Source organism: Pinus tabuliformis, chromosome X (assembly GCF_031772625.1).
Source record: "Pinus tabuliformis cultivar Carrire ecotype Pingquan chromosome X, CPIR1, whole genome shotgun sequence".
NCBI lineage: Eukaryota > Viridiplantae > Streptophyta > Pinopsida > Pinales > Pinaceae > Pinus > Pinus tabuliformis.
Window position 1 is genome coordinate 765,812,607 of NC_142308.1, and position 72,089 is coordinate 765,884,695.

Here is a 72,089-nt window from a genome sequence, read left to right on the forward strand (position 1 = left end):
CATATGGTGACGGTCTTTAAAAAATCATTGTTCTAAGTGTATATGGTGATGGTCCTTTAAGGTTTGTCACCAAATCCATTTTCAATGACAATTTTGGTGAGGGTCGTTAAAGGCTCGTCACTAATTCTCTCTTTGGTTACACTTTTGGTGAGGGTCGTTAAAGGCCCATCACTAATTCTCTTTTTGGTGACACTTCTAGTGATGATCTTTTATTGACCCTCACCAATGTTCTTTTTGGTTACTTTTGGTGACGGTAAAAAAAAATCGTCATCATTGATCAGTCCAATGAGTTTTTGATGACACTATGTACCTATTACTATATTTTTTGTCAAAAGATAACGATTTAAGACCATTGTTCAGGAGTCCTTTTCATTATGTTTCCAAGGCCATAGTGGTTAGCGTCAGTCAATTTTTTAAGAAGTAATTAGTGTGTATCATTTCCCTCAAGTCATAAGAATATAGCTTTCCTATTAGTCAACACATAATTCATCTCTATTAGGTTTATTATCTAGCAAATTCCCTTTAGATAAAGTTCCACTAGTGTGTGTAGGAACTATATTATTTAATACATAATCAAGCTTTGTCAATTATGTTAATGAGAGAAACCTAACACTCCTCAACACTCATGGCACACCTTAACCTACTTAGGAACACACTAGCATTCCTTGGCACCTCACATGTCTTGGAACATATTTGTACTTGGAACATCTTTGTACCTAGAACATCTTGCCATGAGTAGAATGCCCAAGCACATGCCGGCATGCCCTAGCATACATAGCACTCTCCTAGCATGTGTTGGCATGCCCTGGAACACCTTGGCATAATATTGCATTGACATACATTAACACTTGGCACGCATTGACACCTGGAATGTATTGGAACATATTATTAGCGTTCCTAACATTCCCCTTTTGAAAAAGATAAAGTCCCAACTTATTAACCTTCTTATGTGTTCATTTCCTTGCATTTTAACTTGGTTATTCCTTTTGTTGCCTTGAAACTCCTTGGCTCACATTGGCATACTCCGACACCCTACACATCCTAGCATGTCTTAGCACTTGACATGTCTTGGCATGCCTTGGCACTATTTGACACATGTTAGCACACATCGGAACTAGCTAGCATACTCTAGCACTTCTTGACATGCCTTGATATTCCATGGCATGCATTACCCATGCTTAACATACCTTCCCACTCCCTCCTTGGCATGAAAACTAGCACTCATTGACACTCCCTGACACACCCTCATATTCATTCACTTCCATGCATTTTTACCTAGTGCTCCCTTGTGTTGTCCTAGTACTCTGTAACACTCCTCAACATGCATTGGCACTCTCTAACACAACTTAGAACTCTTTGACATGCTTTGTCACTTGATAGCGTGCATCACACTCCGTGACACACATTGGCACTTGGCAAGTCTTAGCATGTTTGGCATGTGTTGAGATGAGTTGGTATGCTTTGGCATGGTTTAATATTAAAGTTATTTGAGATCAATTATTGGAAAGTAGATGAGAAGCAACAAAGGAATATTTGGCACTTAGAATGCACTAAAACTTGGCATCTATTGGCACCTAGTGTTGGTGTGCCTAGCATGCCCCTCATGGAAAAGGTAAATTGATGACTTATTAACCCTATTATGTGTTCATTTCCTTGTAGTTTAACTTATTCCTCCCTTTTGTTGCCTTGACTGTCCTCGGCATGCATTGTCACGCCCTTACACATATTGGCATGCCTTAACACTTGGCACATCTTAGCTTGTTTGACATGCCTTCATACTATCTCACACATGTTAGCATGCCCTAGCATTCCCTAACTCATCTTGGCAGTCATGCCCTCATAGCTAGCATTACATTTTTCCATGACTTGGGAACCTTAAATTCGCTAGACCACCTTGGCACTCCCTAGTTGTCATGCCCCCATATAGAGCCTTACTATTTTTGCGCCTTGGGAACCCATCCAATTCATTATAAAAACAATATTGTGCCCAACCCAAAGTCTCCCTTTCTCTAAAGTTGCTTTGTCCATGCCTTATCACAACCATAAGCTTGCATCCTGCAAGTCCTATTCTGAACTTCTCCTAAAACACTTCATCTTTGGGACACCTGGAATTCACTAACACTCCTTGGCACACACTCTTATTCGTTCATTTCAACCCATTTTGACCTAATTCTCCCTTGTGTTCCCCTAACACTCCTCAACATCCATTGACATTGTGTGCCATGTGTTAGCACGCCTTTTCATTCCTTGGCATGCCATGGCACTCCTTAGCTATCATGCCCTCACAACTACCCTTGCTTTTTTTGAGACTTGGGAACCCAACCAAGTCATGCCTCGACTACAACAACTTAACTAAGTTATACTTACTACAACTAGACTATGCCTTGTTCACCTAAGAACTGCCTATAACACGTATTGCACTACTCATGTCTAATCTCAACTCACCCCACTTAATAAGTTACCAAGTCAAGGCTCATGTCCAACCATGGGCATAAAACAACTAAGCAACATAGTTTACATAATGACATGCCATAACACATGGCATGTCTAACAATTCCTTTGCCCTATGTGGCACATGTTAGCATCCCCTGCATTTCTTGGCATGCTTTGCACTCCCTAGCACACCCTAGCACTCCCTGACATGCCCTGACACTCTAGCGTGCCTTGGCACTGCCTAGCATATAACCTTGTCACTCCCTCCTTAGAACACTTGGAACTCATTGACACTCCCTATCACACAATCTTATCTCTTCATTTCGATGTGTTTTGAACTAGTTCTCCCTTGTGTTTTTGGGGCACTCCCTAACATTCTATGGCACGCATTGTCACACCTTGGAACCTAGCACATCTTCGCATGTTGCCCTCGAACTCTAGCATTCCTTGACACTACCTAACATAGCTTGTCACTCCCTCCTTGCCACACCTAGAACTCACTAACGCTCCTCACACACTCTTATTCATTCATTTCCATGTATTTGAAACTAGTGATCCCTTTTGTTTCCTTGGCACTCCATGACACTCCCTAGCATGCATTGGAACACCCTAACACCTGGCACATCTTGGCATGTTTCCCTAGCCTCTAACATGCCTTAGCACTACCTACCATACCTTGTTACTCCCTTAGCACACTTATATCTCACTGACACTTCCTGTCACAACTCTTATTTGTTCATTTGGATGCATTAATTTGACCTAGTGCTCCCTTATGTTTCCTTAGCACTCCCTAACACTTCCTAGCACATGTTGACACACCCTGGCCCCTGACACATCTTGGCTGCATGTCACCCTAGTAATCTGGCATGACTTAGCGCAACCTAGCACACCATGTCACTCTCTCCTTAGCACACTTGGAACTCACTGACACTCCCTATCACACTCTCTTATTCATTCATTTCCATGCATTTTGACCTAGTGCTCCCTTATGTTTCCCTGGCACTCCCTAACACTCCTTACCACGCATTAGCACACCTTGGTGCTTGGCACATCTTGGTATGCTTCCCTAGAACTCTAGCATGCCTTGGCACTGCATAGCATACCTTGTCACTCCCTCCTTAGCATACTTGGAACTCGCTGACACTTCATTTCCATGCATTTAAAACTAGTGTTCCCTTGTGTTTCCTTAGCACTTGGCCCTAGTATTCCCTAGCATGCATTTGCGCCACACCGTGGCACCTAGCACATCATGGCGTGCCTTAGCAGTTGGCTTGTCTTAGCATGCCTAACATGCCTTGGAATTTTCTAGCATGTGTTAGTACTTCCTGGCATTTCCTCGCACACCTTAGCACTCCCTAACTGTCATGCCCTCATAGATAGCATTACTATTTTTCTGACTTGGAAACCCAACCAAGTCATTGGCAAGACAATGTTGTTCCCAACCCAAAGTTTCCCTTTGTCTAAAATTGCTTTGACTAACCCCTTATAATTGTAACCATAGGCTTGACTCCTACAATTCCTATTCTAACCTTCTCCTAACACACTTTGTCCTTGAGACACCTGGAATTCATTGACACTCCTTGGCACACAAACTTATTTGCTCATTTCAATGTATTTTGACCTAGTTCTCCCTTGTGATGCCCTAACACTCCGTAACTTTCCTCAACATGCATTGGAAATGTTCGACATGTGTTAGCATGCCTTTTCATTCCTTGGCACGCCCTCACACTCAGTTATAATGCCCTCGCAACTATCAGCCCTTACTTTTTTTGGGACTTGGGAACCCAACCAAGTCTTGCCTCGACTACAACAACTTGACCAAGTTACAGTTACTATAGAAGACTCTGCCTTGTTCACCTAAGAACTGACTATAACTCATATTAAGCTACTCATATATAATTTCAACTTATCCAACTTATATTAACAAGTTACAAGTTACCATGTCAAGGATCATGTCCAACTATGGCCATAAAACAACTAAGAAACATAGTTTACATCTTGACATACCATAACACTTGGCACATCTAACAATCCATTGGCACTGTGTGGCACGTGTTAGCACCCCCTACATTCCTTGGCAATATTTGGCACTCCCTATCACTCCTTGACATGCCCTTGCAATCTAGCATGCCTTGGCACTATGTAGCATATAACCTTGTCACTCCCGCCTTAACAGACCTGAAACTCACTGACACGCCCTATCCCACACTCTTATTCATTCATTTCCATGCATTTTGAGCTAGTTCTCCCTTGTGTTTCCATGACACTCCCTAACACTTCCTAACACATCTTGGCATGTTGCCCTAGCACTCTAGCATTCCTTGGCACTACCTATCATACCTTGTCACTCACTCCTTAACACACCTAGAACTCACTGACACTCCCTGTCACATACACTTATTCATTCATTTCCATGCATTTGAAACTAGTGCTCCCTTTTGTTTCCGTGGCACTCCTTGGCATGCATTCGCACACCCTAACACTTGGCACATCTTGGCATATCATTGCCCTGGCCTCTAGCACGCCTTAACACTGCAAATAATATCTTATCACTCCCTCAACACACGTGGAACTCACTAACACTTCCTTTCACAAAATCTCATTCATTCATTTCCATGCATTATTTTGACCTAGTGGTCCCTTGTGTTTCCATGGCACTTTGTAACACTTCCTAGCATGCATTGGCACACCTTGGCACCTGGCACATCTTGGTCAGATGTTGCCTTCACACTCTAACATTCCTTAGCACTACCTATCATACCATGACACTCCCTCCTTAACACACTTGGAACTCGTTGCACTCCCTGTCACAAACTCTTATTCATTCATTTCCATGTATTTTGACCTAATGCTCCCTTGTGTCTCCCTAGCACTCGCTAACACTCCTAGTACACATTGGCACACCTTGGAACTTGGTACATCTTGGCATGCTTCCCCAACACTGTAGCATGCCTTGGTGTTGCCTAACATACCCTGTCACTCCCTCCTTAGCACACTTGGAACTCACTAACACTCCCTATGACACATTCTTATTCATTCATTTCCATGCAATTGAAACTAGTTCTCCCTTGTGTTACCTGACACTCCCTAGCACTCCCTAGCATGTGTTGGCGCCACACCCTAACAACTGGCACATATTGGCATGCCTTAGCACTTGGCATGAATTGGCATGTGTTGGCATGAAAATGGGAATGGGGAAGAGACCATTGGTTCATGCTCAAGGGGCCAGCAAGGCTCTGTTGTAGTCTAGAACAACGTCGACATTTTCACCTTACCAAGAGAGGGTAAGGAGTCTCACCTAAGGCGTGTCGTGATTGAAGTGTGAGGGGATAGAATAAGGCACCAACGGAACCGTAACCCGCAACCGATCTTAACTCATAATAATTAAGTACCTATTGTAATCCAACCATACTATTATACTCACATTACCTTAGGAAATCATACAACATATAGATAGATATTTAAATTTTTTAAAGAACCAATATAGAACTCAGTTGTCTCTTTCATTACACTTCATAGAAAGAAATACATAAATAAGTACAGAAGGCTCGAAGCTTGATCATCAACAACAAGAATGACCCAACCCATAGATCAGGGACCAACAGAGCAAGGGTGTACCCACCTTCCACAATTCAGGAAGGCTACATTTTTTCCTAGGCTTGGTTCATCAACAACTAGTATTCGCCAACCCTTTCCCATCCTTTCATTTGCCTTTTATCCTATGATCCGCACCTAGTCTGCCAATTTCACTTATTTCCTGCTCGGCTGACTCTGCCTTTAGCGTCCTTTGCTCTCTACTTGCTCGACTACTCTTTCTCTCCCTCGCCACCTTTCCACAATTGTCAGACCACTTGTGGTTCCAGTTCCCCCCTTCAGCTGTCAGCTTCGCAACTCAACCGATGTCCCGCCACTTGTTCATGTCTTGTCTTCTCGCAAAAACTCAAAACGAAGGCCCCAACAACATGCCTAACATGCCTTCGAACTGTCTAGCATGTGTTAGCACTTCTTGGCATTTCCTGGCACATGTTGGCACTCCCTATTTGTCATGCCCTTATAGATAGCCTTAGTTTTTTTGCAACTTGGGAAACCAACCAAGTCATTGAAAAAATAATGTTGTGCCTAGCCCTGACACTCCCCAACACTCCTTGGCATGCATTTGCACTGTCTGGCATGTGTTAGCACGCCTTTTCATTCTTTAGCATGCCCTAGCACTCCTTAGGTATGATGCCCTCACAACTACCCTTACATTTTTTGCAACATGGGAACTGAACCAAATCCTACCTCAACTATAACAACAACTTGACCAAGTTACAATTACTACAACTAGACTATGCCTTGTACACCTAAGAACTTCCTATAACTTATCTTAGGCTACTCGTGTTGAATATCAACTCATACAACTTAACAAGTTACAAAGACAAGACTCACATACAATCATGGTCGTGAAACAACTATGAAACAAAGTTTAGCTCTTGACATGCCATAACACCTGGCATTCCTAACAATCCCTTGGCACTATGTAGCACATGTTCGCATCCCATGCATTTCTTGGCATGCTTTGACACTCCCTAGCACTCCCTGACACTTAGCACACCTCATACTCGCTAACACTCTCTATCACACTCTTATTCATTCATTTCCATACATTTGAAACTAGTGATCCCTTGATTTTTCCTCGAACTTGGCCCTAACACTCCCTAGCATGTGTTGGCGCCACACCCTAGCACCTAGAACTTCTTGGCATGCCTTAGCACTTGGCATGTCTTGGCATGCCTAAAATGCATTGGAACCGTCTAGCACATGTTAGTACTTCTTAGCATTCCCTGGAACACCTTGGCACTCCCTAGCTATCATGGCCTCATAGATAGATTTGATTTTTTTGCGACTTGGGAACCCAACCAAGTCATTGACAAAACAATGTTATGCTCAACCCAAATTCTCCCTTTGTCTGAAACTACTTTGTACACGCCTTATCACAACAATAGGATTGCCTCCTGCAAGTCATATTGTGAACTTCTCCTAACACACTTCGTCCTTGGGACACTTGGAATTCGCTGACACTCCTTGGCACACACTCTTATTCATTCATTTCCGAACATTTTGACCTAGTTCTCCCTTGTGATTCCTTGGCACTAGACAACATACCTTTTCACTCCCTCCTTAGCACACCTGAAACTCATTGACACTTCATTTCCATGCATTTGAAATGAGAGCTCCCTTGTGTTTCCCTGGCACTTGCCCCTCACACTCCCTAACATGCATTCACGCCACACCTTGGCACCTAACACATCCTGGCATGCCTATCATGCCTTGGAACTATCTAGCATGTGTTAGTACTTCACTTGTAAATAAAGAAAAACATCATTTCGTTAACATAGACAACTGATTATTTAAGTTGTGCTTTCACTTGTAAATAAAGAAAAACATAATTTCATTAACATAGACAACTGATTATTTAAGTTGTGCAAGCTATGTCAATTAAGAAATCAACAAGTTTTCTTGTTTTGGTCCTTGGAAATGACAGTTTTGTTATGCTGGACAGTTACATCAGATTGAAGATATGTCGCAGACTATGCTGCATAGCATGAATTTGTATGGGTAGGAGTAAGAGAATTTTGCTCCAATTTACACTGCTCCACAAGCCCATCCAATCATAGCATAATTTCAGTAATTTGTTTCTCCAAAATATGGTTATGAATTAGCTCAAGCATCAAAGGTTTTTGATTTTTCAAGGCTTGAGTTTTCCTTTCTTAAGAGTTAATCCAAACAATTGTAGATATATTATCTCAATTGTTATCTTTATAGCATGTACTCCTACAACATGTAGCCAAATCACATCTCAAAAAAACTATCAATATTAGAGTTACTAAATTAAAAACCTTTAGTCATGATATCAAATACTACTACTTACTTCCTCTAAGATCAACATCCCTTTACTTGGTTTATTTTCACATAATACTTAGAGTTCCCTTTTCCACGTTCTCCAGCTTGCAAACATCAATCAATATGTTCCCGAAATAAATCAATCAGCAAGCTTCAACATCGTATCCATCAAGGTATTTTCACCTCCCTCTAAAGTTATCATGGCTCATTTTCGTTTTTCAAGAGACCACATTGGATGTTGATCAATATCACCAGGGTTTATGCACAACCGTCATGCTTCTATACATCAAGTACCCATATGGAAGAGTCCTTATTTCATCTAGTATTTAACCAAGACATACCAAGCACATGAGTCCTTATGCACGTCTAATATTTAACCAAGATATACCATGCCAAGGTATAGGCCCTAACTCCCATATACGATGTGGAAAACCTCATAATGCTTATCCTAGATGGAGGCCTAAAATCCCTCAAAGAAGGTTTATATTGTTCTTTATGGTCTTTTTCATGCAGTGTAAGCCAAATAAGTTTCATTTTGAGCTTGAGGCCATTTCTTTCATCCCTTTTCCATGGTACAAGCCGAAGACCCATTCTTACTATGTGAAACATATTAATGTCACTAAAGATCCCCCATAGAGGCCTAAGATCCCCTATAGAGGTCATGTGTGGTTCTTTGAGAACTAATTCACAAAGATTAATCATCAAAGATTCAAATAAGGCATAAGCACCTTATGTTCCTATTTTGACAAAGCCTACACTTGTAAGCATCATATGTGATTTGAAAGCCTCCTAATTTAATTAAGGTGCAATGATGAGGCTCCAAGACCCAACTGTGGTGTGTAAAACCTTTGAATGGTAGACACATCCCTCCTAGAGGCCAATGAATAAATTTCCCTTAGAGAATATAATTATTGTGGTGATTTGAAACCCTTTTAGCACCACTGATTATTTAGGACTTAAGTCCCTTTTCTTAATTTCCTTCCTTGACCATAATAAAGGTCATGAGACCCATTCTTATTATGCGAAACACACTGAATCCCTATATTCCCAGCTAGAGGTCTTGTTCATGGCAATTGAGCATGACAAATATTAATTTAGGGACTAAGGCCCTTGTTTTCCTCTCCTAACCATAACATAGACACTAACTCCCATATGTAGTGAGAAATACCTCATACAATGCCCATATCCCGACTTAAGACCAAATATCCATTAAAGAAGATCTATGTGGTTTTTAAGTTTAACTCATAGCCCTTGATACTAAAAAGCTTCTTATAAGACCTAATGCCCTTGTTTACCTCCCCTACTCATAGTACATTCCTTGACTCCTATACATGGTGTGAAAAAATTCCTAATAAAATTGATATCCTATATACCTGTAAGATTATTTAGAAAAAATCTATATAAGTTTTCAATGCCAAATTCATAACCATTGAACATGAAAAACATAATGCCAAATTCATAACCCTTAAAAAAAAAAAAAAAAAAAAAAAAAAAACAAACAAACAAACAAAAAAACATAATACCAAATTCATAATTTTTAAACATAAGATACTTCATTTTAGAAATAAAAACCTTTTTTCCTTTACCTCACATTAATTTTTATCGCACTAATTCTTATTATGCCCTTCACTCCTACTAATTCTTATTATATATTTCTACTATATATTAATTCTTATTATACAAAGAATATTAATGGTTACATATTCCTAGTTTGCCGCCCTTTTCCATGTCCATTGGTAAAGGCCTTGAGGACTATTAGTGTGAAAAATCCTATTGATCAGCAAAGGAGGGAAAGGAGCGCAGCAACGGTGCCAATGAGGTTCAGTGTTTCACAAAAATCCTATTGATCAACGAAGGAGGGAAAGGAGGGAAATGAGGGCAGCAACGGCGCCAATGAGGTTCAGTGTTGCACAAAAATCTGGTTGATCGGCAAAGGAGGGAAATGAGGGCAGCAATGGCACCAATGAGGTTCAGCGTTTCACAGGAGGAGTGTGGGCGCGTGCAGGAATGGGAGGCCGAGGCAGAGGCGCCGGTGCAGGAGTGTGAAGATACCACCACTACCACAGATATTGAATATGAGCGCGAGGCAGTCCATCATTAGAATGCAAAGTCTCCAAAACCTCAGACAGACGATAACTCCTCCATGGTCAGTAGCTGGTATACCAAAGACTTAGATTTGGCCATGATTATTTCAAGGACCCAGAAAGATTTGGAGTAGTGGTCCAAGAGCTGTATGAATACTTTTTGAAGCCGTCAGAGCTCCAGGATTTTAGAGACCCACTTCCAGTCCACCATTGGGAAACCCATGGGTACTTTATTTAACTCTCTCTCAATCCATCACAAGTTGTAGTTTTAGTGTAATTATGATCGTTTGTTGAATCTCATTTGGGTTTCATTCTGATGAGAAGTTGAAAAACAAAAAACCATTTTCTGGGCAATCTTGGCCCAAATTTGGTAAAGCAAAATTCTATGATTTCATCTATCTATGGAAGACAATATATCTGTGTTGTTTTGTTTTTTTATTTGTATTTCTGGGTCCACTCACAAAACAGAAAACCACTTTGACCATGTCTGGTCTCTTTGAAAGGCAAAGATAGTGACTGAGGTCAGTGGTGCACTTCCGTTAGATATCGATGTGAATTTTGCCAGAAACAATGTAGGTAGGTAGGTAGAGTTTGATGCCATCAGCCTTTACCTGTTTTATTGTTCTCAGCAGAATCCCTTTGAAACATAAATTCTTGTATCTTTGCACACAAATGGCTTTTTTCATGAGGTACGTCTCGCCATGAAGGATTCGGTATGACATATACTCATTTTCAGCTTCTGATATTAGTTCTACAAAACCAAGTAGTCCTTGTATCCTTTCAATTCTCTCATCCCATTGTGGTTAGGAATGAGAGACAATCAACATCTTCAAGTCAATTCTTATCACCACCAAGGTTGTGGGTTTTCCATGGCATTTGAATTCCAGACACCAGCATTGAGCAATATTTGGAGATAATTTTTAAGTATATGCATTCTAGTCCCTTTGTTTTTGTAGTTGTATATGCGTATATCGACCGCTTGTCTCAACTCAATTCAGGGTTTTGGATTACTTCTCAGAATGTACATAGACTTCCAATAACTAGTGTGATGGTTGTTGCCAAGTTTCTTGATGATATTTGACTATCTTAGACTTGGATATCCATTAATATTCTATTGGTGGTAATACTTCCAATTTTTTATCCCTGTTTCCTTATTTTCAGGAAAACAAAGAAATCAGAAGTATACAAATCTGTTCCATATTTTTAGGAAATCAAAAGTATAAAAATCGTGAATATTTTTTAGGATCTTTTTAAAAATATAAAAAATGATAACAATGAAAAATGATTAGGGATAGTGTTTGAAATCCTCCATAGATTTTAACTTCCTTGAAATGTACTGAAGGTTCATTGTTCCATATTTATGTTTACAGTCATTTCCTGTTTCTCTTTGGCTCAATGTTGTACTTGTGTTAGTGGTGAATATGAGTTCGGGTTTCTCTGATGAATTGTGATTGAATCTCTGGTTAATATCCTACATTAACTTCAAAATAATGTCATTCTGTAGTGGAGGTAGAGTGGGATGTTAGCTTAAATAATATTTGTACCAATACTTTCATTCAACATTTGTTAGGAAAATGAAAATTGTTTCATAATGGAAACCCATGTTAAAGTTCAATATTGTAATTCATTAGAGATCCCAAGCCAAAGAAAATGACCTGTAAATGAGACCTTAAATATCAATGTTACTAGAGACCTTGAAATGAAGAAAAAATGACTTAAATGAACCATTTAGTATATTACTTTTGTTTTCCTCATATTTTTTCCCTGTATCTTTCGCACAAGCATTTTTCTTTACTATTGGTATCTGAGTAAGGTTGTTTTATATTTGAGTCAAATCTAAACTTTAGCATTTTGTTGAACACATGAAGCTATGGGTTGAGCACCTTTCATGGAGGAAAAAAACTTAGTGAGCCAGGGTTTCTAATCCTCTACAATCTCATAGCTTTGGCCATGTTTTGCAGTTTTATTACTTTATAAATTATGCAAGTGATATGCTTAATGTTTCTAAGATCTGGCACAAAAACCTTTGTTGTCAATGTTTAACATATGTCTAGAATTGTCATCTTCTTTTTAGCACAAACTTTAAATTTCAATTTTTTAATGTTTTCTATCAGCCTATTGATTTCAGAGGACTTCCTTTTGTTTATGGACATGAACTACAACGTGTATTATGCAAAAGTAGATGGCAACAGATTCATGAGATGCAGTGGGTAATTAAAAGCAAAAGACCTATTAGAAAAAAAACATGAATTTGATGGGCGAAGAACTCCTTATGAAGCTGCAACTATTGATGAGTTAGAGGTTGAAACTGATGCAAGAAGCAGGGATGGCTATCTGACAAGTGATTCATCAGAAGCAGATATTTTGTGGAAATTCAAGGTACCAAATGTGGCTGTTGTGACCCTAGTGGAGCATGTCTCACTAATCAAAAGTCCACCGCGGAGGATGTCAGAGATTCCTGAGAATAGGTAACTTGCCTTTGTGCCTATTGTTCTGATTATTTTTCTCATTATTTTTTAACATTGGAGGATGATATCCATAGTTAACTTGATGGTATTTAAACTAGAAAATACTGCCATATTATCGAAAGCATAGAGCTAAGAAAACTATTACAATTTTTTTATGGCATAATGATTTAAAGTTCCTCTTCTCTAGCAACTTTGTCTCAAAGGTGCAAGCCAAGTTGAGACTCTTGTTGCCTGCAAAATGCATCAATTTAAAATTGAAAATGGACATTAAACAATTTAAATATTTTTTGTAGAATTCCAGGCCAAGCTCAAGGCCCTCTTGGAGTTGTTAAGCTTGAATGTAAGTCACATCTAATAAGTTTGATCGTAAGGTGCCTTCTGGAGGATTAGAAGGGAAGCAATATTCATCTGGGGGAAATTCAAGGATGATTAATCCAGAGTTCTTCTGAGTAAGTAGCTCACTCCAATAAATTTTAATCAGGAAATTCTTAAGGAAATGTAAGAGCATGAACCCATAACATCAACCCTCTTCAATAGAACTTGAAACAAGCTTGGAAGTTGCTCATGCTACACAATTTATTTTGATTTTCATTCTTCCCCAGTTACGTCTGAAGGATCAACTGTCGAATATTATGCACAAAAGACTTTGCCCTGTCTTCTTTGGAAATAGGACATAAACAAGCTTTTAGATGTTTCTAAATGGAGTACTCTTCACCTATGTCCTTCTCCTTTATGCCATGTGATACAAATGCCAATTTTCATATTCTTGACTATGGCGTTCTTCTTTTATACATGTGACCCTTGACTATTCTATGAAATCCTCCAATATCTTCTTAAAGGATGGGAGAACCTCTCCATGCATGAAGCTAGTGGAATGTGACAAGTTATCCAAAATTCCTCGAAATATGTGATTTGTGCCTTGGCAAATGTTAAAGGTACCCTCAATGGAAATACACATAAAGATTTGTGGCCAAGTTCCCTAAATGTGAGATGTTGCCACTTGTGTAATTGTGCCTCCTTTTGATGCTCAAACTGGCACCCTAGTTGTGCAAGGATCACAAGATGTCACTTTGGGTTAACTCAGGGTTGTTGGCACTGTCACCTTATCATTGAATCCTCTCACTTTGGATTACTTATTGAATCTTGGCGGTATCTCAAAGCACAAATTGATGGGGTCTTTTATGTGACTAGATCACTAGCACTAAAAACCATCTCTACATTGCATGGTTCAACATCTTGATGGTCCCTATCCAATTGACCACAACTTTTGTATTCATTATTGCTTTAATTGCAACACTTCCAGTAGATATTGATGGTATTCATGAGCCTATTTCTGGTTCTCTTCTTTATGGAAACAATATTATCTCCAAGGCACATGGTTTTGTGGCTCTAAGGCTTGAAGGAAGCATGACATAGGGTTTTGTGGCTCCACTTGGCAGATTGAGGCTTGAAGAAAGCATGGTATAGGGTTTTATCGCTCTAGTTGTTGATGTGGTCTTACCTCTTTCTGGAGATTCGTTCACAGAGGGTTTTCATTGGTGGGATTCTATTCAAAGTAACAACATGGGTACAACTAGAGATTCAAGTCCTCACACTAGCATCAATGATTTTCTAGAATCTTCCATTAGTTGGAGCTTACATTCCTCGGAGGGTTTCTTATTTCCATCTCCCCCCATCTTGTCTGTTTTCGATGATCTACTTGCATATGGGCCACCAACCGATGTTTTTTCCTTGTGGTTATATTCCCCATGTATTGCTCCTCATGGGTTACCGATTTCCATTACGGAGCCCTACCTTTACGAAAATCTTTCGTTGTTATTGACAGACCTGACTACCCTTGTCGTCCATGGGCTCTCTTCCCCCTCCCCACCTCTGGATCTCTCTATCTCACCTGTTAGTTTTGAAGGATTTCTTCCTTTTAGTTCTTCAGAAATTGCTCCTCCACCTAGCAGTCTTGCCACCATTCCTTTTTTTTTCTCACAATGTAGTCCCCCCACCAATCTCATTGAAACCTCCTCCCTTGACCACAATCCCCTCTGTAAAAGTCCACTCATTCCCCCAAGCCCAACCCCCCATGTGCTACTAGAAAATGAAAGAACCCCTCCGTTAAAGAAAAGAAGGGCCAACTCTCCTTCATTTTGGCTGTCAGGATCAAGATTTACGAAGTCCTTTAAATGTATGATTGATGGGTTGTGCTCGTGGTCATCATTTTAATGGGAAGACAATATCAAGATGGATGATAAAGGAGTAGGGGGCTCATTCAACTCACTACCAACTTTCAGATACTAGTAAGAGGTTGGCTCATTTTCTTTTTAAACAAGTCTAAAGATGTTCATTGGGATTTGAATAAGGTTTGGAGTATCGACTCCACCCCTTTCATGCTTAATCATTGGACCCCTATTTTTGATCCCACTTGGATAGAGGCTAGACAAGGCCCTTATTTGGGTTTAGCTTCCGAAACTAAAAGTATAATTCTAGTCAGAGTAGCTCTTAGGGAAATTGGAAACAAGCTGGGGGAATTCTTGTAGGCTGACCTCACTTTCAAAGACTCTGTGGAGATGAAGCTGGCGAGGGTATTGGTAAATTTGGATATCACATACAACTTATGGGGTGAAATGAAGCTCCAACATCAAGGCATCACTTCTCTTCATAATTTACACTATGAGGGTGTGCCCTTTAGATATCCTAGATGTCAAAAGCATGCCCACAATGCTATGAATTTTTCACTGGGGTTCCATGGCATCAAAAGAAAGTACAAGCCTTTGTCTCCCAAGATGAAAAAGAAAGGATTTTTCCCAATGATGACGACTCCTTCCGTCCTTTCTGTAACTGTCTCGGCTACCCCTACTATCTTGATGGCTTCGGCTCCCGAACTCACTGCGATTGTTCCTATCATTATTGATTGGGCTTCCACAAAGCAAAAATCTAATCAGCTGCAACTCCACTTAGCCACTACTTCGATGGTGCCGCCTTTGGGTACTCTCTCTTCACCCGTTTCTTTAACTTCTATTCTTAGTTGTATTTTGGATTTGGGGAAATATTGGAATACAATAGAACATGAACTCCTTGTATATATGTTATTGAAATTTTTGAAATTGAAATGAGCAACTTATATATATATATATATAACAAAATTTTTGAAATTAAATCTCATTGGGAAGAAAAGTTTTATATTCCATTAGGAGGGAAAGCCATCTCTTTATCTTTCCTTTTTAATGAACTATCTCACTTTTTGAAACCTTCACATCTTTGCTCTAATTCATAATTCATGGAGGTCGACATTTTTTCCCCCTAGTACCTACTTTCAAGCCCTTTGTTTATGTAGGTATAGTTATGCCCTACCCCACTTTTATAAGGTAAACTCCAAGTCGTGAATTTCTTTTTATCTAAACTCAGCAATTGAAAATCGTCCATCTATATTCACCATACTCAACTGGTCTATCGTTCGATGGTACATGAGCCTAGCAGCGTAGGTGTGCCTTCTCCGTGTCCTCAACAACAAAGATGAGCAAAGATGAGGCATATGTTGGGGTTCTGAACACCCACAACGGTAGGTAAGTAGAAGGAATCTGATCCCTCTCTTGCAAGTCCTTGGACTCCTACAGTCGCGGTTTCAACTGGCCCGATTAGGTAGCTGAGGTCAGTGCATTGCGATGAGAGGGGAAAATTTAGAATGAACCCGAGGCCTCACTACTCTTTAGCTAGTCAAAGGGCCCATCAACGTCATTTCTGTTTGCAGCCAAGGGCAAATTTATTAGGAGGTCGAGTTCATTTGGATTGGAGGCAAAAACTATTCAAAATTACCAAAATTATCTGGAGGACAAACTCAATTACTTGAATGCCAAGCCCATCAAGTATTGTGACCATATTTCTGAAGAGGCTGAATCTATCTGGAGGTGGATTTATTATCAGAGGGGTCGAATTATTCAGTTAGGGCAAGAACATCATTTTCTGAGGCCGTATCCTTAAGCAAAGAGTAGAAAAAGTTGTTGAAGGTTCCAGTGTTTTGGAAGACCAAGATCAGCTTCTTCTAAAGGCCAAGTTGTTTCATTGTTGCCAGATCTATAAACCAGGTTCAACAATGCACTGTAAATCTTCATATCAATCTAATATGATCTACAAACCGCTTGAATTCTTTCAAATTAATGAAGCTCCACATGAAATTCTAGAAAATTCCATTGATAACATTCCTACATTCCAAGAAAATAATGTTCTTTTTGCCTTGGATCATTGGCCAAAATTAGAAGTGTGATTTAAAATGGGAGGAGCGAGACACTTAGATGTCACCACAAAGTTGTTTACATTGTGTTATGAATATAATTCATAACAATTATCTAAATAAAATAAATATAAATATTAAATAATTAAATATTATTTAGGCTAATTAGTCATTAAAATTGAGTGAAAAGGCATGCCCGTTCACAAAAGGTCACCTGCTGAGGTATAAAAGCAGGGTCCTCATTGTACATTCAAATCATCTTATATCATCTCATACATTTTATATATATTAATAAATAATTATTACAAATACCTGTGTGTATTTTTGTATTAAAGTCTTCAAGTTATTAGTCCTTCGTGCTTCTGCATAGTTTTTATGCTACAGTGGTATCAGGGCCATGGCACATGATATAATCATGCGGGCCTTTGAACACAATTTGCCGCACAATGTGCCATTACGTTCAAATTGGGATTATGTTGAACAGTTTAGTATTCAAGAAGCATTTCAACGACTAGAAAAATCATTTACAGAAGTTAAAGAATGTCGAAAGGAAATTGGTGATCTAGATGAGGATTCAAAGAAAGCTGATATAGATCAAGAAGATTATAATGTTGAAAATCCAAATGAAGTTGATCTTGATGTGAATGAGAATGATGATGTGGATGAGAATGATGATTCAGATGCAGCGTTGGCTATAAAGAGAAATTTATTGCTTGAAGGACCAATTGGACCCAATGGACAACATTACTGTCTGGTATTTGAGTATTTGGGCAACAATTTACTTTCTCTAATTAAGTATTACGATTACAAGGGCATGCCTCTGAAAATCGTTAAGAATATTTGTTATTATACCTTGATAGGATTGGACTATTTGCATCGCAGACTTTCTATGATTCAAACTGATTTGAACCCAGAAAATGTTTTTCTTGTATCTGCTATTGACTCCTCAAAGGACCCTCGGAAAAATGGCAAACCTCTGATACTTCCTCCTCAAAAGAGTAACGAAACCAAACAGTCGTTGAGTTCTGTGCTGCCAAGGAAGCCATTGAATTCTGCAGCTCTAAATGCAACCAACCTCCCATCTAATTCTGTGGAACCAAAGGAGCCATTAATTTCTGCAACCGCAAAGGCAATTGCAAGCATTAGTACTCTGGGACTAACAAAGAACCAAAAAAGTAAATTGAGGAAGAAATTCAAGAAGTTAACTCTTGATAACAGTAAAAATGGATTAGTAAAAGATATACCAGAACCGAAATATATCACGGCGGCAGAGTGCCTTTTGCACCCATGGCTAACAGGTGCACCTTATGGACCAGAGCCTTATGTAGAAAACCAAAATAAATAAATAAAAACCCGGAAATCAGATATCCATTAATCAGCTATCCGCCACGATGCCACCCCGCAAAGCCCCATCTCCTCAACGCCACATAAACTTCGTCAATGAGTATCTGATACCTTGGTACATCATTAGCTATAGACATGAAGGTACAAAAACACCCTGCGATGGCGAAATGAGATTTTAGTTAGAAAAGGGAACTGAAGTCGTCTTCCATTTCCATGTCGAACAAATGAAATCGTACCTCCAAAGACAATGTTACTTGTTTTTCCGCTGCGAAAACAGGCAGATTTCTAATGAGGACCTCGCAAACATGGGGCAGAATCTATTGAACGACCTAACTTCAACCCTGCACCGAAACAACCCGGCCATCGGGAGAGAAATACTCTTCTGGGTACACAGCAAGAGATGCGTAATCTGAAAACCAATTGATATCAATGATTTACTAAATTTCGTTTCCTCCATGGGATTCAGAGATCTCAAAGACCTGATAATCACCAACGATTTGCATTCGATGAGGCCTGAGGTATCGTTACCAGTAGTATGCACTTTTCATAGCACGTTGCTCAATTACAGGGTGCCCAACAAATTCGGACTAGGGCTCCATCTCTATGAGGATGAGTACTTCTATGCTGATGAAGTCACTCATCCCACAGTTAAACATCCCCCTAGTCTTCTCAAATTCTCTGATGTTGGAACTTTTTACGGAGATGACGAACGGACATCCCCCTTCATGTCAACTGCTTATGCTGAAAATCGGGGTAGTGTTTTCACTGTCAAAGGCCCCCAGGGCGTAAAAAGCTTCGAGGCGTAAAAAGCTTTAGGACATTCATTCGCTACATTACCGACATAACACATTATAGCCATCAACCCTTCGAAGTACCACATACTGTGTTCCCAATGGTAAAAATAAGTGAGGATCCCGAAGACGATTCCGAATAAGAATTCGATGAAGATTTAAGAGAAGTGATTCAAGGGCAGTTGATTTACGCAGGGCCACCCCCACGACGCCAATATGCTCGGATCCATCCAAATACGTATTTTGGGATGCTTTCCATCCGACCAGTAAAACTTACAGTATCGTCGCCAGAGACTTATTCGCTCTGCATTGTTGTTTTCTTGCTGGCGTTAAAAAACCCCGCCCGACGCTGCCTCAACGTTCCAGTTCACATTCTATCTGTCGGCTGACAAAAAAATCGTTTATATATGCTATACTGCCAAGAGGCATAACCCTTCGATCGTGTCAAACAAATCGTTGCGTTGGTGTTTTGGTTCATATATATATATATATATATATATATATATATATATATATATACACGATATAGTTATTTATATATAACATAACTATATAAAAATATTTATATATATATTATAATTATAATTTAATTAATTAAATTATTATTATTACGAAAATATATATATATATCAGTGAAAAAAAATAAAATAAAATATTATTTAAAAAAAAATTATATAGATATAGATATAGGTATAGGTACAGGTACAGGTACAGGTACAGGTATATACAGGTAGAGGTACAGGTAGAGGTGCAGGTGCAGGTGCAGGTGTAGGTATAGGTATAGGTATAGATATAGATATAGATATAGATATAGATATAGAAAAAAAAAATCCAAGGAAATAGTACTGATAAGCTACATGACGAATCAATGACCAAGTTGTACACATCGACAGAGACTAAGTGAAGAAAACCCCAGTATTAAAGCTTTGAGGACAAAGCTTCCGAAGGGAGAGGCTATGTTATGAATATAATTCATAACAATTAGCTAAATAAAATAAATATAAATATTAAATAATTAAATATTATTTAGGTTAATTAGTCATTAAAATTAAGTGAAAGGGCATGTCTAAAAGACATGCCCGTTCACGAAAGGTCACCTGCTGAGGTATGAAAGAAGGGTCCTCATTGTACATTCAAATCATCTTATATCATCTCATACATTTTATATATAGTAATAAATAATTATTACAAATACATGTGTATTTTTATATTAAAGCCTTCAAGTTATCAGTCCTTCGTGCTTCAGCATAGTTTTTATGCTACACATTGTCTCCTGTGGATGGCGTTGCGGAATGGTGGAAAGGATTTCTTGATAATTAATTCAATGCATGCCCCCTTCAAAATGCTTTCCTTGAGAAATAGGGAGAACGAAAACATAATAGATACTTATTGGTTGCTCTTAGTAGTTCTAAAGGAAATCAGACTGAAACTAAAAAAGAGTTTAATAAGTGGTTTAATCGGATTGTGCAGAAATCACCATGCAAATATTAAAGTTCTAGAGGAAACCATACTTATATATTACCTTGATTCAATTGATGGAGAGCTTTGTTTCCAGATCAAAGAAAATGATCCCTAGAACCTTAAGGCAATCCAAATTTGTTGAGTTTAGGATAACATGTTCTTGGTTAAGATAAATACTTCAAATTCCATATTAGCCCATTTGTTAGTCCATTTCACTTTCATTAGCACTGAATCATTATCACATTGATATCAACTTAAGAAAGAACATATGATCGAATCAGAAGACAAGCCAAGACAAGAGAACACAATAATTGGCACAAGCCAGGGAAAAACCCCAAAATGGGGAAAACCCTTGATCAAATATTCTTATTATCAATATCAAATGTTCAACAGAGAAAGAGAGAAAGAGAGTACAATCAATGTCAAGGTTGACTTGCCAATATGATGACTAGAACCACTGACCATGTGCCAAATATACAGCCCAGACAAGTTTGCAATTATGTCTTCAAATAATAGAAGACAAGTTCTGCCCTAACCAATCGACAATAGTATTCAAAGTTGCAACTCAATAGGTTCCAAAATGAGCTCAGCCCTGGTTTACTTCAAGCAGCTTCCTTTGCTGATTATAAAGAGGCCAAGACAATCCCAAATTGAGCAGTGAAGCTTGGTCAAAGGGTTGACGAGTTCTGAGGTCGAAGATTTGCAGTTAGGGCTTGTAGATTAGCCCAAATCTTGAGACGCTTTTCGTGGTCCTTCATTCAGGAAAACCTGATCTAATGTTTTGTGCTACAAACAACCTCCATTAAGGTTTCATGTCTACTTGTACTACGCCTTGTTCTGCTCCTTAGAACAACCTTTCAGTCCCCTGTCCAAGACTCATAAATCCTGTGGCCCTCCTGAAATGATTACAAGAAGATGCATCCTTCAATAGAGATGAAAGCTCACCAAAATTCTCTGCCCTGACCTACGGCTACCATGTTGCTTCAAGATTGAACTTCTGGAAGGAAGAACACACCAAAAACATACCCAATACTTGTCCTCCTAGCTCCTTCAAGCTACGGCTACCTCAGAGATATATTAGAGCCCTTGAGTTGTGTCAAATGAGGTTTAAAGGAACCTCTTTATATACAATTCAATGGGGTTGAATGTTAGAGAATCTAGGGCAAAGTAATGTTGTGATGATTCTCCATGACTTGATAACAATTTGTGAAGTCTTTTTACTTTTTCTAGTTTAGCTTATGCTTCTTGTTCTTCTTATTAGTGCATATGTGTGTACTTCATCAAACTGCTACCAAAACAAAATAGAAAGAACACAAAGTTTGGCTCTCTGCCAGGGACAAACCCTATCCACTCTTGAGAGGGAAACCCTTTGTAAGGTTTCTCTTATTGAAGCTTATTATTTGAACAACTAGAAAACCCTAGACCCTTGACTATAGAATCCTCCAAGCACAATTCAAATCCATCCTCTTTCTTCATTATAGCTTCTGGCATATGGACCTCTGTCTTCTGACACTTCTGCTCTTTAGTACTTTGTCCTTTTCTACTGTTCTAAGTTAGGAAACCATAGAATATTAGGGCTTCTCTTCTTCTCTATAAGGAGGACCTTCTTCGCTTTCCTTGGAGACCTTGTAGACCTTGTTATACATTCAAGTGAGGTCTCTCAATATGCTACCTTTGTCTGCTGCCAAGTCTGCAACAGTCTACTTCTAAAGTCTTCTCACATGTGGATATAAACCCTAGAACAATCCTCCTTTCTTTGCTAGATGGGGAGGCCTAATAGACCTTGTGTATTAGCCCAAAAACAAAGATATTTCTATTATGATTCCCTGTTGTACCTGACCGCAGATAGGTCATTTCTTCATCACATGTGTGGCTGTTGATGCCTTAGAAGACAACCCTGTACCTTCGTTGTTTTGTCTTCTTATCTTGTTGCTCTTGTAGACTTCCTATTTCGACTTTCTTGTCTCTCTTTGCATGCGGATTTCAAAGCCATGTTCCACGTTGAATGAGGAGTGGACAACCTCTATAAATAGAGGTTTTTCCCTCCTCTTTAGGCCAACTTGACTATCTTTTAAGGCCGACTTACAGTTTGCATTATAATTCATTTTTTACCCATCATTTTGTTGCTTGGAGACCACGTTGATGCTAGGAGAGGATTTGACCATGCATGGAGGTGTTCCCTTGACCTTGTATGATGTCATACATGATGTAACATGCCCTCAAAGGGTCTTATCATAATTGCATATGACTTTGACTCTCTAGAAGCACTTCAAAATGTGCTTGACCTATTTTCAAAGAGCAAGAAACTCATTGACAAATAATACAAAAGTAATTTCTCTTTTCTTGAATAAGTACAAATATCAAAATTACATTTATGAAGACCTAGCCTAGTTACATTTCCTTCAACATTGAAGAGACGTGACTTTTGGGCTTATTGAGCCGACATATAGGTGAGGCCGACCTTGATGATTTTATATGATAGAAACATAAATTCAAAAACACACTTTTCCTTAACCAAATTCGATGAAATTTAGGTCAATTTTGGTCCTCTCGGAAAGAGGAATTAAATGCCATAATTATCTTCTTCAAGATACCTGCCCAAAGTGGAATTTGGCCCTAGTTTTAAATTTTAACACTCCCTCTCAACTAGGGAGAATTCCACTTGCCAATCCATCCAACATCAATCATGCCATCATGTCATCGTGAACCATCTCAGTATCTCTTCTCTGGTATGCTCTGCTGAGCACTGATATGAATAATAAAGAAGAACTGATTGAGAGTGAGTCACAAGACCTTGCCACTCTCCACTGAAAAAGGTCAGTCCATATAACCAAAGAGTGAATCAGACTCGATCCCAAGTGATCAAGTTAAAGAAACATCATTCGTCCTAGACATAAGGAGTATGACAATACATGTGTCCATCGGTAGTGCTATGGTCCCAAACCATTTTTCCCAACTCATTGGCTAGATGAGAGGTACTTCCCATGTGTCCCGGACTACATGGATAGGATGATGCAAGAAAATCAGCAGGGAAAAGAATATATCACATCCTGCTCAAAACCACTTGTAGGGAAAGGGGAAACAACATCCTACAAACACGTCATAATCACATGTATGGAAAGGATGAACCGCATCCTGCAAACACATATCACAATCATCGTAGGGAAAGGATAAACCACATCCTACATGCATGAAAAACAACAATAGTGGGAAGGATCCTACACGTGGGGAAAGGATGAACCACATCCCACCGACATGTCAACCACAAATCGTAGGGAACACGCATCCTACATGTGGGGAAAGGATGAACCACGTCCCACTGACATGTCAACAGATGCTTGTATGCATCTCTCACTGGGGTATCTGCAGGAGAAGGTGAACCACTCATCCTATGCATATGTCATCAACAGTAGGGGAAGATGAACCACTCACCCTACACATATGTCAACCACCATGGGATATCACAGGGGAAGGTGAACGACTCACCCTGTACACAACGCACCAATAGGGGAAGGTGAACCACTCACTCTATAGTCACTCATAGCTCAATAAGCACCCCAGGCCCCTAGAAGCTCCCAAAGCTCAATGTTCAACCGGGACCCTCATAGTAGGGTTTATCCACGACTCCCAGTCTCTCCCCGAAGAAAGATAATCTTGACCTTACCAAGAGGATGAAAGTAATATGCTCATCCAACCAACAATGATGGAGCTTGGTAGCTCTCCAATGTACCATATCAAAATAAGGCGGTACCCAATACTTGTAGCTGTCGTGGAACATGGATTCCCTGAAAAATGAACCCGACTCAAAAATATCGCAATATACAATGGTGGTTACTAGTACATGCTCAAATGGCTCACTGAAGAGCTTCCTCAACAAACTGGCTTCATAATAATCCATACTTGCTCCTATATACATCCAACCTCAATAGTGCTTTCAGAGCAACCAAATCAAGGGATACAACACTGAATGTGCTTTTCCATCCATCACACTGCCAACCGAGCTAGTATCAGAATATCCAATATATGAGGCTTTATCCATAGATCGACTCAGAGTCTTCATAGCGAGGCATATGACTAATATGGTGTTTATCAAGAATACCAGGGATCCCACAAGATATACATAAGAAAACTTGCAGCGTTTCCAACTCATCAGACCTTTAAGTGCAGGAAATAGTGCAACTCATCAATAGTTGCATATTTACAATCAGCATGGCTTGTCCATAACTCCCTTTGAAATTTGAATATAGGGAAAGTGACAATGCCAAAGCATAATCACCGAGCCATCTGTAACCTGACCCTTTTCCTTAGGTCCATGTGACAAAGTCATCAACCATAATTTGCTGCCATGGCTTGTCTTTGTCAACAAACATCGGGCAGGAAGAGTCATCGGGATATACTACCAGGTGTTCTGAAGCCTTGATAAGTTGATTGATGAGCTTCTTATGAGAGAGACTTTCCATACTGCACTTGCAACAACAAACTTCTAAGAAGCTTACCTCAGAACAGAAAGAAAGCTTTGTAGAATCATCAGGGTCCTTCTTCAACCAAAATGAAGAAATAGCTGCATTATCCTCCTTTGCTAGATGACAATGACCAATGAATTAAATTACCCAGTCCATGATATCCAGGCATCCATATTCGTAAGTCTGTCTTTCATAAGATCTTGGGTTAATGCATCAAGGAGCTCAGTAACATAATCAGGATGTCAAGATCAGGGTCCTCACAGTTCCATCTGCTTATCATGCTTTTCAAGACATAGGATTTGATATGTTTTCATGCTGATAAGGGTTGTTATAAGGAATATCCACAAAAGTGCCATGCACTTTTTCTCCTAGCTGCTAGACTTCCAAGGATACTTAAGGGTACCAGTATGAAGGTGCTGCATAAACTTCCATTCCTCCAGCTGCTAGATAAAGATGTAAATGTTTGCTTCCATACACCATCATTGCTCCTTCGATTATTGCTACAATTCACTACATAAAATACCACCATCATTGCTTTAAATGATTATTGTCATTGCTCCTCCATTCCTCCTGCACTTCTCTGATTAAAAACATTTTGCTGATTGCTTAACTCATCAAGTTCTTATAGACATTAAAGTCACAAAGATACTATCTTATTGATTATTGTCATGAAAACTCCCAGTGGAGCCTCTGGCGTCTCTAAACTTAAAAGCTCTGGTCTAGAATTATATATTAATCAAAAGAATCTGAAACAACTTGCATACTATTCTCTGTTCTGTGTGCGTTAATAATAATTACACCTCAAGTGTAATGATCCTTTTTGTACTTGAAGCATCTTGCTATCAACAGTACATCACAAGGATTAGGCTGGTTGATGCTTTTACGGATCCCTTCAGGTTGATGGCCTTGATATACAAACCACTCATTCAATACCATGCCAGCAAACTCTAGAAGATCTCCGTGCTAGTGAAACAGTGTGATCTTCAGAACTTCCTTACCACAGGTATTCTTCAGTTAGACCCACAGGTGGACTATCATGAAAAATTTAGGATTACTGTCATAAAAACGGTTACTATTACAATGGTAATGTGTCAAATTGATAGTCTTAAGCAATTGCTGTAGGGCAATGATGAATTTTCTCTTCCCTTACTACTGTGAAAGGATGCTTGACCTTTTGTAGTAACACTGCAAATATTGATGAAGTCCTTTCAGCAATAATATTGCAACTATCCTTTAAGTCTCTTTACTGTAAAGGCCGTATCAGGGATACATATACAGTCATTGAGATGAGCCTTCAATTTTTCCTTCTACCAAAAGTGCACTATAGCTTTCTTTAGGAATTGTTTATTCAAGTTTCAAGAGAATTAATTCAACATGTCTCTTACTTTTCTATAGGCAGATAATCACTTTCCATGATGATTCTCAATAAAAAAATTTGCAATGAAGGCCAACCTTGGAGAATGCCTTTCAGTGGCCTGAACCTTCAAGCTCTTTTCTGAATCGGTGCCCTAAACTCTTTGCTACCCAGACAATACAGAAGAATTGTCACAGATCCTTCACAATTGCACAAGAATGATGTCATATATAGTCTTGTGTTGAACCTACAGAAGATGAGACTTAGCTTAAGAGACCTGTAACGATCTTTCAAGTCCTGTAGAATATTCTCAGATCCAAACCCACAGAGATTAGACACAAACTTCGTTCTTCACCTTGCAGAATAATTTCCCATAAACAAGAGACTTATGTTGTGTCTTAGGTCTTTAGGTCTGCAAAATGAAAAAAAACTTCGGTGTTCTGCAATTGATGCCCTAATTGGGGCTTGTCAATGAGACTTCTTTCTTATACCTCAAGGATGACCATATCAAAATTGGACTGCTTGATATTTTTCAGTCTGGGATATACAAGAGGATGTCCTCAAAATACTTCGGTTCTTTACCAGCAAGAGAAAGGAATACACCTCACCAAAATACAGGTCTGCAAAATATACAGCTCCTTGGTCTAGAAGAAAAACAAAAGAAAACTTCTTTGTTGTGTGTTAGCATCCCAGGACCGTAAATATTTAGAGATATTCAAATTCTCTGTCTTGGACCATTCACTTTGATCAGAATGCTCTGAAATAATGCACTTGGATCTTGACTTGAAATAGGAACTTGATTCTAGGTATGATACTATGAAACTGACCTTCTTTTCAGTCCTCTCTGAAACTCTGACAAACCATAGATCTGCAACCTCAACTGTGGCTATTTCCATACATATTCTTCAAGAGAAAGGAGCTCTAAATCAGACCTTGTGGACACTTGGTCTGGTACAAGGTTTCTTTGATTTCTGATTCAAAACAACGAATTCATCCTTCTTTCTGTTGTTGATCAACAAACTTCACTTAGTGATGCTTTCTCTTTCACTCTTGTTTGGGCTTGTCCTCACCTGAGCTCTGATAACACGTTGAGTTTAGGATGACATGTTCTTGCTTAAGATAGATACTTCAAATTCTATATTAGCCCATTTGTTAGTCCATTTCACTTTCATTAGCACTGAATCATTATTACATTGATAGCAACTTAAGGAAGAACATATGATCGAATCAGAAGACAAGCCAAGACCATAGAACATAATAATTGGCACAAGCTAGGGAAAAACCCCAAGATGGGGAAAACCTTTGACCAAATATTCTGATTATCAATATCAAATGTTCAGCAGAGAAAGAGAGAAATAGAGTACAATCAATGTCAAGGTTGACTTGTCAATATGATGACTAGAACCACTGACCATGTGCCAAATATACAACCCAGACAATAGGTTCCAACTTCCAAAATGATCTCGGTCCTGGTATGCTTCAAGCGACTTCCTTTTCTGATTATAAAGAGGACAAGACAGTCCCAAATTGAGTAGTGAAGCCTGGTCAAAGAGTTGACGAGTTCTGAGGTTGAAGATCTGCAGTTAGGGCTTGTAGATTAGCCCAGATCTTGAGACACTTGCTGCGGTCCTTCCTTAGGCAAACCTGATCTAAGGTTCTGTGCTACAAATAGCCTCCATCAAGGATTCATGTCTATTTGTACTGCGACCTGTTCTGCTCCTTAGAACAGCCTTTCGGCCCCCTGTCCAAGACTCAAAAATCCTGCGGCCCTCCTGAAATGATAACAAGAACATGCATCCTTCAATAGAGGAGAAATCTCACCAAAATTCTCTGCCCTGACCTACAACTGCCATACTGCTTCAAGATCGAACCTATGGAAGGAAGAACACACCGAAAACTTATCCAATACTTGTCCTCCTAGCTCCTTCAAGCTGCGGCTACCTCAGAGACATATTAGAGCCCTTGAGTTGTGTCAAATGAGGTTGAAAGGCACCTCTTTATATACAATTCAATGGGGTTGAAGAGACGTGACTTTTGGGCTTATTGAGCCGACATATATGTGAGGCCGACCTTGATGATTTTATATGATAGAAACATAGATTCAAAAACACACTTTTCCTTAACCAAATTCGATGAATTTTAGGTTGATTTTGGTCCTCTCGGAAAGATGAATTCAATGCCATAATTATCTTCTTCAAGAGACCTTCCCAATGTGGAATTCGGCCCCAGTCTCCAATTTTAACAAAATTTCAACAGTTAAATTTGTGAGGAAGATGACCATTACTTTGGCTCCATGCAACATCAGTTGCAAGCAGATGAAGCCCTTCCATGATTCAAATCAATCCCCGAGATTCAATTAGAATACCCTTTATTACATTTTCACATCCTACATGTTTAGCGAAACAGACAAGTCTGTCTTTGTCTAGTCTTTCTTTACTAGGCGTATATTTCAGTCAGCATGGCTAACATGCACACCATGTACTTGATTACATCTTGAAATTCAATGGCATTAAATCTGCACAAATAAAACAAATTGAAAGACCTTGAACTTCTAACAACCACAATTTTGTTATATGGTGTACCTTCAAGGTCCACAACCACTCATTTCATCAGGACTGACAAGTCCCATACAATGGAAAAGCAAGCAGAAGTTGAAACTTTTATTTAATTAATCCATATAGGTCAATTGATGGAGGGTCACTAATAATGAGAGCCAAGGCATATATGCTTTCTTGTATATCTTAGCAAGGGGTCATAACTTTATAACTCTTTGTGAAGATTAATTATTGTAACCAACACTATTACTAATATAACTACCACTACTTTTATCTGAGTTTTTTTTGGGACTGTGAAGATGTTTTAATCTAACTTGTTTCGAGTTAACATTTCACTCATCATCAAAGAAGTGAAATCTTCGAGCAAAATGTGTCAGATTAAATATTTTTACACAGTTCATACCAAAACTCAATAGTGTTAACCTGAGAAAGCCTCCACTTGACTTCTACTTGATTATTACCAAGGTATATCAACTATAACATGGCAGATCAAAACCAATTCTAGAGCATCTCTCATAATCTTTTGCATTATTCTAGCACTTAACATCTGCTTGTTGAATGATTTGTTTGTATGGATGCATGTTAGGATCTTTTGCAGGATGTTATTCTTATCACTATGGAAGTTCTTCAAAAATGAAATGCTTTTAGAATTGAGATTCCCTTGGTACTTCCAATTCTGGAATGGTGGCATTTGGCACTTATACATCTTCTTTAAAATATCTTGGGCATGGAGCTTCAAATAGCTTATTTTCAAATCTCTACTTGACCTCAAGGAAGAAATTTTAGTACCATATAACTTTTTTTTTGCATGGTAACAAGCATCGTAACAAAATTTTCTTTCTCTAGAACTTATAAACTGTCTAGACACAAGCACCTTTTCAGGTTTGGCAATGAAGCAGGTGTGATGCCCCAGAGTTTCAATTTATCATTGTTGGAATGATACCCATAGACAATCAAAAAATACATTTATATCATAATGAATAACCAATTTTCTACCAATACCCTATCCATTCCCATCGTGAAAGGCAGGTTCCACTTCCAAACCAAACAATAGCATTCCGTCCTCAATCCACACTGGCACTAAAATCAGCTTTTATAACATACAGGTCCATTGTATTCAATGACCAGATACATTCTCACACTAAAAAATAAAAACTTGAAGAAAAGTGACAATCTGAAATCAAAACTTCGGTAAGTTAGATGCTTTATTACATTTTATGAGAAGAAAAGTGACAATCTGAAATCAAAACTTCAGTGAGTTAGATGCTTTATTACATTTTATGAGAAGAAAAGTGACAATCTGAAATAAAAAAACTTCAGTAACTTAGATTCTTTATTACATTTTATGAAAATAATTCTTTGTAGTTACCCATTTTGCTTGGGATACAAATTCTTTAAATGGTGTTTCATGTAATTTATTCGAATTTTGTTGGATTGTGATCAAGGAAAATTTTAAGGATGGAAAATTTTCTTGAATTTTAAAACATTGGCGAATCTCACTAATACCTAATATGCAAACTATAAAATGTTTATTGATATATTTGTAAAATTATTCAAAATTATAATGATTTTATATATAGTCTCTATATAATGTTGGCGATTTTTAAGGTAAAATGGTTTTATATTCTAAAACTTGGGCGAATAATCTTTTATAAAAATTGGAAATTGGCGAATATTTTTTGTGGAAAATCATGCAAAATTAGCCCACTGGGCGAACATTAGCCCCTAAAATTTTCCATGATTGTGATCAAAGAAATTTATAATTTGTACCTTGGTTTTACAGTTTTTGGGATTCCTCTATAGATATTTACGACAAAGCTTGGTGGACCTCGATGCTATTTTCAACATCTTGAAGGTAATTTTCATTGCTAAACCCTAGGATACACATTGATTTTTAGTTTTTCATGACTCCATAAATGCCATTAGCTTTATGTGTGACCTAATTAGTTATATTTTTTGCATGTGCATGTTGGAGTGTACATCTAAACCAATTTAATCATTCTACTTAAAAAATTGTTCATAATATTAACAAACCATAGTATGACACTTATAATCAATTATGCAAAAATTCCAAGCAAACATAAATAATTATATAACATATCACTAAAAAGAGATAACAAGCATTTATGGAAGCCAAATCTGCACACTGTTTATTAGCTTTTCATTGGCATTGAGAATGTAAAGTCTATTTCTATGATTATTGAGAAGTAGGGAACTTTCACAAGTGAATATTTATTCACCTAGTGGATGAGTAACCCTCATGGTTTATAACTATTACCATCTTTGCCCTATTAAGATCTTTCAACAAAGCACACTTCAAGGGCCCCTACAAGCAAAATGTCCTAGGATTTTTAGGTCAATTTCACATGATTTGCTTGAGGGAAGTAGAGCCAAGTTTATGATATATTTTTTGGGATTTTTATGGTTCAAACAGACTCTGATATCGAGTAAAATTCTAGATTGCAGAATGAAACAAAATGGGGTAAAAGAGAGAATAATTTTGGATTTTTTCTTATTAATAAGGAAAGAAGACTAGTGCCTTGATCTGTTATGGGCACATTATAGCAAAATCTAGCCCCTATTCTAGTCAGCATATCATTTTGAAATTTTTAATAGATTTTGCAAGAATTCTTGTGTGGGGAAAATTAGGCATCAGGTCTTCCTATAGGGTTGACTGTATATGCCATAGGATTCACACAGAAGAAATGCCATTGTGAAACATATAGAACCTGAAATAGTATGTTGTATGCAATTCGATTTTGTGCCTTTGAGATGCTTCACATATAGCGGGTTGGCTAATCAATCTGCAACTTGTCAATCATGTGATGCCATTCTTCTGTATGTGTTGAGTCTGTCACGTTGTACCTTTTGTTTATATCATGCCTCTTGATGAATTAGCAAAGAATTCATTGTTAGGTTGTAGGTTTTTCTGGAGAATTTACTAGTGTTCATCTTCCAGAATGGTTGATGTTTTGAATCCTCAACTGGATTCATCTTCAGGATGAACACTGGTAAATTCTCTAGGAAACCTACAACCATATATTCCATCCCACAGGAATCCTAAACCTGTCATATATTGTTAATTAATCAAAATTATTGTGCTGTTTTGTGGTTACTCAAAGAAATTGATGTGTTGTCTTTTGGGTTCCATTATTTGGATACGAGTCAAAAATATTGAACTCCCAAGAAAAGTTTATCGGTCAATTTCATGAGTGTTAATGCATCAGCGATGGTGATCCCATGGGGTGTTATATTCCTAATATACATGTATATTAACTTGGCAACATTGAAGTGCAAAATATTTAGTAAGAGTGCCTTTCAATATTTAGCACATTAAAAAAGTTTATGTGCTGTCTTTTGGGTTCCATTGTTGCCGACGGTATACGAGTCAAAAATATTGAACTCCCAAGAGAGCAAGAGTATATGAAAATGTTGTTCTTACATAAAATGTCTCTGAGGAAATCCAGCGTTGTTGTGAAAGACACTGCCTTTAAAATGGGCTATGATGAACTCAATGGCAAATGATATGCAAAGTACAGAGTACAAAACACATCTGACCTTATTGGTTTTCTTTTGTTTTTATCAACATATAGAGCACACACATCATAATCAAGTAGAAGAAGATGGTATTAATAGCCCGAGATTCAAGAAGAATGGCATTTTGAAATCAAGATAACTTGTTCTGAGCCATGACCATAGTGGCTTTCTTTGACTCAAATTCTTCCTGAGTTGAAAAAGCCATAGAGGAGCTCTGTGCTAGGCAATTATGAGTTGGCTAAAGCTCCTCTAGTGAACTAAAGCTAGTGCTGGCAAGCATTATCAGCAAGCTGTTGTACTGATACTTGCTTTATTCAAATGCTTCAGCTTGAGTTTGTGTATGAGTATCAAGGCCTTGCAAAGCAAGACTTTGGTTATCCAGTAATAGTTTCTGTTGACCCAATGACAAAGTCACTGCATTGCCAATGTCATCTGTTTTATTTTGAATATTGTCTAATTGAGATGATACAGTGCTAGCCACTTCAGTGATTTTCTTTTATATCTGTGAAGTTAATTTTTGAAGGTACCCTATATCTTGTCCTAATCTTACATAGAACTTTTGAAGATCAACCATACTAGTATCCACAGTCTTCTGCATATCAAACTACTATTCTTGAAATTTAAATTAAATGCCAATTATCTGATGAGATTGCTCAAAAAAATGGAATTGCACTGATCTATAACATTTGTCATTTTATCCTGTACAACCTTTGAATTTGATCCAATAGTTATGCTTGATAATAAATAGAGTCTAGGGAATTATGGTTTTCATTAGAGTGCTCCAACTGAGAAACTGACTGCTGCTCTCTTTTATCCAATTTGTTCACTACCTGATGAGTGGATGACTTCAACTCATTCACAACCCTTTATCTTGCTTGAATGCATTGCTCTGCAAATGATGGCACATAGCTCTTGTACCTTGTATGCAATAATCTAATCTCTAGAACACTGATTTGCAGAATCGGATACTAGCAGAATAACAACAGTAAGTAGGGAGTACTCAACCTAATATGATAATCATAGGTAGAACAGAGATGAACTCTACTTCTTACTGACTTGGTTCTAGAATTCTAACATACTTTAACAACAAGGTAAACAATGTAGGCAATTATATCATGGCTTCATCAACATTAGTATATATAAACCCTCAGTTCAAGTAGAGACAAATTCAGTTAATAAACAAAACCAAGAATTTGTATTAAGTTTTATTTCTTTTCACTGTTGAGAAGATATTAATTTCATTTAATAGTTGATCTACTCCATGAGAACTCCCAAAATGGATCCCTTTTATAGCAACAAGGTGACCATCAGTAAGCCTCCCAGCATATATAGTCCCACAAGCACTATGTCCACACTTTTTTTTTGTAGTAGCAAAGATTTTAGTGGCCTTCTCCAACATCTTGTAAGAGAATAGATCAAGTTTGAATTCTTTAGAGTGCATAGGTAGAAGGTTTGCAAGTTGGCTTCCTCCCTGGACTGTCTAATTCAAAAATGAGATTATCTATGTTGTCTGTGTAAAGCAAGTGCAATAAGACTTGCTACCACAAGCCCAGTCGCAAGGACTATTCTCTTTGTTGCATTGTGATCTCTTCGACAATCCTTATCGTATGACTACTCACCATACTTTTTGCGTACTCTTACGTATCCAGTGCCTTGACATAACTCATCTCCTCTATAGCCATCTTTAGAAGCACACCTCACATTGTCAGTTACATCTACTGCATGTTGATAGACCACATTGGGGTCATAGTGAACATCATCAAAAAGTGCCGATAACACCCAATTCCCACTTAGCCCACACTTTGCATCCAAACGGGTCAATATGGGTGTGAGTATCCAACTAATGAAACTCTGGCACTGCAACTAGGAGAAGTGAGCAAAGTCATCATCTCCATGGTGCCATATTGTCTCATTCAGAAAGGGATAGAAAAATGTCCTATCAAACATGCACTGCTCATTGCAGCTCTGCATATAAGGAATATTGCACTTCAACAGACAATCTAGAGTGTTCTTGCAGTCAGATAACTGGAGAAAGTTGCTGACAGAAATTGCATAATTTTTCATGCCTTTAACACTGAAGCCCTTGAGGTTTTTAGGATAGGAAGATTAGAGAGGATTGATGATGATCCCATCTAATGAGAAACTTATAGTAAAGGTTGTTCACTTAAATCCTCACAGTATTGTTATAGAATTGCAATTTGAATCCATCCAGCTGACAATGCCTTGAATTGATATAGAAAGGATATGGAATTGAGGCATTCCCACAACTTTCACTGCATTTCCTTGTGCCCCGTGCTATGTTAGAAAACACTCTAATCGGGAAGACCAGAGGCAGCCATGAACCCAAAAAGGCCAGAATAACAAGATAGCAAAGGCTAATACTTATTTGTCTTGAAAGTTACCACATCATTTTAAGGCATGCTAAGACAATATATACTTCCCATAATAACAATGCAAATACCCATGTATGTTTTGTATATCCACATGGTTTTGAAGCCTACGATGGGAAGATTTTGCCTTTGATATGATGGCAACATTCATCCTATGCTCATTACCTACTCTAAACTTCCCCTTTCAGCTTCACTACTCCATTCGATTGTAAAGTCTACAATGGTCCGTATCAAATCAACCCAAAAGTAGGACAATCATGGCTCAAAATATATATGCATTCAATTTCTTTGTTCATACTTTTTTTTCTTGGTTCTTGACAAGACAAGAGGTTGAATAATTTCTTAGACACTGTAGTAGTCTGTCTTTCATAGTGTGCTTGATTAGAACCTCATTGTATGTCCACAACGACCGAGTATATGATATATATATTTACTCATCCTACTACATATACATACTACATATCTATCCAAATACCAAAAATGACATTTTGGACATGTGGGTTCAAACTTCTTGCATTTGGGTCATGAAGACATGACTAGTGCTTCATTGTCGAATCCCGACCGCTACTGTGTATGCATCCTAGTCTACAATATACACATTGGGTATATCACCAAATCCTTGAAATGAAATATTTTTGCACGCGGGTCAAGAGTCCTATATTTCAGTCACCCATTCACAATATAAAATATCAGGGAACCACCACTTTGATACAAGTGCCAGAATTCAAGTGCCACTCTAATAATATGTTTGTTTGCACCAGAACCAGGAAGTAGTTACACTGACGCAGATGGAATTCAAGTCCATATCTATGCAATTAGTGCAATAAAACATTTATTTTGCAAAGATTTTTACCAATCTGACAAATATTGCAACGCTTTGAAAATAGGCATGAACCATTCCAATAACAAAATACATTATAGACCCGAAGAGGGGGTCTTCATTTTTGTCGAAATAGAAATATTACCAACTTGGTGAAAGTTTTCTTTGAAAAAGATGGAAGAGGCTACAATGATTTTGGATCTTTGTAAACATTCCTGGCGACTGCTATGTGCCAAATTGTAAATTTATAAGACGCGACAATCGTATGACGTCTTAAGTGGATATTTAATAACAACAAAGCTATGTTTGAGATTAGAGCAACTTGAAATAAAATTGAATGTCTGAATATAGAGGCATTTGGTGCTACTTGTGCAACTGATCCACCCTTTGTTAAACTTGGGGAGCAAACTTGAGAGTGAGACCATTTGCACTGCCTCAACGCATATTGTTAGTGGCATTTTAACAAACACTTCCCTTGCAAATTCTAATCTCTCACTAGGAATACCACTTTCGTTGCAAACTCATATGTGGGTGTTGTTGTTGGCAGGTTGCAGGTTCAAACCCCGCAGTAGCTAGCTTTCGCCAGATTGCATGGCCCACCAGTTCGATGTGCATGGTAGTCTTCAAGTCAGGTGGCTTCCTATTTTGACTTGAGTTCACTTCTGATAGTGTGTACATTGACTTGCCTGCCTTACTTCAAAGTCGCTAAATGGGCACATGAACTTAAAACACTAACAAAGGTGACCCAATCTGTTTTCATCCTTGCCAAAAACGTTTCTCTAAAAATATGTAGGGTTTTCTGACCATAGCCAACTTGGGCATATGTTGCCATCATTGCATTCCAAGAAACTGCATTCCTTGTAGGCATTATATTAAATAATTGGTGTGCACTCTCTAAGGTTCCAAATTCGTAATAATTGATGTCCATGAAATGGCATCTCACATAACCATTTTATCAAATAGAAGGTGTGCATCATCTATACTCCAACACATTTAGTATACATGTCTACAAGGGAACTCTCGAAAAATACATCCAATTCAAGTTCACTTATGATTATCAAGCCATGTAGATGTCTTCCTTGCTCAATGGAGTGTAAGGTAACAAGTATTGAGGGCACTATTGAAGGTAATATAATTCAACCTTGTGCTAGACCTATGCATTTCACAAAACTATTGGAGGGATTCCTCACTATACCCATGTTGGGTGGAGATCCCAATCAATTTACTCCAAGAGACCACATCCCTCTCAGGAATCATATCAAACAATTACCTTGCACACTCTAACCTACTGCATCGAGCATATCCGACAACCAAAGAATTCCATGTGAAAACATTAGGAACGCAGATGTGATCGAACACTTGGATTGCATCCTCCTTTCTATCACACTTAACATATATTTCAATAAGAGCAAGCTCTGGAAAGGCATTTGATTCGAATCCCACTTTGATTACCTTAGCTTGAACTTGCGCACCATACTGGGGACACATCAAGTTGGCACATGGATTTAGACCACTTGTCAATGTAAATTGGTCTGGCCTTAAACTTGCAAGCTTCATCTAAAAGTAAAGTTCCAGAGTCTCCTTGTTGTGGCCTTGCTGGGAAAACGCTGAAATGATTGCAATCCAAGACACAAAATCCCAATCAAGCATTTTGTCGATGAGTTCAAATGCATCTTCAACATTTCCCCTTGATAGCTCGGGGTGGAGATATTTTTCTGGATTCTTGATTGTTTTTGTTCTTGAGCAACCTCCTTATGCCCTGGAATCTGGCTCGGTGGTGATTGGGCAGCAAGAAAGACCATAGTGCTGCCTAATCTATGGCTAGGTGGAAAAGCTTAGTCTCTAACTCAGTTGCCCATTTTATCTGGGATTAGTACTTCTTATGATTGGAATGTGCATTAAACTCTAGGTCGAATTCAAGGTATGAGGCATAATCTTTTATAAGGAAATATATCATTGATGATATTTCTTGATAGTGCATGAATTAATTTGATGGTTGTGTTATAGACATTTTTGTGCCTTGCAGCCTCGAGCATGAAATGTCCATAATCTAAGGGATCCAAAGTCCCCAAACATGTTGTTCCTATCCCTAAAGGAACAAGGCCAAGTAACCACAGCAATTCACAGAAGTTCTCCACCTGAAAACACTCAAAAACAAGCCAATTTTGGATCATGTCAACTGCTCCACTGAGCATCTGCGCTGAATGTCAACTGCTACACTGGATACCTGCGTTGAATGTCAACTCCAACACTAGCTACCTGCGCTGAGCGAGTTTGGACATGTGGCAGAGTCATTCCTCAAGGTGTCAATGCCCAGGAAGCTTCCAAAATGACACTTGCATCAAGGAATTCGACTGGTGATGAGTAAGAGGTTCCAAATCTCCAAGTGGAAGCAAGAACCTCCAAGTGGACTCAAGAACTGAAAGAGGGAGAGGACACTAGTTAGATCTCAAGCTGACTCATCCTCTCTCCAAATATCTATATATGGATCTCACCTCCATGGGATCTAAAGGCTGGAATTTTGTGATTGCAAAGAAATGATGTTGGTTTGTGGCTGGAAACATTGGGTGCTTAATGCTTTGAAGGGAGCTGAAGAAGGAATTCCATTTTGCTGGGAAGGAGATGCTGGATTGGAGCCCTATGGGTTGTATCTCTTCCTGAACCCTGTTACTTATCAATAAAGCTATCTTGATCATTTCCTATATGTTGGTGTATTTTATATGATTGCATTAGTATATTTGATTTACTTCTAATCCTGAATCATTTATGAATATGTATATTTGCCTTTGCATTGTGTTCTTCTCTTGTCGCAAGTAGCTGCTCTCTTGTCACAGGTAGCTGTTCTCTTGTGATCTCGTGGGATTCAAGTAGCTGTTCTCTTGAGCAAGCGAGGAGACAAGTAGTTGTGGACACGCAAAGAGAAGAGGATCTAGTTCGAGGGACAACCGAAAGACAACGGTAAGTCTGCCGATATCCCCTCTTTCACATTTCATAAAGGAAGAAATCATAATAGCTGTATTCGTTTGTTGCTAAGGCGCTGTCACACCTTAGGTGGATAGGATCGTCCTGCATAGGCATTTTTCCCCACAACAAATTGGCGACTCCACTGGGGAGAACTTGTTTATTCATTTCATTTGTGTTTCCGTCATTTGTTTACTTCATAGACTTGACAACAACTTTGAACTGCATCTTTCCCGGATGTAAAGTAAAAAGTTGCTGCTTTGATCCAGTTGTTGGACTTGTCTATGATCTAAACTAGATCCACAAATGATTTGATGATCCTTGTGATAGTCTTTAGTACCCTATCAAAGCATCCCTCTGTTTATACCTTGCTTGTGTTTCTGATTTGGCCTGAAACAATTGATTTTTGAGAATTTTGTGACCCAGAAACCAAGGGAAACGAGAGTTTTCTCTTTCAGCGCAGACACTGTGAAGGCAGTCTGCATTTCAACGCAGGTCCCGAAGGGGCTACCTACGCTGAACCAGTGTGGCCTTGTGCAGCTGGGGTTCTTTGTCCTTTGTTGCCCTGTTTTGATCTCTGTTTTTTGCAGCCTTTAACCAGCATAGGTACCAGTCTGATAAACCTTTTTCTTTGCTTGATTCCGCCTCATTTTTGTACAAAAAGATTGTAAATGTTTTTTATGTGTTTGTGGCGTCATTTACAGTCTTCCTCTGCATGAGTAAAATAGTCATCCTGTAGCCTTTGATTCAGATTTGATTGTAATCTTAGAAGAGAGTTCATTGGCTGTTTGCAGATTGATTATAGATTTACTTTTGCTTATTGGTTTGAATTTGTCTCTTTCAAAGTGTCAAAACAAGTCTTTATTTCGAAAGTAGCAAAGTGATCGTAATCTCTTCTACCCTTGTTGATTTCAAAGAAAGTGAACTTGTTTGTATTGATCATTTTAAAAGCAAATTCAAAGTTGTGCAAAAATCTTTCTTTGTAGGCATTTATACTAAGAAAGTAGAAAACAAACACCTGCATTGTGCATTTTGCATTTGATAGTTTGCATGTTGGATTTAGGGAAAGTGCATTAGAGTGTGTTGATTGCTCTTTGAAGAAAAGATAGTGTTATTCTTTTCCCTTAGTAGTTAGGATTTTCAAAGTTGAAAGATAATAAAGCTTGCTTATCATCTTAGACTGCATTTAGGAATTTGTATCATACATCTCGTGGTGAACCTTGAAAGGCAAACTTTAAAAAGATCAACCTAAAATAAACTGAATGAACCTAACAACGCTTTGTAACATAACGCACAACATAGAGGTCTAGGCTAGAGACGTGTTCCGGCGTCGTTAAGCCTAGTGACTGTCGATCTCGAAGAAGGTGGGTGATTCCTCCTGAGAGACGGTAGCGCTAGTACGGATTTGTGCTCCCACGTACCATCGCGTATATATTGGGAGACCCCTATAGGCATATATCCTTTATCCTTAGGAAGCCGTGTCGACCGCCCTACTGATCGCAATGCAGTGAACACAACATTCACGAAGATCGACCACCCGTACCGTAAAAAGTATTCTGTGGTTTTGCGAAAAGTTTGGCACACCCTCTGCCTAGATCTCCAGAGCAGTTTCTTTTGGCCTTTTTCAGACTCTATAACAGAAAAAGTCCAGCCGAGCATTTGTCACTTCGGGCTCATTAAAACATCGAAGGAGACTAGAGTCATCTTTAGCTTTTTCTTGACTCTTTAAAAGTGAAAAAGCAAGTTGTGTCTAAAGCGTCGTTAACAATTTATTTTAAACGGAACAATCACCCTTTAATCCTGCGTTGATCTTTAGGTTGAAAAGATGGAGCACACAACCAAGGAGTTCCCTTGGGTGGAAATCCTAGTCCCTTCTCCTCTTGGGGAGATGTTGGTGCGCCCCACATGGCCACATTGTCGCTTCCAGGACTGACAATTGGCCTACCAGTTTGGCTCTTTTCAACCAATGTCGTTCAGAATACCACCATTCCTGAACAGTTGAGTCAACAGTTAGATCAGACAAGAGTTGCCTCCCAGCCTTCAACTTCATCTTCCTCCCCTCCTTCCTCTTCGCTTGACGGAACTGGTCGAATTAAAAACCAGGTTCCTAAGGAGAAGAAGGAGAAGAAGAAGAAAGAGAAGAAGAAGAAGGAGCCTAAGGCGACTTGGGACAAACAAGTGTCATCTAACAAAAATCCACACACCGCACTCGTAAGGCCTAAATCGCCATGCGTCATATGCAGGGGAGACCACTTCCATAGAGATTGTCCCTGTATCCCACGGATACTAAGAGACTGGTCCCCCCGTTTGCACAATTCGGTAGCATCGACCTCTGATAGCCATGTCGACTGCTCACCGTCAACTAGTGGGAGTGAAGCTCCAGGACAGAGCGGGAGAGTTAAATTTCCCTGCAGACTGTGTGAAGGCGATCACGCCATCCACCGTTGTCCCTTCTTAGACGAGGCAAAAAGAGTTCTGGAAGATCGCCCGATTTTACGAGCGAATCTCCCTCCTGGATATCAAAGACTCCTGCCAAGTCCCTCACTAGTTGAGAATCTGGCTGAGCCACTTAGATGGTCAGCCGAAGCACCTGTCATTGAAGATGAACCGTCTAGATCCATGCCTGACGAAAGTAAAAAGGTTGATACAGCAGTTGACCCGATTTTACCTTCAGAGGCTCCATCTTCGAATGACACCATCACAGAGGAGAATCAAGACGACACCGTCCAGATTCTCTTCATCAGCACTGACTCTGATGATCAAGGGGGAAATGCCACCATTCCTTTATTGCAGGAAGGAAGTTCATCAGAGCGCTATCCAGCCGTATATTCGGTCCCACCACCAAGCAACCTGGTTGTGTCCTTTGATTGGAACCAACTAGGCAGACCCCGGTTGCCAGCCAATATACCATTCAGAATTATTTGTCAAATATACAGAATGGTAATGGCTGGCACTATCATTGATGAGGGGGCATGTGTGAGTATCCTTTCCTCTATTACTTGGAAAGCACTTGGTTCGCCAGCACTTTTACCTGAGATGAGAAATCTATCAGGTTTTGATAAAGGAACCAGTCGACCTTTAGGGATCCTCCCCAATGTGCCTATAACATTGAAAGGGAAGACCATTCAAATGAACGTGATGGTCGTTCAAGGACCCTTGGATTATAACCTACTCCTTGGACGAGACTATATATATTGCATGGGAGCTGTAGTCTCCTCACTCTTTAGAGTAATGTGTTTTCCGCATGAAGGAAGAATGGTCAAGCTCGTAGACCAACTTTCGTTTCCCGGATCACGCATCGCAAATAGCCATGTACCATCCCTAAATGGTCTATTCATGCAAGAAGTGTCTCAACCCATGGTCCGTCCTCCTGATGAGCGCGAGTAATCCGGGAGGATATGACCGGAACCCAGGGGGCATGCATCCTGGCCTGCTTCGGCAGGGAAACGTTGGGTATAGGGTAGGTTTCCGCGGGAGGATATGACTAGTCCATACCCCGTCCGTGATTGGAAGAGGGGTTGTTCTAGAATAGGATTCTTTTGTCAAAGTTACGTGTTTGGCGCCAGAGTCATTCACCCTTGTTTATTTCGGTAGACATTGTCGAGGAAGTGTTCTGTTGAAAGAATAACAGAACAATCTTTGGGTAGCCTGAAAGAGGTAGGCCTCTCCTGGTAAAACAAATGTTTTATCTGCAAATTGAGGGGTAACCTTGAAATCATACTTTATACCTGGGGGCATGCAAACCTTTCGGAGTGCAAGCAAGGGGCAACTATTTATTTTTTAAATTTTTAGGACCTCTAACCCTTTAAACTCGTAGGATTAGTCGTTTCCGAACTTGCATAAAGAAAGGAGAGGGAGCATAGCTTTGGTAAGGCGCAAGCTCTATAAAAAATGGGATCTTTCATGAGACACTCTTATCATATGACTGGGTAATCGAGCAGTTTTAGCATAAAGTTCATGCTCGTTAAAAAATAAACGCAAGATCCGAGCAGTTTTAGCACATAGTTCATGCTCGTTAAAAAATAAACATAAGATTGAGCAGTGTTTTGGCACATTCAAGCTCTTTAAAAAATGAACCCAGTACCGGTAAAATAACCATTGTGAATGTAATTTATCAGCCATTAAAGCCTTGGTCGTGTTTGCACCTGCCACCTCCACTTTTCATTTGGCCGATCGTTCACCTCCATATGATTGTTTACCCATTTTGAGGAACAGCTGCGAAGAGTGATTTCACCTAGCCATCCTTGTGACACTGCCGTGATTGGAAAATTCCAACCTGTACCTGGAATCAGTTGCTATCCCTGTTTATCACTCGTTCCTCAAAAGACGAGTCTTCTTTAAGCTCTTTTTAATTGACTCGTAAAATATGAAAAGATTGCCGAGTTTTGGCCTTCCAGCTCGTTAAAGGACAGGAAGAGCTATCCCTCCTCTAGATTTTAATCTTTTTGGACCTGAGGGATTATTGCACAAAAAGGTCGAGCGCTTGTTTTATTTGGCTCGTTAAAATTATCGAAAACTCATCCCTTCTGTAGTGTTTTATACTTTTTCGGACTTAAGGGATTAGATGATGAAAAAGGAATTCTGGAGTTAACTTTATGTACCTTTTCAGACTCTCTAAAAATGAAAAGGACCGAGTTATCCTTGTCGTTAGACTCGTTAAAATTATTAAATAGTGACAAACTTGTCTTTAGACGAGAACGAGTTTCATTATCGCTAGGCTCGTTAAAACATAGCGATGGGCTTGCCCGAAGGGCAGGTTATAGAACAAGCATATGTTATCCTCCTCAAGCTTGAAAAAAATAAAGAGGTACTGGTCAGCAATGACTGGGGAAAAATTGGGAAAAATCAAGAAAACTTTGATGGTAGCAGGTCGCTCTTGAACATGACACTTTTCCTCCGTACCACATTCGGGTTGGGTTGTTTCATTCACCGGTCACATCACCATGGTCTCGCCATACCATCCATATTTGGGGTAATGCTACCAATCCATCGCATCAGTGTCGCCATATGTTCAAGAGAAGTCATTCAGAAAGAGTCAACTGGGTCCCATCCACTGCCATACATTATCCTTCATCCATTCATGACCGCCACCCTGAATCATATGTCACAGATCGTTTTCACCTCCATTAAAATCATTAGCTCCGTTCCGTGTCACTGATGTGGGATTCATTAAGGCCCTCCTGTGATGGATCACTTCTTGTCGACATCAGCTCATTATCCAAGAAGTTGATCTAGGAACAACCCCTTCAGTACTTTGAAGCTTGCATGCCTCAATGGCAAGTTTCTCACTTCCGGCGACAGGTATACATCAATGACCTTCGACCAGAAGATTTTGCGTGGTGTTCGACGCCAAGTCCTGTATTCACACCACGTGAATTGTACTGCAGTACCTTGAGGGTCATTATCATTATCAGTGATTCCTCTCGCGCTTGTTAACGGTTTACATCATTGACCGGTAATCAAGCGATGTCTTTCCATGTTCGACTTCAGCGCAATTCTCACATGGATCGACTTGTACTTAGAGTGAAGATCGAACGAGTTTGAAGACCCCGGATCTAGTTTCATCCATCCGGGCTGTGATATATATTCAGGAAAAATAAAGACATTTGACATGTACATCATTGCAGCAGATGATCATCCTACTCAAAGGATGATAATTTCGCCAAAATTATTAGTCTACCATCAGACGATTGTCTGTTCTATGTACAAAAATGAATTTATAAAGCTGAGCATGGGAATGCCCGCCTCAGCTAGATCATGAAAGCATAATGAATCATAATGTATTGTATTGTATTTTATTACAGGTCTCCCCCCAACAGATGGATGAACTTCGGACCCTCCTGGATAAAGCATTTCACCCGACAAACGGCCTCATACTTTAGGGGGCAACTGTTATAGACATTTTTGTGCCTTGCAGCCTCGAGCATGAAACGTCCATAATCTAAGGGATCCAAAGTCCCCAAACATGTTGTTCCTACCCCTAAAGGAACAAGGCCAAGTAACCATAGCAATTCACAGAAGTTCTCCACCTGCAAAAACAAGCCAATTCTGGATCATGTCAACTGCTCCACTGAGCATCTGCGCTGAATGCCAACTACTACACTGGCTACCTGTGTTGAATGTCAACTCCAACACTAGCTACCTGCGCTGAGCGAGTTTGGACATGTGGCAAAGTCATTCGTCAAGGTGTCAATGCCCAGGAAGCTTCCAAAATGACACTTGCATCAAGGAATTCGACTGGTGATGAGTAAGAGGTTCCAAATCTCCAAGTGGAAGCAAGAACCTCCAAGTGGACTCAAGAACTGAAAGAGGGAGAGGACACTAGTCAGATCTCAAGCTGACTCATCCTCTCTCCAAATATCTATATATGGATCTCACCTCCATGGGATCTAAAGGCTGGAATTTTGTGATTGCAAAGAATTGTTGTTGGTTTGTGGCTGGAAACATTGGGTGCTTAATGCTTTGAAGGGAGCTGAAGAAGGAATTCCATTCTGCTGGGAAGGAGATGCTGGATTGGAGCCCTATGGGTTGTATCTCTTCCTGAACCATGTTACTTATCAATAAAGTTATCTTGATCCTTTCCTATATGCTGGTGTATTTTATATGATTGCATTAGTATATTTGATTTACTTCTAATCCTGAATCATTTATGAATATGTATATTTGCCTTTGCATTGTGTTCTTCTCTTGTCGCAAGTAGCTGCTCTCTTGTCACAGGTAGTTGTTCTCTTGTGATCTCGTGGGATTCAAGTAGTTGTTCTCTTGAGCAAGTGAGGACACAAGTAGCTGTGGACACGCAAAGAGAAGATGATCTAGTTCGAGGGATAGCCGGAAGACAACGGTAAGTCTGCCGATCTCCCCTCTTTCACATTTCATAAAGGAAGAAATCATAATAGCTGTATTCGTTTGTTGCTAAGGCGCTGTCACACCTTAGGTGGATAGGATCGTCCTGCATAGGCATTTTTCCCCACAACAGGTTGTAAGAGTTCAATTACAAGCCTATGAGTTCAGTATTGAAGCATACATAAGTACAACTTGTGAATTAGATATGCATTGTTTCTTGTCACCTTACAACCATTACTATGCGTTGATAATCATATCAACATTTTGATGCAATCAGTGATGGAAACTTGTAATTTATCCTTGTTTCTTTCTATCCTAACTATGACATGCAAATAGTTGCAACTACTGTATATCTTGAGGTCTACTAGAAAATGCAGATTTGGTAGCAAACTTTTGGGGGCTGTCATCTTCTGTTTTGCAGTTGGTATTTTTATTCGCTTGATCCAACATTGATTTTTGTTATCCAATGCTTTTACCTACGAGCCATTGATCATTGTAAGAATACTTCTGACGTGAAGAGCATTGAAAGGCTTACATGCAACCTATAGGCTTAATTACACACATACACACTCACATATGCATGTGTGTAGCACCCACAGACTTCATGATACCTAAAGGAATAAATACTCACATTGGTAACATCGATCTTTTTTGATGTGTGACTTGCAGTTTTACCCAGTGATTGAAATAAGGGAGCAAGATCTCCATCTACAGGAACTTTCACATAATCTTTCTAACTCTAAACCTTGATAGTTATTAAAGTTTCCCTCATTATAGAGGGTGTCGATGTCAAGAAAGTGAATTATTTGGGAAGCTAAAGTTCCAAAAGTGTGGTTAACGCTATGTCCAAATTCTATAATTTTGTTCTTTGGTTTCTAAACTATCCTGCAAGGTAGATATCTCCTTTCATTCATTTCTATCTTCATTTTCATTTTCTGAATGTTGATGAAACTGGTTTGTTGCTAATAAACTGACTCAGCTTGTAAAGCTCTATATACATCCAAAAGATAATGTGCACAACTCAGATTATAATTTAATGGAATGCATTATCCCAATGATTCACGATTGTCATTGTTATGGATATTTAAAAGGTCTTGAAAGCGTTACAATTGTTGGATTATTGAGCGCTTAATACTTTTTCTGGCTGGTGACATCTTAAATTCAAATTTAGCTTGTATGACTCTTTAAATGGAACATGTGTCCTTAAAGTGAATTTATAAGTTTTGCACCTTAACCAATTCTGAATGATTAATCATTCAGTTATGGACTTGGAGAAACAATGCCGACTGCTAATTGTCAAATTGTAGTATGTCACCTGTGAGATTTCCCGTTGAAGTTTGTTTAGCTTGAAAGTGTTTCATGCACCTTAATCTAAATGAAACTTATGTTACGTATAAGTGTACCTTCTTATGTGGTTTTTTGATGGGTCCCCTTGACCTGTAGTTGAATTTATCCTCCTTAATCTTCGCTGCCACAAAGATATCTTTTTCTTTTGATTGATGTGTCCCAAATGAGAGGGAATGCTCCTCTATATATACAATTTAGTGGAGTTGAGGGGATGTGACTTTTGATCTTCTTAAGCCGACATATAGTTGAGGCCGACCTAAATAATTTACATGAGAGAAACATAAATTCGAAATTCCACTTCTACTTATCCAAATTTGATGATATTTAGATCGATTTTGGTCCTCTCAAAAAGAGGAATTCAATGCCACAATTATCTAGCCCCAAAGGCGCTGTTCAAAGTGGAATTTGGCCCTAGTTTCCATTTTTAACAAAAATAACCATCAATACTTTTTTATAGCATTTTAGGCTGAATTCACAATAGTATGCTAAAAAGTGTCATTTCAATGTCTAGAAATTAGGATATATTAATGTGAGATATACACTCTACATTTTTGGGTTATCTCTTTTTCAAATCTGAGCTTTTTTAGGCTATATGTTAATTGTTTGAACTTTAAACCTTGAAGAAATTTTTGAATGGACTTCGTAAATACTCGAATGAATGGACTTCGTAAGGCAGTGGTACCATAAACTGTGTTAATTCAAAGATTTGACTTCCATATTTTCACAAAATACAATGATCTCAATAAATACTTATATGTATAGATACTTATGTTTAGGATTATATATGTATTGGAGCAGTTCTTTTATGTTTTACTATAATCCTGATGTTGACAAGTTTTAATTGACTCTTTTCATCAATTGCTCATAGAATATGCAAAAGGAAATGATTGTCAAAATGTGGCAAAAATTACATTTCTCCTGATTTCTTTTTTTATTGTTCATGACAAGATAATCATGTTGCAGGAATGAGTTATCCTACAATCTGTTTCAATTTGTTGATTTTTTTTCCTCCCATTTTTTTACAAGGATGTAGATTTCATTTCATGTTGATGGTTTTTGCACGAATCTTATCTAGCCCCAAATGATGGTAATGAAGTGGATCTCGAGAAGTAGTCATGGACACAGACTCTATCAGTGGTTAATGTTACAATACCACTTCCACCTGGTATCAGAAACAGTTTAATGTTCTGTGACATAAATAAGAGTCATTTAACGACATGGTTGAAAGGGCAACCTCATGTCTTAATTGTAAGTCATTTATTTGCGTTTCTTAGTTGTAAGTCATCTGTTTGATTTTGAGCTTCATCAGATCAATTATTTCACTAATCCAATATGCATGGCTTGTATTTCTCACCCAATGTTAGTTACTTGACATGGTTGATATAACATTCAATTCTAGGCCACTTTTATTTTAAGTCGGAGATTTTATTGATTAAAATGATGTTCGTATTTTAATTGATTTAAAAAAGTTTTGTAAATTCCACGAGGACGTTATTTTTTAGGGTGAGCTCTTTGCACCAGTAAGGTCAGATGAGTCATAGAACATAGGTATACAACTAGTGCATCTTTGGCCTTTGTTGTGTACTTGTTATTCTTTATATCACTGATGGATGGTTATTGATTGATGTAAAATAGAGGATGGGAAGGTTCCTGCCAATTCTCTTGACAAAACAAAATCAAATGGAGTGGTAGAATTGTGTTTTAAAGGGTGAGCCAAAAATATGTACTTGAAAGGTAGAACTTGAGAATAGAAAGCTATGTGATATGGATCTAGAGTCACAACAAACACTGGAAAAAAATGATGGTATTGACGAGTCTTCCCTGCAAATAAGCTCTAATTGTTAGACCACTGCCCAAATTTCAGTTATCTGCAATGGAAATAGTGACTCTAGATTTATTTGTATGAATAACGACTTTGGCCATTGTCCTGTTCGTTTCCTATGAAATATTTTTGATTTTCAAACTCCAACTAGTTTGTTGTTAAACTAATTAAAGTTTTGATGACAAACATATAGTTTTCAACGCTCTTTTCTAAATCAATTTTCTTGAGAAAATGTCTTTTTACTTTAGGTGCTGTAGATTGCTACTGTGTGACATATGCTACTATATAATTGCCTAGATAAATAGAGAGAAGTGTTCTACAACGTAGTCTTTTTTAAATCTAAACAAAGTTTATTAATTAAAAACATCTTTTAGACATCTTAGCTAAGTTATGATTATATTTCTGTAGGGGATTTTGTGTACATTAATATTGTGTTCTCTTTGGTTTCTGTCAGGTAACAATGGTTAATAAGGAATGTGTTCTTGAGCAACAGGCACACATCTTAATCTACTATTGACATGGATCTCCATGGTTTTTAGACATGGCGACAAAAATGCAGATGTAAGTGGGATCTCCAAAGTCCGTGTTGGATGAATTAATACTAGTAATGATTTTGATTCCTTGTTAGATAAAGAATGTCACAAGTCAAATTCAAATAAACAACAGTAGCTTAAGAATGATGGTGAAGCTATTGCTTTTTGTCCACATCAAATTTTTTTATTTGTTGGTTGTTGTTGTGTTTTGAGTGCGGACTTGTGAAATTTTAAATTGCATGTTAGTTTATGTGAAGGGGGATATATATATATATATATATATATATATATATATATATATATATATATCCTATGCCGTTCATGGTTTCTGGAGATCCATGTTACATTTGCACAGAAGTTTAGATATCATTCAAATATCTAAACACCCAACAACAACAACATTGAAATTTTTATTTCACTCAACCTATAACATATTGCATCTGTCTTCATCAATGCTCTTCTTCCATATGCTATCCACTTATGACATTTCTTTTGCAATATTTGGTGCATTTGCTAGTTGTAGGTCACTTATAGGTTATAAATGTCTTCAAAGTTTCACTTCTAATTGAGTATTCAACTTAACATATTGATTTTCTTATATGTAATTATTTTTTCCTCCACCCACATTTCATAAGTTCCATAACCATTAAGTAGGGACTTGCAGCTTCGATGTTGCTTTGCTTGTTTAGTAAAATATTTTCAAGACTTTAATTTATTGAAAGTTGTTGAATTTACAATTTATGAAGTTTCAAGGTCTAATTATTTAAAGGGTGCTAGCTCAATGGAAGAGAATCTGCTTTACAAGCAGTTGGTTGGTGGTTCGATTCCACCGTGCCCTGATATCCATATGGAATGATGACAATTAGTTTTTGGTGACGATGGCTCTTTTTCCCATCACCAATGAGCTTATGGTGACATTTTTCGACCCTCACCAAAATATGAAATGGTGACAGTCAATGAACGGCACCATATATATGTATCAATAGTGATGACCATGAAAGGTCCATAACCATAAATCGTTGTTGTTGATATGAAATGGTGACGGTCATTGTCCGTCATTATAGTCATTATTCATGATGGACCTTGAATGTCACCACAACACCTATACTTTTGACAATGCAACGTTTGGTGACGGTTAATGAACATCACCATATATATGCACCAATAGTGATGGTCATGAATATCCATCACAATAAATCGTTGTAGTTCATATAAAATGGTGACGGTCATTATCCGTCATTATAATCAATATTCGTGACGGACCTTGAATGTCACCATAACACCTATACTTTAGGCGACGCCACCTTTGGTGACTGAGGCTATGGTCCGTCACCATTGCTCATATGAAACGGTGACGGTCACTATCCGTCATTATAAATCATTAGTGGTGATGAACTTTGAATGTCACCAAAACACCTATACTTTTGGCGACGCCACCTTTGGTGACGTTCCGTTTTTGGTGACTGAGGCTATGGTCTGTCACCATTTCTCATATGAAACGATGATGGTCGCTATCTGTCATTATAAATCATTATTGGTGACGGATTTTGAATGTCACCAAAACACCTATATTTTTGGCGACACCACTTTTGGTGATGTTCAGTTTTTGGTGACGAACACTCTTTTGACCATCACCAATGAGCTTATGGTGACATTTTTTGCCCCTCACCAATGTCTTTTTTTCTTGTAGTGTGGTAAGGAGTGTGGTAGCAGCCCTGCTCTATTCATATACTCATTCCTCTTTTGTTTCGCAATAGTGCTTGCTCAGGCTAGTCTGCTGATCCCGATGGGCATTCCTCTTATGTTTTCAGCATTAACAAGGGTTCCTATAGATCTTGATAGGCATACTTCTATTGTTTTTCCAGAAGTCCCTGCAAATCCTTGTAAGATTTCTTCTTTTTGTTTACCTAATTGATTATTATTTTGTCCTGGCTCAGTCTCAGGGCTCAAACATAGCTTCAAACTTATTAACCACCCAAATTCTCACTGCAATTCCTCATCACCATAGGCATTATTCTTTTATCAGCCTTCCTCTTTCTGTTTTTGCAGTTATAACTGCTGATACTGATGAGCATTCATCTTAGACCTTGTAAGCATTTTTTTTAGTCATGTAATTATTTATGGTGTTCTACCACTTGAGTAGATAACAGTTAGTCAGGTGGTTAGGGGTGCCCAGGAGCTGTGTGATTTGATGATACTTTGTGCAAAGACATTGTTTCTCATTATTCATAGTAATAAGCGGTCCTGTGTGGGACTCCATAACAATAAACAATGTGCTGCCAAGTCCTAACCTTTTCTAATTCAAAATAAATAAATAAAATCTTAAAAACCCAGCAAGAGCTTCATGAAAATGTATAGATTAGGAATAGGCTTTTTTATTAATTCTTGTTGCATTAATCTGCATTGCGTTATCTGATACAAACTAGGCCTTTTCTAAAATTCAAAATGTCTGCTTTAAACCAGAGATCATGATTGTTCTTAAGTACTGCTATTATTTCTGTCTGCTATTGAAAAATCCCTAAATTCCACACCATTATCTCTGGGCTAAAAGCTTCTCACTGTCTCTAATTGCAGATACAGTTAACTAACTACAATTTATGTCTGACACTGAAATCCCTAAATTATACTCCATTATCTCTGGACTAAAAGCTTCTCAATGCCTCTGATTGCAGATACCGTTACCTGTTCGAATTCTGGATGTTCGGTCGAATCTTACGAAGGATCTGATGGAAGATGATAGCAAGGTTATCGCTGGAAGCTCATCATTAACTCACTACAAAAGTGTTGCCACAGATCTCGCAAAGCGCTTTAATCGATCTTCAAAGAAAACCAAATTTGTGATGCTTTATGTCCAAAATTGGTTAATATTGTATATATCTGGATCCTTTTTGTCACCAATATGCCTTCGTCAGACATCTCCATGTCGTTGAAAGCAACTTTTTCTGATCACTAGTGAGCTTCATTTTTGGTTTTGTACTCCTAAGGCCCTGAAGGTGAAGGTCAGCTTTTGCTTGTTTGTGACTGATGATAAGCTGCAAATTGTAAATTATTAGGTCCTTGCATTTTCTTCAATTCAAAAGCAGCACACATGGGCCTTACTAAATGTCAGCTATCACAAGGGCTCGCATTAAGGGTAGTATCCTCTCACTATTTAGGTGGGAATGTGATACAGTTAGGCTACATTTCAACTGGAAAAATATGTTTTATCTTAGAAATCTCAATCAACTTTGTGTTGATTTATGTATGCGATACAGTTATGTTGAATTTCAACCTGAAGAATATGTTTTATCAATAGAATTCTCAATCCACTGTGTTGAATTTTGTGAATCATACAGTAATGCTACATTTCAATAGTATGAGAGTCTTTGTTATCATAGAATGTTCAATCAACTGGTAATTGATTTTAAATATGTATGTTCTATGTCATATTCTTACTAAATCCTACTTAAACATAACAACAAAAGTTACAAATTATGATGCGAAAATCAAATCAATTCAAACCAAACATGTAAGAAACTAGCCATCTTTTTAATCTTTACATAACAACAAAAGTTACAAATTATGATGCGAAAATCAAATCAATTCAAACCAAACAAGTAAGAAATTAACCATCTTTTTAATTTTTTTTATTCTATAAAAATGTTTTAATTTTTTTAGCCGAAAAGTTCATTCTACAGCTCGATGTGAAAAGTTTATTCTACAACCCTAGAATGCACGTGAAGAAATTAGATTCCTCTTGGCTTATGTTAGATCCTGATTTAACATGGATCCTCTCAGCTCATGTTAGATCCTTATTTAGGATGGATCTATGCTGATTCTTTTTATTGAGCTGAGATGGATTTATGTTGGTTCTTTTTATTGAGCAGAGATGGATATATGCTGGTTTTTTATTGAGGAGAGGTTCATTCTATAGCCCAGTATGATGTGTAACGTTGTATGTCGACTTATAAAAAAAATTTAATGTGAAGAAATTGGATTCCTCTGGGCTCATGTTAGATCCGTATTTAAGATGGATCTATGCTTCTTCTATAAAAATGCTGAATAAACCAGACTCATATTAGTTCTATGTGCTAGAACTTTGTCAAGTCTCTGTTTATGTTTTTTTACCATAGACACATGCTTCACAGAAGAAGTTGTTTGAAGTAAAAACAAGTAAACCAATAGAATCCACTCAACTTTTGAGACCTCATAAGTCATAACCCAAATTTCCAATACATTAATGACATATCTTTAGTTTACGAGATATCTGAGATTCATTTGCAGAATCAGAGTTTTACACAAACTTTCCATGGGTTTTTTTATAGATCTTTTATTGAAAGGATATCATTATTCTTATTTTTCACAAGACATTTGCCATCTTTGAATTGTATAACATGGTGATTTGCAATTGCAATTTGTTCTATGGAAAACAAATTCCTACCCAACCCTGGTACACGAAGAACTAGACCAGTCGATCATTATATGATCTCTATTGTTTACTCTATCATTTTTATGGTTTGTTGTGGTCATATGGATGATGATCTTCTCAACTTATGATGTGTTATATTGTTTTCTAAATGCTTGATTTTATAATTGACTATGGTCTGTAATATGTATAGTTGAGTATATGTAGTTTATGGTTTAGTATGATCTATATTGGTGACGAAGCCGTTGGATAATTTTTCAATATCCTTTACCCTAATTAATATACTCTCTCTTTTATGTGTGTGTACTTATCTTTTTTTTATTATTAATCTAAAGAAAAAAATTGTAATTTATATTCAGGAGGAAAAAAGTTTACATTCTGACTTGGGTACATCCCTCAGTATAACCCACTCTCTATTAGCAGCTACAAAGGGAAACCATTAAAATGGTTTAGATGCTTGAAAAGACCACAAAATATATTCAGAAACTAAGCCCCAAGTATCCACAGATCTGTCCATATGGTGTGTTATCACTTAGAACTAAAATTGATACATGTAACTTTTTATCCTAGCCCGATGACAAAGGTCAGTGCTAGTTTAATTTTGTTTTAATTTTTTCCCTTAGAATCTGGAGTTTTGAAGAGTTTTTGAGTCAAGTTATTCTCAGCTCCCATTGGTTCCCCTCCATCTACCATTGTTCTATAGCCACCTGTTATCTTATGTCAGTCACCGTGCCTTTTTGCAATTTCGCAGCGCATCATGATTAGGCAGTTTCGCAGCGCATCATTAAAATTTAAAACTAACAGCGCTGCGAAATCATGGATTCGTACATTTCGCAGCGAGTCTTTCCCGAAATATCAAGTCCGTTAGGTGAGTCATAGGCCATGTCTTCTCATGTCAGCTCATGTACCTCTCTTATCACATTTTACCACTCATTGCCACTATCACCACCACTAGATCTGTTGATACGCACGAATTATCATTCCCAAGAAAGACAACCGTGCATAAATCTTAATGATGGCCGTAAGTCTTGCAAGAATGAAAAATCTGCAAGATTACATCTTGAAATATTTTAAACGGAAAAATTTAAAACTCAAGCGAGGCTGATAATCAAGCGAGGCTGAATTCAAATAGAAGCTAAAACACAATTCCAACCGGAGCTAGTAGTTATTGTTTGCGAAGATTTGGAAGAATCAATGGAGAAAAAGGAGCACAGATCCGGAAAATGTCTAAGGACTGAGCCTGAAGGCCTGGATATAACGCTGAGAAATGAAGAGGTGAAGAAAGCATTTAAAAAGGCCGGGTGCTGGAAGTTTTGCAAAAAGTTACAAGGAGGACACGCACAGGTAACTAAAGAATTTGCACTTAACTTCACAGGCTTGAATTCAAAAGTAGCCATGTTAGAATTGCAGGTTTCGCCAGAAGTGATATCTACTGTGACAGAGATCCCACGAGGACAAGAGGAATGGTTTAAAAACTTCAAATTTGACATGAATCCTTGTAAGGAGTTTTTGAAGGATGAATTTGTAAATGAAGATTTAAGTAAGGCAGTGCCCAGGAATTATGTCAAAGAATATTATGCTCACTTACTCACCTGCATATAGAAATATCTGACTTGTGAAGGAAGGTATAACAAGGTTTACTCTTACCATTTTAAACTCCTTTTGCATTTCACCGGGAAGGTCTTCATAGACTTACCTTTTTATCTGTTCCATAGTTTGAGTAAGATGTGTGATAAGGTACAACTGAGGAAAGAGGATTGTGAAACCTCTTTGTTTAATCATGGTTTGATCAAACTACTGGTTTTAGATGGACTCCAAAAGATAGACAGAGATTGGAATTCATTCATTTTTATGGCTGGCTTCAAAAGCCAGACTGGCCTCACTCCTCCACCTGCTAGAGATTTTACAATAGCTGAGCTCCAAACAGAAGCAATAGCTAAAAGAGCTCCAAAGTCACAGGTAAGAAAACAAGTGAAGCCACTCGTCATCCAAGATCAACCTCAGCAATCAACTAAGGAAAAAGCTCATGGTAAAAAGACTGTACCTGAAACAAGCACATCTGAAGTAGTCTCAAGGATAAGAACAAGAAGCCAGATGAATAAGGAAAAAGGTAAAGCTATAGCAGTCGAAGAAAGTCCAGTGTCCAAGGCAAGTTTAAATGACTTATTACAGGCTATTGAATTTGAGCAGTCTCTACCAGTTCAAATCGAGTTAATACAGTCAGAACAAGAAAGCACCAAGAAATCCAAGGCCTCAAAAAGGCTTAAATTTGATGAGCCAGCTGAAGAGTTCATTTTTAAACCTAGAAGACCTATGACAAGGAGATTCCAGCAAGTACAGGAAGTACTGCCAAGAACAGAGGAAACAGGGGAAGAGACACAGAAAAACGCAGGCAAAACGGTTATTACACCTAAAGAAAATAATATAGCAGTCCTGAAGAGCCAATTAGAATCAGCTAAGTATGAGATTGCCAAATTGAAGAAAGCCGTTAGAAGACATGCAGTCATACATGCAAAGTATTATAAAACTCTATGGGAAGGGAATGCAACTGTAGAAGCCCAGCTGAATTCAGTGGTTGATGGCCATTCACAATTTCACACCTGGACAGTACCAGCAATCAAAGAAGCCAAGTACATCAGAAGGATCAATATGCAACTGAGAGCTGGGAATAAGGCTATGAAGAAACAAATTGAAGATCTGAAGGCACAACTAAGCCAGCTTAAAAGACCTGCTAAATGAGTTTTCATTTCAAGTAAGATTTTGTTTCAAAATTTTGACAAGTTTGCTTGATCTTATCTTTCTGAAGAAATATAAATTCCTATTTGACCTGTGGAAAGTCTAAAGAAGTTTTTGGAAATCAAGCACTCAGCTAATAAAGGTCTCAGGTTAAAAACAAGCTGTTTTAAATAACTCAGCAGTTTCGTAGCGCGCTACGAAACTGCTGAAAGTGATGATTTCAACGTAAATCAAGCAATTTTGAATTATAAGCGGGAATTTTGAAAGGGAAACGTCTAAAAGGCATACAAGGCATCATCTGAAGCTATCAACAGTCAACCAGGTCAAGACAGGTGGAGAAAATATATGTTCAAATCCAACTTTAAAATTTGTCGTAAAGTGAACACATTTACCACAGTTCAGGATATATCAAACAGTTTACAAGAAACTTTTGCCTGCACACATGTACATGGGAAAAAGCTTACAACGCATCAAGGACGTGGTAGTCTGCTCCATTTTGGGTAATTAAATGATAAAGGACATGCTTATTTGCATTCAAATATTTTGGGGAAAGCTAAAGACCAGTAAACAGGGGTAGTTTCCTATCTTTCAGGGCATTGGAAAACATGTGTCATTGAAGACAACCATGGAGCCTTGAAGATCATCACAACTAAACTAGAAGGGAACCAGATGTCAAAGAACGAGGAATCGTCTTAATTAAAGCCATCATGCATGTAATATGGAGTTAGAGTCATAGTTGATTTAGATCTCTAAAAAAACTCCAGTCAACACTTTGTTGTATTTATTAGTTAGTTAAAGGGTTAATAGGTGTCATTAGAAGTAGTTTTCGAATTCCCCTCATGCTGGAGGAGGAATCTCGATCAGTTAGAATAAGAGCTCTATATATAGCTGAAATAGAAATGTAATCAGGGTTGAAAAACTTTATAACAAAGCTTGTATTTGGCTTATGTAAGACTCATTTTCAGTAATATAATTTTGACTTTACTTCTCAGGATTCATGAAGGATTTCTTATGTTCAGAATATGTGATGTTGTCCTTTTCTTAATTCTTACAGTGGTATAGATGTATAATCACTCAGAATTCACTGAATGTGCTATGATTTCCTGTATACATTTATAAACTGTGTGGTCCCATATGATTTGATGTTCTGAATGTCTAAATGTTGAATGCCCTGACTTCCTTGTAAGGTTAAGTTCACTGTTATATTGAGGTGTTGTTGACTCCATAAGCCCAATGGATAGTTGTTTAATGTGTTTCCAGCATTCATATTTTTCACAGTTGTTCTATAAGAGTTAGCCATCTTATCTTTAATCAAATCATTAATCCATCAAGAGAGAGCCCTCTCAGGTTGAGGAGGCTAGGCCTCAGCCTAAAGTAGGTTTGAAATAGTTACTTAGAGTCAACCTGACCAGCAGCCTATCAGGGTTTGATTTTGAGATAACATGGTGTATACATAACAATCTCAAATCAAATTCAGAGGCGAGCTAAAACTGAGCTTCAAAAGTTCAAAAATAGAACTGAAGAACTTCCTAGAAATGCATAAAGTCTATTCTGGATAGTCCACGTAGCGCTGCAAGATAAACTAGTCAGATATGGCTTTAATGCAAGGAGGCTGTGCAGCTTCTCCTTCTGATTCAGACATTTCCCAAACACCATCATTCTGGTCCAAAGCTTTCCTTGGTAAGTCTTCTGCTTCTGTTTTCAACTCCCTATAGATGTGAGCAACAATGCAGACCATGAAAGTGCTGACCAGAAGTTTAGCCTGCTGACAGTGGGGTCTAAGAACTAGATCGCATATTACCAAAATGCCTAGAAATGCCATTTGTAACCAGTTTTGAATTAGACCCTGCAAACTAATAATATTTCTTTCCAAGAATCACTAAAGCAAATTACACCTCCAGCTCCACTAGATGCATGATTACCCTGGTATGTCCTTTGAAAACAACCCATGGATAAGCTTTGTCCACTTCCAGTACCAAGCTTCCTAGGAACTTTAACCAAAGGAGTACGCTTGATGCCATCATAAACATACATGATTTGGTGATTTACCTAAGAAGGGGGAGCTTCCTGACCTTGAAATAGAAAATGTTCCTGGCAATTGAAATGGCCCAGGAGACAAACAGGGGAACCATTTTAAACTTCTTCAAAGCTTTGTTAGTGAACCAGTTCATACAGTTGATTAAAATATTTTCCCGCCACAGTATCTCCACACCTCCTTATATATGCACAGTGTATGAGTAGGAGATAAATAGTTTCTCTATTACACTTGCAAAGTGAAAAGAGGCTAGGACCTTGCCATGCTCATTTCTGAAGTACCTCCCAGAAACACTTTGTTGGCTAAAGCAAGCCACATGTAAACATGTGTTTTCATCTGACCTTCCAAATGGGCTTTCACCACTAAACATTTTTCACCAATTTCATCACCAAACGTTTCTCTATAACCTGGTCTGGCAGTGAAATAATTTGTAGCAATATTTTTAGACCATTTAAAGGAATCATGTCTATCCCCCAGTCTAACAAAGGATAAAATCAGTTGGTGAGTGTATAGCTTCCATGAAACTGCATCTGGTCCCACCAAATTTACATGCTCAGTTTTCTTCCAGCCTTTCTCCAAAATATTAGTGGTTAATAGCTCTGCATTATCAGTAGTGAAGAGTAAAGGTTTGCTCTTGAAGTATATTTTGAACCATCTGTTGTCGAGTTTGATGTTTTCCACATCCCACCCAAGGGTCTGTTCACAATCTAACTCTTTTGCCATCCCCTCTTCTCTAGTCCAGCTAATTTACCCACCAAGGGAAATGATAAAAGTTAAAACAAGTGCTTTCAAAACCGGAGAAACATTAGAAATATACCTTACTGGTAATCTCGTTCATTCCAGATCCAGATATTTATGTTGTATAACAGCCTACCACATCCACCCCTCAGAAATAAGCCTCTGCTAAGTTTTCACTGCTAGTGCCATGCCAATTGCTTGTTATCTTACAAACCCCACCCACCAGCACCCTTGGGTTTACCTGTTCTTTTCCACTATACTAAAGCAATGCTATCTCTTTCCTTTTTAGCTCTCCATGAGAAATGGAAGCAGGTCATTCTAATCTTTCCCAACATCTCCACATGAATGTAAGCTAATGAATACTGGTAAACAGGAACTGTTTCCAATATCGATTTAAAAAAACTAAGCCTTTCTCCTATGAACAAACACCTAGTGCACCAATTTGTAACCCTTCTCTCAATTTCCTGATATAACTAAGTACAGTCCTGGAAGTCATATTAACATAAAACACAGGTTCTTTAGGCCATGGTTGAAAGGTATTAGAGTATGAAAAAAATCTGAAAATTACGTCCTCTTGACCTTGGTGCACTTTGTTTAGAGAGAAAAGATTTTAGAGTATGTATTTCCATGCCAGTTGCAAAACAATACAAATCTAGTCTTGTTTGACTTATGGACCGTTGCATTTGGATCAGAGTCCTTTATTAAGAATGCAAAAATAGAAGTGAATTCATTGAACCAACTCAATATTGTATCTATTTATTCTTTTGACTTTGGAGATCTCTTGCTGCTATTATATTTCATAAAATAATGCTACTAATAGTAACTAGTTAATTACATTTGGCCTTCATGGCGAGAACCCAAGCCCACTTTCATGGTTAATGTGTCTTCTATGTGATCCCTCTTGGTTGTGAGTTGGGATAGTGGGCACAAGTTGTGGATTACTAAACTGATTTCTAAGATGCTTGGCATATTTGTAGGAATTCTGGCACCAAGAGGCTTGCATAGAAAAAAGTTGGGGCAATGATTGTTGCTGAGGTTTTAGTGTAACAAACATTGTCAAGGCTTTAGTGTTACAATCATTACTAAATTTGCATATTGAAAAACTCCTGTATCAGCCACTCTCCTAATATTTCCCCTCAGATTAGGGAAATTCTATATTACTGTAAGATCATTGTTTTCTACCAAAGAGGATAAATTATTATCAAGTTATACTGTGCAAATAGGGTTTAAAATAAGAGCTCTGACTTTCTGCCTTAAGCAAAGTTCTACAACCATTAAGAAACTATTCAAGCCCCCTATAACAATGATTAAAAGTTTCCAACTGATGGGGAAGTTAGTGTAGGATGAGGAGGCCACAATAGCTGTTGAGACTCAAGGTGAACCATAGATTGATCAGTGTCACAGTGCAATAGATTTGATGTTTGGAGTTGGAATTGATAGAACCATGAATTCTGAAGAAAAATGTTAGCCATAACTGATAAGTTCTGAATCCACAATTTCCTATTGTAAGCCTTGAAGATGAATGAGGATAATTCCATCATTTACCTATCTTGTTTGACTTCCACTCACGCACTCTGCTGCCCTGGAAACTTGGTGGAACATAGGATATTGTGCATATTGTGTGTTCTATTATGACCAATGGTTTTGAAACTTGTATTTTTAGTGAAGAGAAAACAATTATGTTCGATTACAATCCATGATTCTGTCCCTATGCAACAAATGGCTCCTATCTGTTGTTGATTTACCATTTAGTACCCAATTGAACTTTGATGGGAAGTTGATATGAGGTAGTGGCATTGGCAGCAAACACAAGCTGATGGAACATAATCAATTTAGCTGATGTGTGATTCTTGCAAAAGTTGTTTGCTTTAATGATTGTTAAGGTATGTTGTCATCCTGGCACTTATCCGGGTAAGACTTCCATGAATCCATCCCTATGCAACAATGGATTGTATCCCTTGTTGATTTAACATTAACTGCCCACTTAACTTTGATGGCAAGTGGCAAGTTGATCTAAGGTAGTGGGATTGGCAATCAATGCAAGGTTAAGGAGCATAATCAATTTTGCTTGTGTAATTTTTACAAAATTTGTTTGGTCTAGTGATTGTCAATGTATGCTGGAAAGTGGGTAACATTTTGTGTCTCTCGGTGTCAAAATTCCACTAAAGATGGAAAGAGAGAGGATTCTGAACTGCAATTTGAATTAGTCTCTGTAAAATTTAAATTGTTTCTCAAATTGTTGTTTTTTCCCTTGATGAGAAGTCTATAACTTGAGGGAATCAAATTTGATACGACATAGTAATAATGTTTGAACTATAAATTGAATTTGAAAATATATTCAAACTTTGTGCATGGCAGGTGTTGGTGGTAAGGGAAATCTTCTCAGGATTAATGCAAAAAAGCTCGTACCAGCTCAAAATTCTTTGTCCATGTTGTATCCACTCTTTAAATTGATATGGATGCTACTAGTTGGACGATTTATTGGCCTTTAGCTATTCTCCAGTTCATAATTCATTGCTTGAATGATGTAGTATTTTATAAGTCTCTTCTTTACATATGTTTTTAGGTTTAGAAGCTTTGAACTCTTGCCTAGTTAAAAATGAATGCATAAACAACACTTAATTTATCTATATAAATGCCAAAGTTCCAACAAAATCTATATGAAGTGTAAACATGGACAATAATTAGAAGAAATATAACAGACCATGAAAGCTATATTGAATTCCATGAAATATTCAGTGAAGTAGGATGGACAATAATCAGAAGAAATATAACAGACCATGAAACCTATATTGAATTCCATGAAATGTTCAGTGAAGCAGGATGGACTAAATCCATATATGTTAATATACAACACCATGATTTTCCTTGTAATCAATTTCCATCAACACCAGCGGGATTATTTTTAAATATGTACACATGGAGAGGTTTCAACGGCCAATTAATTCATGAAGATAATAGACGGATCGCAACAACACTCATCCAGAAGACAGCAACAACAGAGAGCAACCAAGCTGCACAATAAAAACTCATATCAAAACCCTAACAATACCTAACAATAATTCGTATTAAACCTTAATTCAAATAAAAAACCCTTACAATTCATATCAAAAACTTCAAAATTCCTATCAAACCCTTACATAATACCTAGACGTCAATAAAAACAACAACCAAAAGCTCTGGAAAAAACAACATACCATCCCTCTAGAAACCCTGCATTCCTCCTCGGAGGCGCCTGAGAGTACACCGGCGGGGCAATGACGGGCGGGGTTGTTGGTAATAACCCTGAGGGTAAACTGCAACAACATATTAAACATGGTCTCCTCATTGAATCCATTAAAAGGCAATTCAGACTTCAAAATACTGTGAATTTCAAAGAAATTTGAGTTTTAGAAACGCCAAACGTACCTTGGGCTGGGTATGGATAAGCGTACTTAGGATCCGACATGATTGGTCAATTGATCTCACTATGAATCAATTCGAGATGTCACCGCTATTCCAAAAAGATCTGAAGGTCAATCTGCAACTTTAATGGTGGCACTGTATATAATTGATTGAAATTTGGTGTCAAAACCCAAAATTCTCGGCAAATCGGGAATTGGGTGTCGCTAAATGAATGGAGTAGTCTAACAAGGCGGAGGAGTTGCAGAGTGGAAAAATGAACTAGCCTGTATGGCTGGTGATGGCCGCCTTGGTTTGTTGTCTGTCTGTCCCCTTGGTGGTGAGCTGCAGAGCGTGGGAGTTGGTGAGTCAAATTGGTTTGGGGAGCTATAGAGCCCGTGGGGAAAATTCGAATGAAAATGAGCAAAATGGGAATTGGTTTGGGGCAAATTCGAACTGCCATACCCGTGCTCATAATTTTTTCAGACGAATTAATGTTCTACGGTGGTGGGTGGAACGGTGGCGGAGCTCGCGAAAGGTCATTGAGGGCGGAGGAATTGCCGGTGGTCGGAGCTGGACGTTTTTCCGGGCAGTGACGGAAACCGGGCAATTCCTCTGCCTTGTTAGACTACTCCATTAAGGAGGGTGGAATGGTGGCAGAGGGTGGTGGAGCTTGCGGAAGGTGGCTGAGGGAAGAGGAATTGCCGGTGGCCGGAGCTGGACGTTTTTCTGGGCAGTGACGGAAACCAGGCAATTCCTCTGCCTTGTTAGACTACTCCATTTCATAATTCATGTGCCACATTTATTGAGCTCCTTGTATAAAAACACAAAAATTAAATGTTAAAATAAAATATCTAATAATATGTAAATGGTGTATTATGGTAACCAAATGATGTTTCAATATTTAAGAAAAATTACTTGAAATAAAATGCATAACGCATTAAAAATTTATGTGCATATACAGTTTTAATAATAAATGTATTTTTATATTTATATTTAAATAAAGTTTTCTTATCTTATCATTTTTTTTCTAGATCGAGAAATAACAATTATTATTATAATTAAAATAAAAAAAATTATGATTTTTTTAAAAGTTTGGCAGGATTACATCTTCATAGTGTCTAATATATTACTCTGATTAAGTTGGGAATTGAACCGGTGACTTTACATTAAGGATTTGATTAACATTGCAGCATATTACTGTCTATCCGAGACTCGTGGACTTATGATTTTGAAAATAAATATAAATATAATTTATTTATATTTTTAACCTAAGAAAATTTAAATTAAATAATTTTTATGATTTTTGAAAATAAATTTAAATATAACTTATTCATATTTCTAACCAAATTTGTAATGGATTATATCCTTAAAAACTAATTTTTTTTCTTATAAATTTTTAAATTCCCAAAAAATTTATATAGATATATTTATATCTATATAAATATATAGATATAGATCTAGTGTAAAGTGTGGATGTAGATCTAGTGATAAGAAACATTTTATATTATAGAATACATTTTTTTTAACAAAAACGAGAATATTTTCTATTAAAATATGTGCTCTAATGCAACAATTACTTGAGAAGTAGTAACAATAATTCATCTAGTAGTGAGTCCTCTAGAGAGGATCTTTCTAGAATTACAAATTAGCTATATTGTAATCTGACTATTACTAATGAGCTACATGCATAAAATTTTCAAAACTGATCGAGAATCAAAACACATTTATAGAGGGAATGTTTCAAAGAATTGATGGGGGGTCATCTTTGGGAAGCTAGTTGGGATCAGGCAGTAGTATGCCCACACGTTGATTGGAAGCATTATTGTTGGTGGTTTGATTATCATCGACTAGGTGTTGCACCTTTAAACCTTCTTTTTGTTGTTGGGAAGCATCGATTGTGGCCTTCTATCAAGCTAATTTTCCTTTCAAGGCTTTTATTTCTTCAAGGAGGTTGATAGACATTGGCATTTGCTTATGCAACTTCTAGTTAATTTCCATTGTTTCCAATTGTAGAGATTCAATTTTCTTGGAACAATTTATACAATTTAGGTTATCCATAGTTTGAGGAGTTTTATCTCTTTTTTCTCACATCCTCAGATTGATGGCATGGGAGACCTCTTTTCCTTCTTGCATGATGCGTAATAGGTGCTAGAGAATAATAGGAGGGATATAGGAGAAAGGTGCTAGTGAACAATTTTCTCAAAGGAGGGCAAGAGCGACCTTATAGTAGACAACATGGTCTAGGCAGAGAGGAAACGACCACAATTCACTAAAGGAGATAGAGCACGCTTAAAGAAATCCTAATATTGTGACATTTGGGCCCAAGTAGGAGTGAGACAAACTAATTTCATTGACGAAGGGGTAAAGATAACAAAGACACCAAAGTATAAATCTAACTCCAGAAATGGAAGAGGCTTTGTTGAATTCAAAGACACAAAATATGAGCCAAAAGAAGGGAGTACTAGATAGATTGATAAAGAAAACCAAATTTGAGGAGCTAAAACATAAAAATATAAACTTAGAGATGAAAATACAATCAACAAAGACTAATTGAAATAAGCACACTAGAACGAACCTGAAACCTAGACGAGTCTAGAGGGAATCACTACTACCAAAGTCCACTTAGAAAATGATGAAGCAACAAACCAAAAATTTATATTCGCCACCACAGAGATATGCCTAGAGATGTTGATCGTTCTCAAACGAAACTACTTAGAGTACCTTCGAAGGCCAACAAACAAAAACTGGCAGGGAATTAACATGTTGAGAGTAGGAGATCGATATGATACTGTAAATTTAACATGCCTGGAGTTAATCCCACGTGCGATTATAATCCATATTCCATTAACCTTAAAAAATTATTGTAGCAATTGGAACAATCAATAGCAGGGTTTCCAGATCTAAGAAGAGATCAAAACATCGACATTTCCTTGTACTCAGAGAATGCGAAGAGATTGAGATTAAATGAGTTGCATGAAGTGTTGCGTTAATGGGAGCCACAAACCCTGTCACATGGTCCCCCAATTTTTACCCATTTTCCTAAAGTTTGGATAAGGCTGAGGGGAAAATGATTTGGTCTTATAACATTAGACATTAAAGCATGTACTTGAAGGAGGGGTTCATGGGATACTTTTCCATCCATTAATACCATTTACTTATGTTTGTCCTGCTTTAAGGAGACACGCTAGGTATATTCTAGAATACATTGTTAATAAACTTCAAAGGGGTAGTTGTTTATCCCAAAAAAAAATTAAAACAAGAAATTTATATTAATTAAGATCACCTTGATTTTGTCGATCATGAGTTTACCATTGGTGATTATAGATCCATAGTATTAATTAACCCATAATATTTTATGTGATAAAACTTATTTAAAAAATTTCTATTATTTTTCTCTCTCCATAATTTATAAAACTTAATTGAATTGACTAGTATGCATACACCCTTTTTACATGTAAGTTTGAAATTGGTTCATTTACATCTATACCCATACCCATCCCTATAGACCTTAACTACTTTGACTTGATTTCATGCAAAATTCCAAATAGTATATAAGGGAGGTGGGACAACCTATCCATTCATTGTCACATTTAATTAAAAAAATAAACATATGTAAAACACAATACCCAATATTTTCACTCAAAATTACTCATTTAGATTAGAGCCCAAGAGTACTCGTACTTCTCACTCTCTCTTTTTCATTTGCTCTACATGTGGCTCTGAAATGTCGACAGTAAATTTCACATCTGTGGATATTCCTTTATCAATAAGAAACTCCGACTACAAAAACTTGAAAAATATAGTAATAATTAGTAAATGAAAAGCATCTTTATATCATTCTCAATGGGTACAAAATATTGTATCTTGGTTTTCACATATCCCGAGGAAAGGGTTGGCCTCCAATCACTTCCAATTATTGTAGGCGAATTGTTAAGACCTGTAATTAGCTTTAAAACATTTGAAAATACAATTAGTACAAAAATACAAGGCAAATCAATGGGGGTTGTACAACCTTATGGCTTAGGACTTCCCAAAATTGCAAATTTTGTGGTGGTTTTACCAATGATATAACCAATAAATACAATGTAAATCACAGTTGAGTGAATATATTCGCTATCTAAACATTTTTTGGATTTCTTGTAAGAAACAAATTGATTTTGAAATATATAATTCTTTTAGGGTTTTTGTATTTAAGACTAACTACAAATTTACAAAAAAGATAAGAGATTTTGATATATAATTTTGTAAATAAAATGATTGCAAATTGTTGGAATAAGGATATGATCTTTCTTCCACGGGAGTTAAAGACATGGAATTATGTCCTCTGTTGATTTGGTATCTCAATGCTTGAGGTTTTGGAATATTAGGTGGAACACCAAGGATACAACCCTAGAATCCAAAATAAGAAGTAATAGAACCAAAATTCTACTTTGAGGGCCCTCCAAGAAGATACTCCTCCAACCAAGCAATCAACAATTATTGAAGATAAGGTTATCTACCTCAAGAGGTGAAAGTGAATCATGTCCCAAAAGAGAACAAAAATACCTTGAATGAATTAAGAGAATGTGTGAGATGAACCCTAGACCTCCTCTTCCAAGACTTCTTGGATCAATTAGATTAGCCTTGTAGTAACTTTTTGTTTCTCCAAAAATTTCCTTTGAAAAATATTTGATCAACCAAGAAAAAGAAGGAAATTCACATGTAAAGCCTTTTGCCTCATGAAAAAATCCACATTTTGATAGATCTCAACAAGTTCACAATGACTTTCCAAGGAGGAGAAGGCCTATATTTATAGACAAGGCTCTTCAAAAATTCCTCCTTGGTCTTCCACAAAATAAGTAACTTGTCACCCACAAAACACTTGTAGGCTAAGTTAAAAAATTGAAATTTTCAAATTTACATTGAGTAAACCCCAAAGGAGGAAAAATTCTACATGGATGAGGCCAAGAGGGGTCGTTTCAAATCTAAATGGCCAAATGTTCCACTTGTAATTACATGGTGTAGAAATTTTGTTGCAAGTCAAACCAGGTTTCAAGTTTTCTAAAATCACATCAAGTTTAATGCACAACCCACATGTTTTATGTTGTTGTCATAAACATGGATATTTTTCAAACAAGAAACGCATGAGCCTACTCTACTCTTTCACTTTTGTTGAGAATAACATTAGCAATCACGTAATTTTTTAAGAAAGATATTTTGGTCTAATGACCTTGGAAAATACTCGAAGGAAAAAATGCATTACACCCCTCGAAAAATGACATTGGTCTACATTTCTAACATGCTACAATAAATCTGATTTGATTCCCTTTGTTTTCATTCCCAACTCACTCAGAAATTCATGTTGACTGTGTCAAAATTCATGCAACATTGTTCCTTGATTTCCATGTCTGTTAGACTACATTAAATGTATCTCGGAACCTCAAATTTCATGCCATTTCTTACAATAATAAATGCTTATCAGTCTCTTCGATTTTTATCCCATAAGACAACAATAAATGCGACCCAAACTGCCTCAAATGCTTTTCTATGTCTACAAAAGTAATTGCACTGAATTTTCTACTCGAAATTCATGCAAGCCTATTCTGCCTATTCCTTGGAATTCATTCCTATAGCCTTATTATTGTACCTATTATACTCTCCTTCCTTTGTTGTACTTTGTCCTCTCAATGATCCAGGTGGATATTGGTGGCCACCTGCCAAGTCCACCTGGACCCCCACCATTGTCTTTCTCAGCATTTTCAGTTTCCTTAATTGTAGCACAACTTACTATTTTTAGCAGTTTTTCGGGTCCTGAACTTCCGGAGCCGTTTTGAGGCCCTAAACGACATTTTTTGGGGAATCCGGGGGCAACACGAGTCCATGGAATGGACTCGTGTTGCCCGTTCCAACAATGATAGTGCTCGGATAGATCTTTCTAATGAGCTATTGTACGCGTCAAACGGAGATCATATGCCAAAGTTACGACCCCGGGAAGTTGATGTACCAACTTACCCCCAAACGGGGCCCACAGTTTGGCGTTTCATCTCCTAGGGTTAGGTTTTGGAATGTTAAGGGTTTTTCCATTGTTTCTCAACAATAAATAGGCCTTCGAGCCTCATTGTAACACAGTTCAGAGGCATGTAGCCATCACATCTCTTCTCAGAGATAAGCTACCATCGCCCTAGCTAGTTTATTGCCATTTCTGTTTGCATATTTCAGTATTTTCCATTAATGAAATGAAGTATTATTTCCGCTGCATCTTTGTGTATATGGTTATCTCTGTAATTTGTTGCGTTCCTGTTTAAATCCGGATCAGTGGTATCAGAGCGGTTTGCTTTTTCTCTGTTTTTCTTTGCATGTCCCCAACAAGGTCGGGATATAAGGAGTTAGGGCTTGAACTGGTTGAACCTTTACAAGACCAGCCTCGCAAATCCCGACGGCCTCCCATGGTGGACGAGAAGAAAGACGAGGGGGTAGGAGATCCCATCAAAATCTTGCTCGAAGAAGCGCTCGAGCGACAACGGAACGCGATGATGGACAGCTTTGCGCAGATCCTTCAGCGGCTACCCAGAAGCGGCGCATCGGCTTCCAGCAGCTCCTCTGGAAACGCCACACCCTTTAAGGTACAAGTTAATTTTGAAATCCCCATATTCGAGGGTCAGATAGACGCCGATGCCATAGATAAATGGTTAAATCTGCTAGAGGGTTATTTTTCTGTTCATGAATTTTCGAGTCGGGAAAAGATTGTTTTTGCTCTTCTTAAAGCAGCCCCCCACGTCAAGGACTGGTGGGAAACCTACTGCGAGCAGAAGGATGAAAGTACTGGCTCACTATTTTCAGCCGCACCCACCTGGGATTCGTTCCGGGATGCCATCAAGGAGCAGTACTACCCTGTCGGAAGCTATGAGGATGAATACATAAAGTGGACCACGCTGCGGCAGGGAAGGGACCAAGACGTGCCGGAGTTCACCAATCTTTTCCATACCCTTCGCACAAAGTTGGGTATCAAGGATTCGGAGCAACATTTGATACTCAAATACCGTGGCTGCCTGCACAAGTACATCCAGGAAGAAATACAGTTCCTAAACATCCCCTCGCTCGGCGCAGCATACCGGTATGCCGTCAAGGTTGAGCAGAAGTTTAAACAAAAGAAGCGAGACTTTGGATCTGCGAATCCAAAGCAGGGGAATGGTGCCCCTAAACCACAGAACAAAGGACAAAGCCAAGGCGGGACAGCCCAAGACAACCAGCCGAAGCTGCAAGCAAAGAGCAACGCTGCGAAGCCGAGAAAGGACACTGGAAAATGGTGCGAGTTCCATAAGAGCTCCACTCACAACACAAGTGAGTGTCGGGCCAAGCAGTCACTGGTGGCTAAGCTAAAGGTTTCAGAATCAGATGCATGTTCCGACTCTGAGTCAGAACCCGATAAGGGGTATGAAAAAGGGAAGCAGATCATTGATGCGGATCCCAGCGCCACTGTTGCTACCGCAAAGATCCAGAGAAATGAACCTGAAGATCCAGAGGAGGAGGAGCGTCTCTTCCACTCCCAGATGTGGGTAAAGGGCTCCCCGATACAGTTCATTGTTGATAGCGAGAGTCAAAAGAACCTCATTTCGGCAGAGGTCGTGAAGCGGTTGGGCTTACCGACCATAGCACATCCACAACCATACACCATTGGGTGGCTTCACCAAGGGCGAGATCTTCGCGTGAGCCAGCAGTGTCGCCTTCCATACAACATCAAGCCCTTCACGGATGAGGTATTGTGTGACATTGCTCCCCTTGAAGTTTGTGATGTATTACTAGGACAACCATACTTGTGGAAGCGACATGCTGTGTATGAATCAAGGCCCCATGCTGTTATTATTACATTGGGAAATAAGTTGTTCAGGATACCAGAGGTAGCACCACCTACCGCCATCTCTTTGATTACTGCAAAACAATGCAGTAAGATCATTTCCAAAACCAGGAAATTTGTTTTCCTGATGATACACCCTCAAGGGAAGAAGAAGACAGTGGCCGCGGCCTCCAAACGGGGTCCCTCTGCACGGCAGCTACAGATGGACACGATTGTGGAGGAGTACGAAGACATATTCACCTCCCCGGCAGGGGTTCCTCTGCACTGTCAAGTCAAGCACTCCATCGATCTGACCCCAGGTGCGCCGCTACCCAATGGACCAATTTATCGACGCTCCGTTCTGGAGAACAATGAAATCAAGAGGCAGATTCAGGAGCTCCTGCAGAAAGGTCACATCCGTCCGAGTTCTTCGCCCTGTGGGAGCCCGATAGTGTTGGTACAGAAGAAGGATGGGACGTGGAGACTCTGTATTGACTATCGGGCGCTGAACAAGATCACTATCCGTAATAGGTACCCGATCCCGCGGATTGATGACCTCCTAGACCAACTAAAGGGGGCGAAATATTTCAGCAAGATCGATCTGAAGTCAGGATATCACCAGGTACCAATTGAACCCTCAGATGTGTGGAAGACTGCCTTCAAATCCAAGGAGGGCCTCTTCGAATGGTTGGTCATGCCTTTCGGATTGACGAATGCTCCTGCAACCTTTATGAGGCTAATGGATGACATCTTGCGGCCATTCACCAAATCCTTTGTAGTAGTATACTTGGATGGCATTCTGATCTTCAGCCAGAGTTGGGAAGAGCACCTCCACCACATCCGACAGGTTCTCCAAACACTGCGGCAACACAAGCTATGTGCCAATTTGGAGAAATGCACTTTTGGCATGACCGAGGTTCAGTATCTGGGATACATCATTAATGAACAGGGGGTGCATGTCGATCCAGCCAAGGTCCAAGTCATTCGGGATTGGCCCTCTCCAACCACTCTAACAGAGCTCCGCAGCTTTGTGTTGGGATTTTCTCATATTTCTTGGCCCTTGAGTCAAGTCACCAAGGGCGGGGCGAAAGCAAAATTCTTTTGGTCTGAATCTCAACAGAAGGCATTCAGGGAGTTGAAGGATCGCCTCTGTACGGCACCAGTGCTCGCGTTACCAGATTCACAACAACCATTTGAGGTCGAGACAGATGCCTCTGACTATGCTATTGGGGCAGTCCTTACTCAACATGGACATCCAGTGGCATATCACAGTGAAACACTTTCAGACACAGTCCGGAAGTACCCCACTTATGATAAAGAGATGTATTCCATTGTACAGGCTTGCCGACAATGGAAGCATTACATTTTGGGGAAGGAAACGGTCATCCACACAGACCACCGACCTCTGCAGTTCATATAGACCCAAGGGAAATTGCAGAATGATCGCCATCAGAAGTGGTCTACATACCTACAACAGTTTCACTTGAATATCAAGTATAAAAAGGGCAGCACCAATAATGTTGCAGATTGCCTCAGTCGACCACCGATCATGGCGCTAACCACCGTGCTCAACTCTTGCGGGCACGAGACTTCTGATTGGCCACTTCTCTACAAAAGCGACCCAGAATTCAGCCACACATACCAGACACTCTTGGAGGGTTGGCAGGTTG

At 38.4% G+C, this 72,089-nt stretch overlaps 1 pseudogene; it reads right to left on the bottom strand.

Annotated features, from left to right (window-relative positions):
- Positions 1 to 18,766: 18,766 nt before the first annotated feature.
- LOC149142101 (uncharacterized) lies at positions 18,767 to 59,207 on the bottom strand (annotated as a pseudogene).
- Positions 59,208 to 72,089: the final 12,882 nt, after the last annotated feature.